This window comes from Gossypium raimondii, chromosome 2, assembly GCF_025698545.1.
Source record: "Gossypium raimondii isolate GPD5lz chromosome 2, ASM2569854v1, whole genome shotgun sequence".
NCBI lineage: Eukaryota > Viridiplantae > Streptophyta > Magnoliopsida > Malvales > Malvaceae > Gossypium > Gossypium raimondii.
This window is the reverse complement of record NC_068566.1, coordinates 6240261-6310702: the sequence shown is the minus strand read 5'-3', so window position 1 is coordinate 6310702 and position 70442 is coordinate 6240261. Positions and strand designations below refer to the sequence as shown.

At 33.1% G+C, this 70442-nt stretch overlaps 4 protein-coding genes across 5 annotated transcripts; 2 read left to right on the top strand and 2 right to left on the bottom strand.

Moving 5' to 3' along the window:
- Nucleotides 1-28881: 28881 nt before the first annotated feature.
- LOC105787878 (probable WRKY transcription factor 51) lies at nt 28882-32593 on the top strand. The gene is made up of 3 exons (XM_012614470.2): nt 28882-29162; nt 29251-29397; nt 32077-32593. The coding sequence occupies exons 1-3, from the start codon at nt 28882-28884 to the stop codon at nt 32279-32281; spliced, it is 633 nt and encodes a 210-aa protein (XP_012469924.1). The 3' UTR covers nt 32282-32593.
- Nucleotides 32594-33440: 847 nt separating this feature from the next.
- LOC105787877 (uncharacterized) lies at nt 33441-34431 on the bottom strand. Its single transcript, XM_012614469.2, has 2 exons — nt 33913-34431; nt 33441-33781 (listed from the first exon to the last, which is right to left on the bottom strand). The coding sequence occupies exons 1-2, from the start codon at nt 34293-34295 to the stop codon at nt 33574-33576; spliced, it is 591 nt and encodes a 196-aa protein (XP_012469923.1). The 5' UTR covers nt 34296-34431; the 3' UTR covers nt 33441-33573.
- A 426-nt stretch (nt 34432-34857) lies between these two features.
- On the bottom strand, nt 34858-39327 carry LOC105787876 (ABC transporter F family member 5). 2 transcript variants are annotated; one of them, XM_012614468.2, is made up of 9 exons: nt 38387-39320; nt 37801-38142; nt 36736-36876; nt 36467-36646; nt 36207-36362; nt 35782-35883; nt 35541-35669; nt 35357-35461; nt 34858-35231 (listed from the first exon to the last, which is right to left on the bottom strand). In XM_012614468.2, exons 1-9 carry the CDS (start codon nt 39206-39208, stop codon nt 35136-35138), a joined length of 2073 nt encoding a protein of 690 aa, XP_012469922.1. In that variant the 5' UTR covers nt 39209-39320; the 3' UTR covers nt 34858-35135. The 2 variants fall into 2 exon arrangements, 1 of the variants encoding a protein (XP_012469922.1); XR_001131706.2 differs by lacking the exons at nt 34858-35231; nt 35357-35461; nt 35541-35669 and adding an exon at nt 35964-36088 and having other exon boundaries at nt 38387-39327.
- An 11066-nt stretch (nt 39328-50393) lies between these two features.
- Nucleotides 50394-52372, top strand: LOC105787875 (uncharacterized). Its single transcript, XM_012614467.2, has 3 exons — nt 50394-50702; nt 51436-51675; nt 52114-52372. Exons 1-3 carry the CDS (start codon nt 50685-50687, stop codon nt 52159-52161), a joined length of 306 nt encoding a protein of 101 aa, XP_012469921.1. The 5' UTR covers nt 50394-50684; the 3' UTR covers nt 52162-52372.
- The last annotated feature ends 18070 nt before the right edge of the window (nt 52373-70442 follow it).

The following is a 70442-nucleotide window of genomic DNA, read 5'->3' as shown; positions in this document are numbered from 1 at the left end:
CAGAGCGGCGCAACCATGTATAGAAGGGCCTAGGGTTTCTTCTTTTAACCTTTGTTTTAAAAATAAAGAAAAGGGGTTGCTGATTAGGTTAACAGGGCGTTTGTAGTGCATTGAAACGACGCCGTTTAAAGGCCTGTGACCCTCGCGGTGACCCTACCCGAGAGAAGGATCCGCGCGTTTTGGGTCTGATGGGATTATTGTGCAACGAGCCCCTCCGCATTTGCTTTCATTTTAATTCGATTTTTATTCGTTTTTAATTGTTACCTCATATTTAGTTCCAATTTCAATTAGATCCATGATTAAACGGCATCGTTTCGATGATTGGGTTTAAGTGCCTGAATTGATGCGCTTAATTGCTTTAATAACCCTTTTGATGTTAAATAGTTTCCAATTCAGCCGTTTACATATTTATTTCAAATCAACCCTTAGAATTTTGTTTGGGTTCAAAATAGATCCATTCCCCTTAAATTAATCAGTTTATTATTATTGATTTCATTTAAGGTTATTATAATTATTGGTTTTTGTATATACCTACTAACCTATTTTTCCTACAATTTTTATTATTTAATATTATTTCATGAATTCATTACTTAATTTTATAAATATTTTTTATATGCTATCTTAGCATAATTTATACATGTTTTCTCTGTTCGTGTATGTATAGATATATACAATTAGTTTCAAAATTTTTCCATAGTATTATCTTATATTTTTATATATGTATAAATAATATGCTATTAATTACAAATGTTTTTGTCATGCACGAAAGTCTTGTTTTTTTATTTGCTATTTTATTTTACTTATTTTAATTTTTATATATATTATTACTATATACTGTTAATTACCTTAGGTTTTATTTATACAAACCAAAATGTCGATATTAATTTTAAGTTATTCACTTTTATTTTATTTTTATTAAATTTCCATTAAAACCAAAATGTCGATATTAATTTTTGTTTTTTAACATTATTATCAAATTTTCTTTTGCAAATCTTCATATTATCTATTATTATTTTTTCTTTTTGTATCATGAGATATCTTTTAAAAAATTAGTTACTAATTTATTGGATGCTTGATTATTGATATTGATGTTTGTATAATATGATTTTGCCTATTACTTGCTTGATTGCTTCTAGTTTAAGCTTAGATGGTTTTTTTGTATATATTGCTATTCAATTATATTGTTTGTAAGGATTGGTTTTTATTAAAGCATTATAATCATTTTATGTCAAAATTCTTAAAAAAGCTTGATGTTCGTAAGTTCACGAGAGAATCGTGCCCTAACTTACTGGGCTTCAATTATTCTCGACGAATTTAGATAATCAACTGTTCGTTTTATTAAAACCATACAATGGTTAAAATAAAGTTCTTAAGATTACAAAATGTTGGATCCTAACTTACTGGATACGACATTTTGTTGTCTCGATTGTAAAATAAAGTCAATGTTTGCGGTTTAAGAGTTTCGAGAAGTTGAACCCTAACTAACTGGATTCTGATTTCTCGATTGACTTAAACAATCAATTAACCTTCTTTAAACGCATGATTTTCTTAAAAAAAAGAACATATTTAATTTCGAACCTTGAATTGTAACACTCTAACTCATTGAGTGCGACAATTTATTCGAAACATGCGCCTATCATTCAATCTAGTTTATTCAAGTTTTCATTTCAAAGGATCGTATTTTAAAATCTTTTCAAGTTTCGACACTAAGACATTAAACAATCAATTCGATACCAATTTTGGGCATTATGAAGGTGATAACCCTTCCTCATGCGTAATCGACTCCCGAATCTACTTCCTCAAAATTTCGCAGACTAAAATCGTTTTCAAGGTGATCCGATTACACCTCCAATAAAAATTGGTGGCGACTCCCATTTCAATTTTTGAAAGTCGATCCCCTTTTTTTAAATACATTTTAAAAATGGTTTCGACAATAATTTTTACAATTGTAAAAATATAATTTTATTATTTTAATAGTTTATATTTTTATAATTTTTAAAAGATTAAATCAAACTTTTATCATCTTAGAGGGCCAAAATGTAATTTTACATTTACTAATTTACATTTTTAAAAATTTTAAAGGGAATAAATGAAAAATTTTCTATTTTAAGGGGAACACCCCCTACCAACCCCCTAGCTATGCCCTTGGTGGAAAGATTAGGTATAGAGGTGCTCATGGGCCAGGTTAGGCCTAAGCATAGTATTAACATTCTTTATGTTTGTCGAATCCCTACCCGACCCAAAATCTGGGCCTAAAATTTTGCACAAACTCACTCATATTTATAAAAGATTAATCCAAGCTTATTTTAGGTCTGCTCATATTATTTTTTAAAGATTTTTAAAAAATATTTATTTTATTTTAATATTTAATAGTTTTATACATTTTTTATTTATTAATTTTTTTTATATAATCATCTTAATATTATTTTAATGCTTACATTAGAGGAGTATTATATATTTAGTACATGTTTATTTTTTTTAATGTGTTCTAAATTACATGATATATAAAAATAACATAACATAAAATATTATAAACTTCAAATGGGCTCGACCCATATTTTAAATGAATTTAAATATTTTGCTCAATCTCATTTTTTGGACTTAATATTTTTGCCCAAACCCACCTAAATTTCAAGCGGATCTTCAGACCTGAAAGGGTGACCTGACCTATAAACAAGTCTAATTAGATCACTATACATTTTGTTAAATAGAACGTTTTGTCCTTTAATTAGTTCTTAAAAAAGAAAACACGAAAAAAATTGGAAGGATTAAATATTGAAGGGATAAAAATTTAGAACGGTAGAAAACATATTTTTCGTTTCATTGGCATATTTAGTAAAAAATGAAAAATGAAAAGAAAAGAAAATTATTTCTATCTACTATTTGGTAGGGTTGAAAAATGAAAGGAAAAAAAATTAAAAATACATAATTTTAAACTAACACACACATCTCTCTCATTTCCTCTCCTCTCATCTTTCCAATTTAGAAATATTAGTTTTTATACATTAGGATGGAAAATTATCATTTTTCCTATTTTTTTTCCTCTCAGTTTTTCTTTCCAACCAAATACACTCAAATTTATTTTCATTCTACTTTTCCACACCCTTCTCTCATTTTTCCACTTTCCCATCCAACTAAACACACTCTAAAACCTGAAAAAGCTATTGGTTGTGACCTTATTCTAATTTATGAACTCATTTGCAACAAAGCAAAACAACAAATACACCCTAATATATATATATATACCAGGCAATGCTTATGAAAGTAATATGTTTGCTATATTTTTGTTGGATAATTGAGTGGAGACGATAGAATCTGAGACTTATATGAAAATAAATAGTAGACTTCAAGGCGCGGATGATGCTTTCCAAAGAGAACTATTTGCCCTCACACAAAGTTGCTAGAGGGTTAAGACAAAGGTCTTCCCGAGATACAACGAAGTTCTGAATTTCCTTTTATTAGCAAAATCAAGGAATTTCCTAACTCTTACTCTACTTTCTAAAAATAGGATTGATTGTAATTGTGTAATTTGTGAGCACCATAATGCCTCTATTTATATGCACTCAATGAATACAATTTTGAAGAGCCACAACCCTTCATATTGGACATATTTCTTGGGAGAAACATGTCTCATGGAAATGTATCCATTAGATGATAAATCATCACTTTTAATTTGAATAATGCTTATGAATAATTAAATTTGTAATATGATAAATTATCACTTTTAATTTGAATAGTGCTCATGAAGAATTAATTTGCAATCCATAATTTCCAACAATCCCCCACTAGATTGCTAATTCCAGAAAATAAGTACACAACGATTATGCATAAAGAAAGGTGTCCGCAGATTGAACTTTCTTTTAGTGTAAACTCTCAAAGTATCAACAAAGTGAATGGTGGCTAGTCACTTAAACCATCACTCATAAAATCAATACCGGAAAACTTTCACGAATAACCTTAAAGTATTAGAGTAAGAGTTTAATTTGTTTTAGTACCATTATGGCCATGTGTTCATCCCGTTTCATGAACATGTACGAGAGAAAACTATAAAAAAAATCTCGTTGAAGCGACACCACTTCATATCCATATAGGTGGATTTCATGACAATTAATGTCCATCCATTAAGAGTAAAACTCATCCTCCTAAAATATGAACACACTAAATCCTGATCCTTAGTGTACGTTGTCACTCGATAACTTGTTATTACCCTTTAAACCTTGAAACTAAGTTTTGGCTAGAAGGAGGTAGGGTTTCCATTATCAATGATGTGATTAGAATGGTTTTAATCCCATCTTAGTGGTGGTAATATTAACTTGTTATTGCGTTGTTGTATTTCTCTTCAAGAGCTTTCCATATTTCCACCGGGGATTGCATCGACATTTAAAGATCATACAATCAATCAGACAATGTGCTGAAGATGTGTCATAGACATGTGAAATTGTCTTCTTCGTGCTTCTTCTTGAGTTCAGTCATTTTCGCAATTTCCTCGGAGTTTGCATTAGGAGCGGGATCCTCCATAGGTTATAGGTTTGGATCCATAATGTATGCCACATTTAAGACGGTAAGAAGAAACAACATCTTGTCCTTCCAATGATTAAAGTTTGAAATTTCAAATCGATCAAGTTTCACAAACTCTTAGTTCATCACATTGAATACGGCAGTAGCCTCCATCGCCATCTCCAATTTAGTTCTCTTTGACTGTTGGATAATTGAGTGGAGACGATAGAATCGGAGACATATATGAAAATAAACAGTAGACTTCAAGGCGCGGATGACACTTTCCAAAGAGAACTATTTGCCCCTACACAAAGTTGTTAAAGGGTAAAGACAAAGGTCCTCTCGAGATACAACGAAATTTTTAATTTCCTTTGATTAGCAAAATCAAGGAATTCCCAAATTCTTACTTTAATTTCTGAAAATAGGATTGATTGTAATAGTGTAATTTGTAAGCACCATAATGCCTCTATTTATATCCACTCAATGAATACAATTTTAAAGAGCCACAACCCTTCATATTGGATGTCGAAACTATCTTTTTGAAGACAAAAATTTAGTTGTCGACTTTAAAAATAAAACTGGAGTCGCCACCAATCCTTTATTAAGGTGTGATCGGCTCACCTCAAAAATTATTTTGGTTTACGCATTTTGAGAAAACGAGTTTGGGAGTCAGTTACGTACGAGAAAGGATTAGGACCTTCGTAACGCCCAAAATCGGTACCAAATTGATTATTTAATGTCTTAGTGTCGATGGCTAAAAAGATTTTTAAAACAACTCAAATGATGAAATCTGAAAAGGATACTCAATTGTTCAAGTCATGTAAAGAAATCAAGTCCCAATACGTTAGGGTACAATTTCTCAAAATTCCCAAACTTTGAATATCACTTTTATTTTATGCAAAAATCTTCATTTTGAGAAGGTAATATGACATGCCCAATACATTAGGACACAACAAGTTAAGTTCCAAAAATAATTTTTGTACTCATGCATTTTAAATAAAAAATATTCCCAGTTATTTAAGATTAACAAAGAAAATCGGAACCCAATACGTTATGGCTCAATTTCCTCGAAAATCTCAAACTTCGAATATTGCTTTTATTCAAAATAAACCTTGAATCAAGAAAAATGATTTTGATATATCGAAAAAACCAAGATTTATATTCCAATGGGTATGTTAAAATTAATGTACAATATGAAACAAATACTTTAATTTAAATTACATGTATATGTATTTACAAAGTGTTAATTCATATATACTTACATGTATACAAAAATTATAAAAGAACATAACCATAAAATATATAAAGTTTACATTAAAAAAATAAAAATGTAAGCATAATATATTAGTAATTATAAAAATATGGATATGTAAATATTTACAAAATAGGAAACTAAAATGTATAAGTATATATACATAGGTAAATCATGAAAATTAGCATACGTATATATTCAAATACATATATATATGTACAATATGTATATAAAATAATGGGATACATCAAATAACAAAGAATATTTATAATAATTTTAAAATAAATAAATAAAAAGTGTATGTATATTATAGAAAATGTATAAAATATGTACCAATATATGTGAACTATATACGAAACAATATATATATTACATAAAAATCGATGTATGCATATGGATATAAAAACAATAAAATAATAATAATAATAATAGTAAATAATAATAATACAATGTCAAATAATATAAAAGAAATTAAAAAAACCGATTAAGGATCAAATTGAAAACTAAACAGAATTTAAGGGCCGCATTTAGCATTAGAAAACACGCGAATGGACCTAATCAAAGCGCGCACAACAAAAGAAGGACCCAAATAGAAATTAATCCGTTCTCTCAAAACGTTGCGCAGCATCACGGGCCAATTGAAACAGAAGCAAATCATGCAGCACGATTTAAAAGAAATAAGATGGGCTTGATTGAAACGCCTCACAAATTGGAGGGACCATAGCGCAAGCCATCAATACGGCGCCGTTTTACCTCTGTTATTTAAAATTTTTTTTCTAAAACCATTTGCAACAGAATGAAAGGGAAAAAAATTTAAAAAACCCCAAATGCTCTGCTAGGGTTTTCAACCTCTAGCTCTTTGCGCCGCCGATCAAGCCTAATGCCCATGCTCCTACTTCGACGGAGAAGACACCGGTCCCGACGACTCCGGTGTCCAGGTAAGTTTTTTCTTTCTTTTCTTGTTATTTTAGGTAAAACAAAATGAAAATAAAAGAAAATAAAAAGAAATATAAACAAAAAGAAATGACGAACACTACCAAAGTAAAAACCTTAAAAAAAGAAAATTTGATCTGTATTTCCCTCCATTTTTTTGTTTTTTTTACACTGAATTCCCCCTTTTACAGAATAAAAGCCGACCTTATATAGCCCAAAAAATCAAATACAAGTGTTGTTTTTCACTGTTTCTTTTCTTTTGGACTCTTTTGAGTCTGTGTTTGTAGGTGTACGTGCGCACGTAGGGAGGATCGACTCCGAGACGTACGTTGCATAGACTCCGCTGGAGGCGTTGCGGCTAGGGTTGCTGCTTCTGCATATTTGCTTTGGACCATGCTAAAATCGGGCCTGGGTTTTGGGTTGGTTAATGATATTGGGCTTGTAAAAGAAAATGGACTCTTTATTTGGGTATTTTTGTTCATTATTTTTACATATGGGCCAGGCAAATAATTGGTATTACAGCTGCCCCTCTTTGCTCATTATCGTGTAACGAGAATGGAGTAAAGACTTAAAAAAATCAATTTTTTCCTGGTAGTACGGACCTTGGCGTTTTCAGTGCTTCTCTACTTCAAAATAGCCTCATTCCTTCCTACTGCATCCTCAGAGGTATAGGAACTGATGCTTCAATCCACTCCTACTGTAATGTCGGGGAGATAGGATTCATACATTGTAGTTTCTCAAAAGAACAAAACTTGGTATCTTTAATCTGTTCCACTGCAGCTCCAGGGAGATAAGATTTATAGCTTCAACTTGTTCTGCTACAACTTTAAGATAAATCTTGATGTGATCTGCTCTACTGCAACTTCAGAGAGATGAGATCTGTGGTCTTAACACACTCCATTGCAACTTCAAGGAGATAGAATTATCTTCTTCTGTCTACTCCACTGAAACTTCAGGGAGATAAGACTTGTATCTTCGATCGCTAATATATGGGAAGACAAGATCTACTTTCTAAAATCTACTTCGCCCCCAATATGGGAAGACAAGATCTGCTATCTTTGATCTACTTCACGCCAATACATGAAGACAAGATCTGCTATCTTCGATCTACTTCACGCCAATACATGAAGACAAGATCTGCTTTCTTCGATCTACTTCACGCCAATACATGAAGACAATATCTGCTTTCTTGGATCTACTTCACGCCAATACATGAAGACAAGATCTGCTTTCTTGGATCTACTTCACCCCAATACATGAAGACAAGATCTGCTTTCTTCGATCTACTTCACGCCAATACATGAAGATAAGACCTGCTTTCTTCGATCTACTTCACGCCAATACATGAAGACAAGATCTGCTTTCTTTGATCTACTTCACGCCAATAAATGAAGACAATATCTGCTTTCTTGGATCTACTTTCTTGGATCTACTTCACGCCAATACATGAAGACAAGATCTGCTTTCTTTGACCTACTTCACGCTAATACATGAAGACAAGATCTGCTTTCTTCGATCTACTTCACTCCAATACATGAAGACAAGACCTGTTTTCTCTGATCTACTTCATGTCAATACATGAAGACAAGATCCATTACATCTGATCTACTTCATGTCAATATATGAAGACAATATCCATTATCTTTGATCTACTTCATGCCAATACATGAAGACAATATCCATTATCTTCGATCTACTTCATGTCAATACATGAAGATAAGATCTATTTTCTCTAATCTACTTCATGTCCATAGATGAAGACAAGATCCATTACCTCTGATCTACTTCATGTCAATACATGAAGACAAGATCCATTATCTTTGATCTACTTCATGTCAATACATGAAGACAAGATATGTTTTCTCTGATCTACTTCATGTCAATACATGAAGACAAGATCTGCTACTTTTTAACCTGCTCCACTGTTGCTCAGGATGATAAGGCTTTATAATTTCACCGATTTGTTCTCTATGGAACATGACCTGTATAATTCACTTTATGAACCTAATTATGCCTAATGATTAGGATGTCATGAATAGAATGAATCAAATACTCCTAACTAGACATGTATGAATAACATTTGAATAAATGCAGAATGTCATTTTTCAAGAATGATTTCTCCTTGTCACTTAGGTTATCATTACTCAAAGTTTATTTAAAGTTTCATCGCTAATGTGCTATAGCGCCTTCTTGCTCGGCTGGAGTCTCCAAAGAAACACTTAACCAGATTGCCCCCTACTGTAAACCTCCAAGTTTGATCCATTGGGATGCAAAATTTGTACCATCTTTCTCCCGTTGTAACCCAAGAGTAAAAAGATTTGGCTTTTTCTCAATCCTCTACTATCACAATTCAAGGATACAGAATGTGAAACTCTTTAGTCTCTTACACCATTCCCAGGGTGTCATACTAAATGCTCATGTACAAATAAAGAATTTCCTTCTCCAAGAACAACTTCTTCTCATTACCTGATGAACATCGCTTGCCCCGTTATCGAAGTCTTATCACCAACACGACCTCATCATCTTGTTCAGTCAATGTTTTTTACAACAAAATGTGAAGGGATAGTCTTAATTTAGACTCTCCCTCTTAGATATTCAACCTTTAAGCTTGATGTATTCTAAATAATAGCCTTGTTTCAGGTTACCGTATTATTTAGAAACTTCTAGAGTAATATGCAAAACTTCTCTTGTGAAAGTTTTATTAGTCTATTAATTATTATCCTAATGCAACATACTTGCAAAAAGATCATGGATAAGAATAGAGTTGATTCTAAGTATAGCTCGAAATGAATAAATTGTCAAGGATAATAAAGATGGATAACAAAGAAATTGATTTAGGAATGCGTATCTTAGAAATGAATGAAGTGTTCCAAGAATAACAAAAATAGTATAAGGATTAGGTGCCCTAGATATCACAGCTTGAACTTCTCTGTACAGACTTTCTGAAGACTATTCTGAGTTTAACATGTGTTTAGGAGATCTATAGTAATTTGCCGATGTCCCAAAATGTCGCCTACCCTTTCCTATTGATTTAGGTATAGCAAGACCACTGCATGCCCCATTTTGATCAGCATTTGAGCTACTCCGATAATCTCATGCCCAATTTTGATCAATATTTGAGCCGCCCTTTTTGGGTTTTCAACTCAAATCCCCTTTGGTCTAAGGCGCCCTTTGCGGGTTTTCACATTAGCCTCTCCATTTTACTTTTCCATTTTTCAATTTTCATTTTCACTTTTTCATTTTTCATATCGTCATTTTTGTACGACTTAAAGTGCCCTTTATGGGTTTTTACCTCGATCATCTCATTCTTTAAGCGGAGTATTTCCTGACTGAACTTGAGTTTACAGGACTTTGCAGGTTTATCATCCATCTCCCTCAAAATCAAAGCTCCTTTGGAAAAGACCTCTCTATAACATAAGGTTCTTCCCAATTTGACATCCATTATTTTTTTTGTAGAGTGAGGATCTTCTTCAGCATTAGGTCGCCATCGTGGAATTCTCTGGGACAAACGTTTTGCTATAGGCTCGCATCATTCATTTCTTGGTACATCTGACCCTGATGAATAGTTTCTAGCCTTTTTTCAACTAGGTTCAACTAATCGTATCGGGATTGGATCTTCATCCTACTTCAGCTCAGCCAAAACTCGAAGAGAAAGAATTTTAACTTCAATGAAAAAAACGTGATAAACTGGAAAGAATGGCATTGCCCCGGTAGAGTTTTCATTGCACCATTCATGATATTCACCTTGAACATACTACAAATATCTGATATCGTGCTGTTGTTCAGATTGCAATGACAGCGCTTAAACCGGGCACATCCTGGTACGACCATGCGAAGGCATCTTTGAATGCTTGAAGTAACCCAACAACGTCTTGCTTTATTTTTTCGGTCATGTATGTTCCCTCAAGGTCACAGTCTCTATTGCCTCATTTGTTTCTCTTATTGCTTTATCATTTTCAACAAGTCAGGAGATAAGCTACAATTTATGACATCTTCAAAGTCATGATATCCCTCTAAACACATGTCTCACTCAAAAGGCGATTTTGAGTCTGTAGCAGCGTCACTCATGTCATTGATATCCAAGGACTTATTGTAGGTGCTAAAGGATATACAAAGAATAATATGAATGAATGAATGAATGGTTTGGCAGAAAAAATCCAAAAGAATGAAAAAAAATCGTAAAGAATGAAAGAACATTTGCTCAAAAATGATTGCAATGATGTATTTTATTAAAATAATAATGTTCAGACATGAGCCTATTTCACAAAGAAGTTCTTATTGCTTCTAGGCTAAAATCAATAAGTGTGTTCTGAACATTACTCTAACAAACTCTAAATACTATAGGGTTTCTTCTGCAGTCCAATTATTTAGAACATCTCAAAAGCGAATATCTAACAAGGACCCTTTTAAATCGCGTCTTATTATATGGCATCAATGTGAAAATCTCACTACTTCTTCATACATTGCATTCCCTCCATCATCAATCATGATTGGGTAGTGGATTTTCTGCACTAGATGAGTCACCAAACTTGACAACACCCATGTCGATGAGTCTTCCAACTAGTTTCTTGAAGGCAGTGCAATTCTCTATTGAATGTCCCGTAATTCCTGCATGGTAGTCACATTGTGTGTTCGCATCATACCATTCGGGATACGGAGGTTGTAGAGGCTTCACATGAAAAGGGGAAACAACATGTGCATCAAACAAATTTTGATACAGTTCCTTATACGGTACTGGGATTGGTGTAAACTGGAACTTCTCAGTCTTCATGCTGGAATCTTGCCTCGATGAATTCTGTTGATTACCAACCCCCTTTCTTGGCTGACTCACAGTAACTGATTTAGAGTAACCCGTGTTGTTCACCTCATTTTCTCTTCTTCTTGAGACTGACCTCTTGTTACTCTCCCCTGCATCAATTTTCCCGCTTCTTATAGCATTTTCAATCATTTCACCATTTATAACTATGTCAGAAAAGTTTTTTGTGGCACTCCCTAACATATGAGTAATGAACAGTGCTTTCAATGTGTTAATAAACAGCATAGTCATCTCTTTCTCCAAGAGCAGTGGCTGAACTTGGACTGTGACTTCCCTCCATCTTTGTGTATAATGCCTAAAGCTTTCGCTCGGCTTCTTCTCCATATTTTGAAGAGTGATTCTATCAGGAGTCATGTCTGTTACATGACTATATTGTTTCATGAACGCTTGCGCCAAATCCCTCCATGAACTAGTTATGGTACGACTCAATTGATTGTATCACTTAGATGTTGCCCCTGCGAGGCTATCCTGGAAACAATGTATCAATAGCTGGTCATTGTTAACATATCCGGCCATTCACCTGCAGAACATGGTGATATGAGCTTCTGGGCAACTTGTCCCATTGTACTTTTTGAATTTGGCATCTTAAACTTATGAGGGAGTACCAAATCTGGAACTAAACTCAGCTCTTTAGCGTCAATCCCTCGATAGCTTTCAGTGACCTCCATCGCCTTGAACTTCTCCTCGAGCCACTTGCACCTTTCCTCTAACTATTTCGGCAACTCTTCCTTTATTCTTTCCTTCTCAGCCACTTCATCAAAGTCAGGAATAGCAGAGTTAACAGGGTTATTTCCGGGATTAGAGCCCGATCCAGCTTGGAAGTTCGAAACACCAGCCTGAAACTGCTGAGGTATGATGGTGACAGTAGATCTGTGCGGGTATTCAGCTTGAGTTCGCACATGTGGAGGGATGAAGCCTGGAGGATAGAGAGGTTCATCATCATTTCCTTCTTCAACATTTGCCATGGGGCACTTTCCTTTATCACTTCCCCCAGTTACCAGTTGGGTTAGCTTTTCCATCATATCATTCTGAGATTCTTGCATCTTTTTCGACATATCCTGCTGCATTTTGTCTAACCACTCTTGTACTTGTAGCTGAAGTCGGTCTTGCATATCCTTCTGGTACTGTTCGAGCTTTTCCAATCTCTGATCCATATCTTTAATCCTTGCTCGAGTGCCGTAATGGTGTTTGGTTGGTTAGTTGGTTTCCAAGTTAACTGGGCAATGATTTTAGTTAATTAGGATCATCTAGTGGTGTTTAATGCATATGATGTAATGAAATGCAAATGCATGAAATGAATGCAAAAAGAGACGTTGATTCTGGTTCAATTCTTTACTAGAAAAACTTCGCTAGAAAACAAATCTCTTTACATAAAGCGGATATATATACGGCTTCGCCCTCTTACTCCAAGCAAAGACATCGACCATTCAGGTATTAAGATGTATCTCGCGAATTTGAGTTCCTTCTTGTTTGATCTAGGTCGTAACTCCTTGCTCGCTCACGTTCATTATCTTCTTTAAGAGGTTGAAATCTTTGATGACTTTTGAATAACCTTTGGCAATTTGAATCCTCAGGTCACGCAGCAAAGTCGTATACTCCTCTTGTTAGGTTTTTCGTGTCACGTTTTCTTAGACTATACTCGGACAACCGTATTATCTTCCACCTTATCAAGAAACCCGTTTTCTGTGGTAAGTTCTCTATTTGACAACCAAACATGAATCAACATCTCTTTTCTATAATGAAATGCCATGCAGTCTAAATGCCATGCAGTCAAAGTGAAACACAAAAAGTCAGTATTAGGTACAAACAATCAAAACACTTATTCAGGTGTCTACTAGGGTTTAGTGTAGTTCTATATAGGGTGAGTTCCTAAGGTTCACTATATGAAGTTTGGCTTCTAGAGCAAAGGTACCCGAACCAGCAGATTCCTCAATCCTCACCCATTATAGGCTCATATGGATCGAGTTCGGTTCAGGGGAATACTTTTCCCTATGGCTGTACGGAGATGAAAATCTCACGAAGACATAGGTACAGATGTATCCCGAAAGCGGTCCACTACCCTGCACGGAGGTGAAAACCTCACGAAGGACTAGTTTCTCGCTCCCACTTAAGGGCTAAAACGGATCATGCAATGCAAAATGCAAATACAGATCAACCAACTTGATTCAATCATGTAAATGAGTCAAGATGAAAATCAATAAATGCAAAAGGAAATCATGATTTTTAGAAAAATTTTGGCTTTCGACAAAGAAGAAAAAACATAATCAATTCATGGCTCGACTCTCAAACGTCCCCAGCGGAGTCGCCAAGCTGTCGAAACCATCTTTTTGAAGACAAAAATTTAGTTGTCGACTTTAAAAATAAAACTGGAGTCGCCACCGATCCTTTATTAAAGTGTGATCGGCTTACCTCAAAAATTATTTTGGTTTACGCATTTTGAGAAAACGAGTTTGGGAGTTAGTTACGTACGAGGAAGGATTAGCACCCTCGTAACGCCCAAAATCGGTACCAAATTGATTATTTAATGTCTTAGTGTCGATGGCTAAAAAGATTTTTAAAACAACTCAAATGATGAAATCTGAAAAGGATACTCAATTGTTCAAGTCATGTAAAGAAATCGAGTCCCAATACGTTAGGGTACAATTTCTCAAAATTCCCAAACTTTGAATATCACTTTTATTTTATGCGAAAATCTTCATTTTGAGAAGGTAATATGACATGCCCAATACATTGGGACACAACAAGTTAAGTTCCAAAAATGATTTTTGTACTCATGCATTTTGAATAAAGAATATTCTCGGTTATTTAAGATTAACAAAGAAAATAGGAACCCAATACGTTATGGCTCAATTTCCTCGAAAATCTCAAACTTCGAATATTGCTTTTATTCAAAATAAACCTTGAATCAAGAAAAAATGATTTTGATATATCGAAAAAACCAAGATTTATTTTCCAATGGGTATGTTAAAATTAATGTACAATATGAAACAAATACTTTAATTTAAATTACATGTATATGTATTTACAAAGTGTTAATGCATATATACTTACATGTATACAAAATTATAAAAGAACATAACCATAAAATATATAAAGTTTACATAAAAAATAAAAATGTAAGCATAATATATTAGTAATTATAAAAATATGGATATGTAAATATTTACAAAATAGGAAACTAAAACGTATAAGTATATAAAATACATATATATATGTACAATATGTATATAAAATAATGGGATACATGAAATAACAAAGAATATTTATAATAATTTTAAAATAAATAAATAAAAAGTGTATGTATATTATAGAAAATGTATAAAATATGTACCAATATACGTGAACTATATAAGAAACAATATATATATATTACATAAAAATCGATGTATGCATATGGATATAAAAATAATGAAATAATAATAATAATAATAATAATAGTAAATAATAATAATAATACAATGTCAAATAATATAAAAGAAATTAAAAAAACCGATTAAGGATCAAATTGAAAACTAAACAGAATTTAAGGGCCGCATTTAGCATTAGAAAACACGCGAATGGACCTGATCAAAGCGCGCACAACAAAAGAAGGACCCAAATAGAAATTAATCCGTTCTCTCAAAATGTTGCGCAGCATCACGGGCCAAATTGAAACAGAAGCAAATCATGCAACACGATTTAAAAGAAATAAGATGGGCTTGATTGAAACGCCTCACAAATTGGAGGGACCATAGCGCAAATTTACCCTTTAAGGCCAGAACGCGCGGATCCTCCCCTCCGGGTCGGGTCACCGTGCGGGTCTGGCCATCAATACGGCGCCGTTTTACCTCTATTATTTAAAATTTTTTTTCTAAAACCATTTGCAACAGAATGAAAGGGAAAAAAATTTTAAAAAACCCAAATGCTCTGCTAGGGTTTTCAACCCCTAGCTCTTTACGCCGCCGATCAAGCCTAATGCCCATGCTCCGACTTCGACGGAGAAGACACCGGTCCCGACGACTCCGGCGTCCAGGTAAGTTTTTTCTTTCTTTTCTTTGTTATTTTAGGTAAAACAAAATGAAAATAAAAGAAAATAAAAAGAAATATAAACAAAAAGAAACGACGAACACTACCAAAGTAAAAACCTTCAAAAAAAGCAAATTTGATCTGTATTTCCCTCTTCTTCTTTTTTTACACTGAATTCCCCCTTTTACAGAATAAAAGTCGGCCTTATATAGCCCGAAAAATCAAATACAAGTGCTGTTTTTCACTGTTTCTTTTCTTTTGGACTCTTTTGAGTTCGTGTTTGCAGGTGTACGTGCGCGCGTAGGGAGGATCAGCTCCGAGACGTACGTCGCATGGAGTCCGCTGGAGGCGTTGCGGCTAGGGTTGCTGCTTCTGCATGTTTGCTTTGGACCATGCTAAAATCGGGCCTGGGTTTTGGGTTGGTTAATGATATTGGGCTTGTAAAAGAAAATGGACTCTTTATTTGGGTTATTTTGTTCATTATTTTTACATGTGGGCCAGGCAAATAATTGGTATTACATTGGACATACCTCTTGAAGAAACATGTCCCATCAAAATATATCATCATAAATAATTAATTTGCAATCTATAGTTTCCAACCAAAATATTTTATCTAAATGTAAAAAGGAAGGTTGAAAGACCTTTCTTTGATGCACTCGTTTTCCTTTTTCATTTCACGTTTTAGAAAAAAAATGGTTTACTTTTAATCATTCTACTATTCTTATATATATACATATTTTACGTTAAGGTATTTATTTGTAATCATTATTTTTAAATTTTGATCAATTTTAAAATATTTAAAAATCAAGTTACATTTTAGATTTTAAAATTCAAATCTAATTATTAACATTTTAATATTTTTAATAAAACAGTATTTTGAAAATGAATTCATTTAACAAAAATGTTTTAATAAAAGAATTAACATATTATAATAATTGAATTTATATATTTAAAACTAAAAAATAAAAATACTAAATTCCTTAATATAAAAGGATAGAAATGAGTTGACATAATTAGAGAGTTTGAGTGGGAAAAGAGAGATGAAAATGACAGTGTTTACTTGAATTTTGGGCAGTAGACAAAAAAGTCCTTATAACTCACATTTGATGACCGTGGAATTCTCATTTCTCATATGTAGATCCCATATAATTTGGCAACCCTTTTGTGCTACACTTTCAAACTTGTCTCTGTGCATGCATCTGGGCCTGCAATTTTATGCTCTTTAAATTAAAACCCTGCAATTCATTTATTCAGTCTTTTTTTTTCCCCGGGAAATGTATTTATTTATTTATTTTGTCGATAACATAAATTTGATTCCACAAATAAAATGTTATTAGATGCGTTCACGAACCCTTCATCGAACGTTCTGTTCATTTACGCCCCTACACAAGACCTGAACCTTAATTATACCCTGGATTTAGTATAGGGCCGAAATCTATTTCATAAGGTTTAGTCTTATTTCATAATTTTTTTTTTAAAATCGAATTTGATAATCAATTTTTTTAACATAACTACTAGTTAAAATATTAAAATTTTAAATATGAAAATCCACATGGTAATCCTTTTGTATTTCATGCTCTTTGTTTTTAAAATTTTATGAGCATTTTTATATATTTTTTAATGTTTAATTTTTTTTGAATATTTTTATAATTTTTTATGAGCATTCATTGACGTGAACCATCATGCAAGTTGCTTAACCAACATCGTTAAAGAAAATAACATTTTTAGTCAAGATTTTCGTTAAAAAAATATATTTTGACTATTTTCAAAAGAAATATAAATATTGATGATTAAATTTATCATTATACCATTTTAAAATACTTCCATAGGCCTCATAAGCATCGGTGGCCAGCCATTACTTCCTTTTACAAAGATGAAAGATGGTTAAATCATATACATGCAGAGCAATGCAACCCCAGATTCAAACCCAAAAGTAACAATCTACTTAAGATAGGACTATAGGAGAACATTTATATATACAAAGAGTGTCACTGCTATAATAGGAAAGTGAGTATACAACAATAGATGCCTAAAACTTATCATTCATGAAGGCTTAACAGATCAATAAATCTATTTAACACATTCGTTTATAGTTTGTTTATAATAGTTATCCATGAAAAAAATAGGGATAAAACTATTATGGAGTTTCTTGTGATATAAGTTGGATTTTATTTTATCTTTTTTTATTTAAAAATAGAGTAATTTGATCTTCTTTTGTTAAAAATGGCATCCATTTTTACGACTAACAATTAGCGTGGTTGACAGAATAATCAAACTGTGACACGTGGCATGTCATGTGTACCTCATATTGACATATTAGGCAGGGGCGGAGTTAGAGGGTTGGCAAGGGCCCGACTCTCCCTTAAAATGGAAAATTTTCTATTTAGGCCCCTTTATAATTTATAAAATTTTAAACTAATAATGGAAATATTGTACTTTGACCCTCAAAAATGATAAAATTTTGATTTAATCCTTTAAAAATTATAAAGATATAGGTTATTAAAATGGTAAATTTATATTTTTACTATCATAAAAATATATAATTTAATTCCGCCCCCTTAAAAGAAATTCTGACTTCGCCCTTGATATTACGGCTTATTTGTAACAGCAAAATGAATAGAATATTTAACAAAAAAAAAACTAATTGATTCTTAAATTTAATATACAAAAACTAATTTATTCATTTTATGAATAGCAAAACCAAAATACAGAAGAATATACCATACTCAAGCTGGCAACGTTGATAAAGTTTGAAGCTTCAACATGGGGAAAGGGTCGAATGGTAGAGTTCCTTGGGAATTTGGGTAGGTACAAAAATGTCCTTATCACTCCTATAAAATCCCATTTCTCATCTATGGATTGATTTCCAGATAAAATTGGGAAGCCTGTTATGGTAAAAGCTGTCCCACTTACTGTAACGAAGAAACGATTTCGTAACTTGTGCATGCATCTGGGACTGCAAATTATTGTGCTTCACTCGAACTGTCATGCCATCATATGAGATTTTGAGATCTATTAATTTGATTTGGTATAAATTTGACTCCACATATAAAATCTGATGAGCTTGTCTCTTTTTAGTATATTAAAACAAAGAAAACGAGGAGTCAGAGAGAGTAAACATTAGAATAATTTATATGTGGATGAATTCCAATTTATTTTTATATATTTTTTTTGAATTATGCTTTTAATATTTTCATTATTTTATTTTATTTTATATTTTGTTTTGAGTTTGGATGATTTTAAAAGTGACTTTTAATAATATGAAAATAAAAATCAAATCAACTCTCATTACTATTTTCTTACAAAATAAAACTCTTATGACTATTTTTAACTCCAAAATTATTAAATTTAATAATTTTTTTATAAATTTCTAAAACCTTAAACTTTTAGACTAAAAAACACTAAAACCTAAATCTAGATCTAACATTTTCCTAAAATCATAAATTTTAAAATTCTAAATTTTAGCTCACCATACCATAAATTATAAATCTAGTTGAACCAAAAAAACATAAACCTTGCATTACTATTATTATTTGTTAATTTTATTTAATTTCTTTGACATTAATCTTATTTAATTAATCAACACTAATTAGGATTACAATATTATTAAAGTGAATTGATCTAGTGTTAGAAAGTGTATGATATTAATTATAAATTCTTTTAAAAAATATAAAGTGACACATTTTTATTGTATGCCTAAAAATTCTAATATAATATAATTTTTTTTTATTTTTCATGTATTAGGTGAAAGGATTGGAGAAAAGTGAGCTTCAAGATTAATTTTGCCAAATTTTTGTAAATTCTTATTCTTATTATTCTTCGTCTATAAATATCCAAATTTTGATTTTTAATACCCCATAAATAGTTCGAACTCTATAAGAGCAATACTCAATTTTTGCTCCAATGGTTGGTAGAGGAACCCTACCTTCTCGGATCCATTCAACAAGTGCTATTTCTTTTCCGTCAATATGCCCTGCAATTTGTATTTGAATTCCTTTTGTATCTGCTTGCTCAGTTAATTCAATAGCTTTTTTCATTACCTTTCGAAATGAAACTAGATTCTTTAATTGTCCGGCTATTGAACTTATAGTTGATAATGCTTTAGTATTTCAATTATATCTTGAGCTATAGTACTCTAATTTGGGCCTATAAGAGACCATTTCGAAGGGAATCAAATGATCTATCTCGACTCAAAATATTAGGAATAACCAAAAAATTTGTTAGGATACAAAATTACCAAAAACCTAAAAAAAAAACCTCTTTTAAATTATTAAGGCAACTTTTACCTTTTCTCTTTTATGTGAACTTTGTCCTATATAATATAAAAGAAGAACAGAAGCATATATAAAACCATTGAGTTCTAAATTAATTGTTTATGTTCTAAAATACTTTCCTTTTAGTTTTATTTATTTTGGATCTCATTTTTAGAATTAAGTTTTAATAATAAAAATATTAATTATAAACACAATAAAATAAATATTTTTTTTAATTTACATTTGATTTTTTAAAACAATCAAATATATTATTTTACCTTATTTTATCTTAGACAAAAATAATGGTATAATCTTTGGTAAAAATATAATTTCTTATATCTAGAGGTGCTCATGGACCGGACAGGGTTGGTTTTAGGTCCAACAAAAAATTTAGTCCCATTTTCTAGGTTTGACCCGAATAAAAATGTTAAAACACGAGTCCGGCCCGCCCGTATTACTTTTTCTATATTATTTTTTATATAATTTTTAAATATATATATAATACATCAAAAATACTAAAAATATTAAAATAAATATTTCCCAACAAATTAAAAATAAATTTTAAAAATATGTATACTTAAACAACACTAAGATAGATGCAACTTAACAAGCAAATGCCTCTAAAATAATAACAAAATTAACAATAAAACGTGTTATACAATATTTAGACAATAACAATAAAATAGTAGTAACATAATAGTGAAATGGTAGCAAACAACAAGAAAATAATATTAAAACAACAAAAAATAGTAATTTTCTTTTTGTCATTTTGTGAATTTGGGCTGGGCCAAAAATGACTTACCGAGGCCTGACCTGTTTTTTAAACGGGCATTATTTTTTTTTACCCAAACCCTCCCACTTTGCAAACAGGCCTTGGCCCGGTCCATGAGCAGGTCTAAACTGTGCCTCTATTCCATTTTTAATATTAATCTTTTTGCATTTAATTTAATACTTTACATATTTAATTATTTAATATGTATTCACTTTTAATTCCTTATCACATCCACTTTAATTAAATTGAATCAATCAATCAATGAAATAAATATATTTTTTAAAAACTATAAACTCTTTACCTATTTCGTGTTATAATATTATTTTTGAAATTTTTATTAACATAAATGTATTTATTTAAAATTTTAAATTATTTTAATATCATATGTCCAAACAAGCTAATGAGACATTTATATTGTTATATACATTTTAAAAGATTTTAAATAATATTATAATAGGTAAAAAATTAATTAGTGTCTTCATAAAACACCCAATATTCACCATAACTACTAACCAAAACAAAACAAATACATAACTAGAGATCAACATATGTAGCACTTCTAATCTTTATCTACTAATTTTAGGTGAAAAGACTAAATAATGAATATTAAAAAATATGTTCACATTCACATAACTGAATTGTGTCAGCAGCTGCACCCCATATTCCATATTTAAATGTCAATTCAATGATCTTCACTGAAACTGGAAAACATGCAATGAAAATTCAACCCAGACTTTCAATTGTTCCCATGGGAAATGCATGCCTATTTGATAAAGCAATTTAAGTCTTTGGGGGTACCTAATCCTATCACCATAAATTAACAAAATGGTGGCAGGGAATTCAAATTAGCCCTCATACTTTTTGAGTAAAAGAGGAAAAACGACAAAAAACCATGCACTTTACATTATGGAAAACAGTGGAGTCAGAGATTATATGTCGTGTAAAATTAAATTTATTTTGTATTTTTAACTATATGTTTATGATTTAATCATTAATTTTATTGATATAATTATACTTTGTATGTATGTAAATTTTCAAACCGATCTCTCTATCATATTGGTCGAAAATATTGTATATATTAATATTTATTAAACTATTGAAAGTTTTTTCTTTTACATAAAACAAATAGTTAAAAGTTTTAGATTCATGTCAAATTTGACAGTTGAATCGTTAAAATATTAATTGTACAAAAATATACGAAAAGATATAAAACTATTTTTTTATTCTTCATGTTTATTTTACTGTCCATGTTTAGAGTTCGTAACTACCCTCTTAATAATACCGTCTCCAAATTTTATCTTGATGTAAATAAATCTCTATTTAACATCAAAAGAGAAGTAAAGAATGTTAATGGAGTTGTTAGCTATCGCATTCTCTTTCTTTTAACCATTAAGCATTCACAACTAATTTTTACAATGAAGAGTTTTTAAATCATACGTTAAAAATTAAAAGATAGCTATTATGCTAATCGGTTAAATTTGCTATTAGTCTCTGTATTATATGAAAGTTGTAAATTTAGTCCTTATACTTTAAATTAATTATTTTAATCCTTATATTTTTAATTTTAAAATTGGAATCCTCACCAAATGTAGTTGTCAAATTCATTAAGTTAATTTTATTATTTTCAAAATTTGATTGAGCAAACAAGTTACCACGTGCAATATTGTCAAAACTTATTATTTTCACATATTACTCACAAAACGTCAATTAATGAATTTTGCTGTCGTCGTTTACATATCAAAATTACTAAGATTTCAGAATTCAAGAATTATAGAGACTAAGAATAATCTTTTTGGAAAACATCGATTAAATCTACAACTTTACGTATAATACAAGATAAAACTAGAAATTAATCAACCGAATTTAACTATTATTATTTAGATCGAGACTGAAATCTCAAAATTTGATACAAAGACTAAATTTAATAAATTAAATCCATAACTTATACCTAATACAACCACTATTAAAAAATTTACCAATTCAAACCGATATTTAACTGTTTGAGGATCATAAAGTTTCACGAGAAAGGAAATTTTGGCAAATTGCCGACAAAGGTGTGATTGCAACAGTTGCATGTTTTTTCCACTTTAAGAGATGCTAAGTCGTTTGTGACCCTCTCTCTAACTGATTGCATATGGCTGCAATTTCTTTAATTTATTATTATTGACGGGTAAAGTGTAATTTTATCATTATTGATATAAATTTTTATAAATTATAAAAGATTAAAAGAAATATTTTTTCATTTTAAGGAAGTCGGGGTGCTGCCACTCCCGCCCTAGAGCTATCCCTCTCAATAATATCATTCTCAAGATTTAAATTTAATCTTCTTTATTAAAATGCAATTCATTTTACTATTATACCTAACTAGTTGATTATTTATTTTATTTTTTAATTTATATTCAGGAAACAATTTAGTGATAAGTCAAGCTTTTATCTTCATTTTAAGTCAGAGTTGCACCTTAGATTAGCCACCAGCAGCATACATCAAGAACCTACCATGAACCCCATGGATGTTGCTGATATTGCTTTCATAATAAGTGGCTGAACTTGAGGGATAGGTGGGCGAGCAAACACTAATTCCAGGAAAGTGCTTTCTTGGAGTTCGAGGGCCTGTCCAACAATTAATGATTGGAACCTCACTAAATGGAATATATAATTTTATAGGTTACTTTGGTCCAATTACTGACTTTTCTATCATCAGTTCCTTTCGGATGAAATTCCAAGCAATTCTTCCAGATCTGGTAATGCAAGTTTAGCTTTTAAGCTTTTTTCTAATGAAAGTAGCTTTTCTGGATTAAAGGATTGATTAGGATAAGATTGAGAATAGAGGTGTAATCCAGCTTGATTACCTGATGTTGAATATTTACAATTATATATTTCCTTTTGAGTTCAACCCAACCTCAATTTGTATGTTGGAAAGCTTGTGTTTGATTAAGCTCATTTATTGGAAATATAATAGAAGTATCAAAATGAAAAGCATAAACAGGTTGTGGGGGCTAATGAAATCAAGAATTACAGTATAGTAGATATATAATTATTTTCTTGCATTTGAATGGGACAAAGATGAAATATTAAAATGAAAACGTAAAAGGGGAGTTGCTAGGCAACTACGTATAGTAGTTATCATCAAAAAGATTGGTTTGACCAAAGCAAAAGCCAAATTAATGTTAATCTCATCAGTTCTGGAAGGTCAAAATCACTGAAAAGCAAATTAGTGGTAAAAATCTTCTAAAAATTTTCCAGCCAAATACTGTCAGTGCTGTCAAATGAAGCTTCCTTGTATCCTTCTTCGACAGCCCCAATTTCTCCATGGACTGGCAGAATTAGAAGGTCAAGATCTTATCTTGAAGTCATTTCCTTGCACTTTCACACATACCCCTTTACACCCAAACAGACAAATTCAAAAAGCCAAAACATGGTAATTAAAAATAAATCAATTGAAAATGGTGTTTATTCCTATTAATTAATCATATTTCGTTGGATTTTCCTTGTTACTGCCTCTTCATGTCATGGCTTGGTGTGACCCCTCATGCTGGATTGACCTTAGAATCTGATTTTGACTATAAATTGACGTATTCAAGGTGGTGTGGTGTGGTGTCAATTAATCAAATCTGATATCCAATTTATAAAGTGGAAAAAAGTCTAATTCTGCTTTACTCCATCTAATTTTAATTTCAACAATTTAATTTATACCACTTCTATTAATCAAAAAAAAAAATTATGATTGTGTGGAAGTTATGTAGCCAAAATGAAAATTATTGACTTTTACTCTGCTATTACAATTCTTGATTTAGAACTAGAAACCCTTATTGTTTATTTGGCTTTTTATAGCCATGCTATTAACTAGACTTTAATTATTAAATCAAAAGAGTAGGAGAGATTAAATTCCTAGAATTAAAAACAGATGGATTAGCCATAAGGTGTGACATGAAATTGCCATGTGATCGGGGGTTCGATCCCTACTCATAGTGGTGGAGCACATTTCGTGACCAATTGTTTACTTATTCAGAGAGCATTGACGCAAGGGGATTAGTCATTCCTGTGGGTGATGGATACATTAGTTTGGACCAAAAAAAAGTAGATGGACTCATTTTTTTGTTATTGTTAAATGAAATTAAAGTTTTTAAAAAAAGAGAAATTAAAGTAAAAATAGATGATGGTTAAGTAATTATCATTCACAATTTTTATAAAATGTAATTGTCATCATAAATCTTTTAAAGGACTCATCTAGTGGAATGGCCAAGTACAAGATGACAGAACTCATGTATCAATGTTGATGGAATATATATTTAAAAACGTGGTGAAATGGGAACCCTTATAAATGTTTATTGATATATAACACAACAGTTTGACCCCAAAGTAATCAGCGATGTCACATTTTGGTAATAAATTACTAATTTATTGATTATGTCAACTTTTAAAATATTAATGGTGTTGAAATGTCTATTTTAATTTCATCACTTCACAACACCTAATAAATTGTTTTTACTTTCAAACAATTTACTTGGTCAAGTGATCAATTACTAATTTTTTATGAATGATGTGAGTTGGTTATGAGGTTTAAAACAATGATATTTCTTACCTGGGATTTTATTAATTTTATATAATAATATTTGAAAAATTAATATAATTTTTAAAATTAATCTCTTTTTTAATTATTTATCAACTTTATAATTTTAAATAATAGAATCATTTTGTGAGGTTAAGTGTAGATTAATTTGCAGTATGCCTCTATTTATGCCCCATTTACAATTTTTGACACTTGTCCATTTTTTTCCTTTTGAAATTTACTTTTGTAATTGAACTTTGAGGTTAAGCCTAAATTAATGATTAACTTTGTAAAAATTTAATTATGAATTCCATTATTTTACTTAAATTAATTTTTATTTTAATTTTGTTATAATTTGGTGATTGTATTTTTGAAAATTGAATGGTTGTTGATAAATACATAAACCTGAAATGTTATTTTTCCTAATTTATTGTATATAAATTATTAAATTATTTATTTTTATTAATTTGTGTCGAAACCATTTTTATTTTGAAAAACGGGGTCGACTTTTAAAACGAAAGTGGAGTCGCCAAGCTGTCGAAACCATTTTTATTTTGAAAAACGGGCTCGACTTTTAAAACGAAAATGAAGTCGCCACCAATCTTTTTTCGAGGTGTGATCGGATCACCTTGAGATTAATCATTTTAATAAAACATTTTGATTTATTAAAATAATGATTTTGGTTTACAAAATTCGAGAAAACGAGCTCGGGAGTCGGTTATGCACGAGTAAGGATTAGCACCCTCGTAACGCCTAAAAATTGGTACCTAGCTAATTGATTAATTAACGTCCTAATGTCGAAAATTTGAAAAGATTTTAAAATACGATCCTCTTTAAAAATCTGAATAAATCGAATTTGATGTTAAGACCTCCTTGTCCTGAAGTAATAAGATGTCACATCCAGTACGTTAGGATGCGACATTTTAACCTTCGAAACTAAGCTTGTCTCATGCATTAAATTTTCAAAAGGATATTCAGCTATTTGGATCAAAAAAATTAAAACCCAGTAAGTTAGGGCACGATTTTCTCAAAGCTCCAAAGTACCAAATATTGCCTTATTTTTAAAAGTTTTCTTTTTTAAAATTGGGAAAAATTGACTCAATATTAAAACGATGCGTAAAAACTTTGATAATAAAAACGGCAATATGAAAATACAAATAAACAATTTATAAAACACATAATGGCAATTATTTAAATATTAGCATCAATAATCAAAGACCAATGAATTTAAAACAAAGAGTATAAAAAATATAAGGCAAAATAAAATGTAAAAAATTTAAAAATAATGAATTTGAAAATGAATAATAAGGAAAAAGAAATTTGAAATCAACAATATACAAATCAATAAATAAATTACATATAAAAAAGGTAATATATGTATAAGTTTGGAATAAATAATATATAAAATGAAAATAGGTAATATATAAAGAAATAATATATAAATGAGTTTAAAATAAATATTGTGTAATAAGGAATTTAGAACAAGTTATACACAAAACATCTTAAAAATAAATGGTATATAAAATAGATAGTATAAAAAAAATTGCAATGATAATATATGGAAAAAAATTTAAAGCAAATAATCAAACAATTTAAAATGGATGATTTATAACACGAGTTTTAAAAATTAAACAACGTACATAATATTAAAAACAAATAAAGTATATAATTAATGGAAGAAAATAAAAGAATGATAAGAATGGTTAAATGAATGAACAATATGTAAATAAGAAAGTTGATGGATAAATAAACGAATAAAAGTAAAAGAATAATTAATGATTAAACAATTAAATGGATAAATAAAAAAGGTTAAAAAAAACGCTTAAGTCAACCTAACTCTCACAATATGAAGATTCAACGAAATTCCTCCACCAAAATCCAACTCAAATGAAAGCAAATTAAAAAGAAACGAAGATGAACGAAGAACAAATTAAGAACAAGCCACAGAAAATAAGAACACAAGATAGGAGAAATTTGAGTGAATGCTCTTAAGAATTATTATTGCTCCAAACTCAAGTCTTTTACAATGAAGGGAGAGGCATCTATTTATAGTTGAGCCTCCCAAAATCCAACGGTACAGATCAATTACATCAACGGCTAAGATTAAAGGGTATCTACAAATTAAATCTCTAAGATTACAAAATCATATCTTCTAAGATTGCATATCATATCTAAGATTGCAGCTGCCCCTCTTTGCTCATTGTCGTGTAACGAGAATGGAGTAAAGATTATAAAAGGACCAATTTTGCTCAGTCTTTCTGGGTTTTGACTTCTTTGAGTGCTCGTCTTCTTCAAGTAGCTTATTCCAGTCCACTGCCTCTTCAGAGGTATAGGAATTGATGCTTCGATCCATTCCACTACAACGTCAGGGAGATAGGATTTGTACCTTGTAGCTTCTCAAAAGAACAAAATTTTGTTATCTTTAGTCTGCTCCACTTCAAATTCAGGAAGATAAGACTTGTAGCTTCAACTTGTTCCGCTGCAACTTTAAAAATAAGTCTAATGCGATCTGCTCGACTACAACTTCAGATATATGAGATCCATCATTCTGATCCACTCCACTGCAACTTCAGGGAGATAGGATTGGTTTCTTCAATCTGTTCCACTACAACCTCAGGGAGATAAGATTGGCTTATTCAATCTGCTCCACTGCAACCTCGGGGTGATGAGATTGGATGCGATCTGCTCTACTGCAACTTCAGAGAGATAAGATCTGTGGTTTTAACCCGCTCCACTGCAACTTCAGGGAGATAGGATTGGTTACTTACATCTTGGTCTACTTGGCGCTAATGGGAAGATAAGATCTCATTTTCGATCTACTTTGTTGCCAATACAGAAGACAAGATCATTATCTTGATCTACTTCGCTACCAATATAGGAAGACAAGATCTGCTATCTTTGATCTACTTACGCCAAGACAGAAGACAAGATCTCATTATCTTGATCTACTTCGCTACCAATATAGGAAGACAAGATCTGCTATCTTTGATCTACTTCGTTGCCAATACAGGAAGACTATAAAGCTTGTTTGTAATGACACTAATTAATCTTTGTAATTGATATCTATATTTTTCAGCTAAGAAAAAAATGCATACATTAATTCAAAAATATAAATGCATTCTCTCTTACCTTAATCAGTGGTTGAGGATTCAATCTTCGCCCTAGATATGGAGTAGTTTTAAAACTCATGGCTAGCATCTACCCCTTTAGTGGACATACTAAATGCGAATGGTTAATTATTGGACTCACTTCAATAGATACATAAAAAAAAATAGGAATGCATTTATAATATATTTTTTGTTTTTTTAATGTTTTTCTGTATTGATTTTCATTACCAATTTAATTAGGAATTTTATAAGAGAAGTTATTAAAGTGTTTGATAAGCTAATTAAGCAATTAATCATTGGAGATAAATGTTATTCTTGATCAAAGATTTAATTAATCCAGCCAATAAGCGCCACGTAAAATGTAGATAAAAATTTATGGTGTAATCATCTTACACACGATAGTGTCTCTCCCAAAACAATGGTTTCCGCCTACCAAAAGCAATGGTTCCCTCACAGTACAAGTGGTCCCATATAATGCAATAAAGTAAGGCCTTACGTCACCTATATGACGTCACTAGGCCGTTCCCAACACGTGGCACCACTGAAGAATCTTCGCTGCATAGCTCCAGGAAATATCCATGAAGCATCTGCTCATAAAATTTAAAATTAGAAGGAAAAAAATAATAAAGGGATAAAATTTGTTATTTTAGATATTAAAAAAAATAAAAGTAAAAAAAGTATAAAATGGATTGCAGCTATGCATAACAAGCTTCCTTCCCTACAAAACTCTATCAAAGACCAAAAGTCCAGATTTTCCTTAAAAATGGACTTTTCTCATCAAAACCCTAACTCTAACCCTAATTACACTTTCTTCCCTGAAAACGTCAATCCCATGCCCGATTTTGAGGTCTCCGATTATCTCGATCTTGACGGCAGTATCTTCGACGACGATACATCGTCGCAGAGTATGGTGTCGTCGGAGAAAGGCATGGCTGCAGCTACTGAACTTAGTGGTGCAACATCAAAAAATAGTAACAGGCAAGTGATATTATATATGTCTTTAACTTCCCTCAATGGAAATTTTTCTTCTTTTTTTTTACTTAATAGGTTGAATTTCTTTTTGCAGAAAATGCAAAAATGGAGTGGGGAAAAACAAATCGGAACTGGGGGTACGAGTTGCGTTTAGAATGAAATCAGAGATGGAGGTGACCGATGATGGATACAAATGGAGGAAATATGGGAAAAAATCCATCAAGAACAGCCCCAATCCAAGGTAATTATTATTATTATTTTAATCTTTTTGGGTTGATGTTGTTATATTGCATGAAAAACTGGTTTCACTGATATTGGAACCACTCATGGTTTTCAATATTGAGCCGCGGGACCCCATACATATCCATGGTGTTTTATATTATATATACATATATACTTCCAACTTGATAAATTAACTTCATTTTCTTCCTCGTGATGATATAGAAATAATTATATTCAGGCATGAAAAACAAAAAACCCAATGTCTCAAAACAATGAATTTGGATTTTTTTTTTTAAATCATAAAACTGAAGCAGCATGTGGGCTTATGATATATATATAATATATATATATTATTCTACTAGTTTATATTTTTCAATCATTGCAGCAATAGGGTTAATAAATAGTATACCATTTCATTGCCTTTCTCATTCGTTTTTCTTGATATTTCCCTCAATAAGCATATAGTTTTGCACTCAAAGGGATGAACCAATACCCATCACATCCTATACGGAATAGGATAGTAGTGAACTATAATCCAAAAAGTGGGGCAAAAGTGGGAAAAATATTGCCCCATCAGCCTAATTATATATTTCGCCAATAGCCTTCATAGTTGAAGTAGAATGCAAGTGCAAGAGGCACCACCGATCAATCCACGTACAAACACTGTGGGCTGCTGCGTTATCATCATCACGTGCTCACACCCACAGTAGTAGCAGCTACTGTATTATCTATCTTTATTCTTTAGCCGCAATTATATTTGCATTTTTTAATTTAGGAACATGTTTATATATGGACAAAGAGAAAGACAGAAAGGAGTTGGGTTTAGGCACTTTATTAATTAATTAACTTTGCATGGCTTAATTATATCCTTAGGTTATTTTGAACATATATAGTTTTTCTTGGGGTATGGTGGCTGGCTAAGGCAGCCATGGACAACCATGGAAGCTGTGAAAAGACTACTCGACAGCTTTTATCGAAATTTAAATGCTTAATCTGGACCACATAAAAGCAAAATAATTGCTTAGCTACAATCAAAGTTTCCCCCACTTCAATTTCTTTGTTATCTGATTTTGCTTCTCATTTTATATATATTATGTTTGTTCAAATATATATTATAAATAGAATGGTAATAAATTTTATATTAAAATGTCAATTAACATAAATATATCATACCTCAATATAAGTATATAATATCTTATTAGAGTAGAAGATAATATATATATATATATATTTATCATTGGATTATTAATTTAGATGTTCTTGTAATCGTGTTTTTGAATTCAACTTCAAAATTTTAAGTTAATGGCTTAATTAAAAATGTTTAAGTCAAGATGTCAACACTTCCATTGTTTATAGATGCAATTATTTATTAAGTTATTCAACTTGTGGTTCACATGAATTCTTTATATGAGCAGATAACTAATAAACAATTACTACTACCCAAATATATAATAAATTAATCTATATAAACATTTATACTATTGCGATGTTGACTTGTTTTAAAATTTTTAAACTTTAGGAAAATTCTAATATAGAAATTGCTAATGTTTTTAAAACTAGATCGGTAGTTGAATCGGTCAAGTTATCGGTTTGTCAGTCCAATCGATTCGATTAAAAAATTATTAAAAATTCAAAAATTTTTAAAAATTCTAGTTCAACTAGTTCGATCGTCGGTTCTATTGGTTTTTAGCGGGTTCAATCAACTTTTAGCCGCTTTGTATTAGTCCCTAATCTAACCTATTCAAAAGCATATTTCGAACAAGTACCCCTACCAATTTTCAATACAACCGACCAATTCAATTAGATTTAAAAAAAAATTTATTTAGACAATGGAGTTGAAAAGTTGTGTTTAAAAATTGAAAACTTATTTAATCTATTGTGAGTGAAAATTTTAGAAATAGAGTTGAAATGGTGACATTTATCTCATATGAGGTGTAGTAAAAAAATAAAAGTATTAAGAAATTAGGATATAAGAACTTTTCACTCATAATGTATTAAACACTAGTTTTAAAAATTGCAGTACCTATCAATCCATTAAGTATAGATTCTTATTCTCCTTTTATTTTTATTCAGGTCAGGATATATAGATATATATTAGATATTTTAAAAGAATTATTATATATGTGTCAAAAGATAAATGGGTAAACTATATTAATATTTATTTAATTAGGGTTTTTTTATTACTCAACTATGAAAAGTTACAAAATGATTACTCAATTATTACATTTTGTCTTTTTTGTCACTAAACTTTCTTGGATTTTGGGTATTTTCATTTTTACGTTAGTTAGTGGTGTAAAAAAAAGACAAAATTAAATGGTTGAGTAGTCATGTTTTAACTTCTTATAATTAAGTGACAAAAAACGTAGGTTACTTAAAAATAAAAGGATATAAAATTACCACTAATTTATATAGATGCTGATGATCATTTCATCAGCATGGAGGCATATACTTTTATTTGGCACTTGGCTTCAAATAAAAACTTCAATTAGACACTAAAAGCATAGAAATTATATTCTTGAGATTCTATTTTGAAAGTTTTAAGTCCGATTTTTAAGTATAGACAATAAGGGTAGAACTTATGGGAAGGTATATATATATATATATATATATATACATGTATGTGTATGTGTATGTTTTGGATTGTTTTAATGGTTGATAATGAAAGACATGGTGCCAACTATAAATTTGGTTAATGCAGGAACTATTATAAATGTTCAAGTGTAGGATGCAATGTGAAGAAGAGGATAGAAAGGGACGTAAAGGACCAAAGTTATGTGGTAACTACATATGAAGGAGTTCACAATCATGAGACCCCATCCATGGTTTACTACAACCAAATGTCCATTATGGCTCCTAATGCTTGGACCTTTCAAGCTTCTCCTCCTTCTTCTTCTTCTACATGAAAAGAAAACTTATATACATACATACATACATATATATATATTATCCTTAGAATTATATATCTGCTTCTTTGCCTTATGGTGTTGCCTAAAATGGTGAGCTATTACTTTTTAGTTGACACTAATTTTCCCACTATGCATTTTCCGGGCTGACTTAGTTAAAATACAGTCGGGCCAAAGCTAGTGGATTGACTATCCGTCGTCTTTGTTGTTGTCGTTGTAATTTCCATCTCTGTTAATTATCAGAACTCAGAACTACTTTCTCTTTCTTTTTTTTTAAATGGTATATATTAATAATAAAAGAAATTATTAGTACTTTCCTTTTTCTTCAAAAAGATGATAGGTTGACATGAATAAGTTGGGACCTCTAAAAGTTGCACTTTAAGGCTTTGGTACCCCAGGTAGCCTAGGAAGGTTTCTAAGTTGATTCAAGTGTCAATATCATCTAACTGTTCACTCATCATTTTTTTCAATAGCAACCTTATGCTTGTTTAGTTGAGATTGTTTATGAGGAATAAAACTCATACTTCAATCCTCTTACATTTCTGTTACATCTTAATTGTTCAAATTTAACAATAAGTCAGTAGATGATATAAATCAACTCTTTAGAAGAACCCCTCAAACAAATTCATAATAACGTTCTTTAGTGAGTCCATTCATTAACCCTCACACTAGATTGTTGTTATAACTTCCCATTCAAGGTGACGTAAAGCAAATCATATCACCACCTATACCATCATACCACTTAACCATTTGATTTTGACTTCCAGTAACAATTTGTGACGTTACACTTAAAGATACAAAATTAAGATTATACAAGGGTTGGACTAACCATGTAGTAGGGATCTATCTCCCTTCTAAGAATCGTCTCCTTCAACCTTTCTCCCTTTCTTCTCCTAGCTTCTTACTTTTTCCCACCACTTTATTCGATTACTCTTTACCTCAACCGTACATCTCCACAACCTCTCTGCCTAACCCAGTTATACCATCAACAGTTTTCGAAGAGTATATGCTAATTCTCTGCAGATGGAAAACAGAATTAATAAAGCATGCTTGAGTCTATGCTTTTTTCTTAGACAAGTTCTCCAAGCTTAAGTTGATAGTAAATTTAGCAATTTTGAACTAGCCACAACACATCCCAACCATGAAAAAAGTTATCGCTTATATACAAACATATCAAAACTTATATAATATAAATTATTAATATGTCAACAAAAATCATATAACAGAAATAAACTTACCCCAAAAAAAGAAAAAGAAAAACGCCCGCATCTAAATAGGTTGGGATATATAGTTTACAGTTCCTCATGAGAATCGTCTGGTTTAGAAGAAGCACTCTCTTTCACCTTCTCATCAGTTTTGTGGACAGCTTCTGCAGCAGTTTTTGCAGTTTCTTCAGCTATTGCTTCACTTGTTTCAATGCTGTCCTTCACTGCTTCTTTCACCTTCTCTCCTGTTCCATCACTAGCCTTACCTGGGTCTTTCCCTCCTGTGCCTCTAAAACTAACATCCACCATAAACATGTTAATCCACATTACAAAAAAAAAAAAAAAAAAAGGGGGGTTAATATTTGATACCATGTGTTAATATAAAAGTACGTAATAAGAAAAACAGGAAAGTGGTAATATTATTACTCTAGACTTGGAGGAGTGAACTGCAACTGGAACTCATGGATGATGGTTTTGACCTTTTCCCATGAACTTTGATGGGATTTCTTCAACAAAGAAAAGGTGTTTGAGACCAACTGGAACAATGATGGTTTCTCTTCGTTGTACTGGTTTCCTTCACAAACAACTGGTCGGATTTGATGAGATAGGATGATTAACCAAAGGAGAAACAATGTGTAGCGTCTTGTTCTTGATTTGTTCATTCTTAAAATTTGTAAACTAGAATTAAAATAGGGGGAAAAAAAAAGGGCAAAAGGATGCGGTATTTGCAGCTGTGTATAGCTAAGGGGTGGTTTCGAGTTTGGACACGTTCTATTGAAACGTGGTGGTATCATCTTGGTTTGAGGCATCCGTTTCTGAACATTTCAAGGGGGAAAAGGAAAGGAATAATCATAAATCATAATGGAAAATTGAGTACCAAACTTGTAATAAAAATTTTGATATATACTCGATCCTTGAATAAAATAAAAGTAGTAATAAATTATCCTTGCAAAATTATGAGATTTTAGTCAACCCTACTTTTTTAGTTTTGTGTCGAGACACAAGAAAGGAGATGAGAAATTTATAAAGTGAAATTAAATAATTTTTAAGTATTTATTAATTTGCTCATTAATAATGTGAGACATAAAATTTATGCATTGAATTGCACCAAATAAATATTAGAGAATTTAAGTACCTCTTAAAAGGTTGCCTTAAAATTGGTACTAAAGTTTGAGTTGCTAAGACTTTTAGCAATTAGGATCAAATTAACTTTAGTCTACTCCAATTTTAATTCATTATCAGTATTCTTTTTATATTTAATTGAGTGGAATCCAAAACATACATATCGATTTTTGAGTCCAGCTTCTCTTGAAAGCAGAGCATAGTGACAACCCTGTGTCACATTTACCATAATTTTTTTGAAAATAATACTGCACAAACCCCCATGGATTTCTTTTTCTTTTTCCCCTTTCAAGAAAGCCAGTTTTTGAGTTTTTAACATTAGATTTAGGCATGAATGTGGATCACATCCTTTACTTGCCACCTTAATGAATGAATTTCGCTTCTAAATAAGGATTACAAAGAGCTTCAATTTTCAGGACTCTATTTCTATCAAAGATTATATACAGATGGTGCTGGTGGTCACTCAATTCCTACTCTCAACTAACAGGTCATTCTTTAATCAGTGTGTGGTATATAGATTTAATACTTCATTTCCATCTCTTGGAATTCTTCATCCCTTTTGACTTTTGTTTAGCCGCTTGAAAAGCCTGCATCTTTTGTTTCTTTCGAGCTTCCTTCTCCGCCTGTTGAAACAAAGCAAGGCATGATACATAAAAGTTGATGCTTATGTACCCCATGTGACAATAATCTCTCCCGTTTTTTTTTTAAAAAAAAGCTTGGAATCTCAAGTGTATTGATAATTGCTTACCTTTGACATCTTTGATTTGGCTTTCAGTTTGGGAGCTTTCTCTTCAAGATCCGCCTCACGCTCAAGCTCCTTTACCCTTGCCTCGAGGTTCTTCTCCAGATAATACTGTTCATTTGAAATTGGTACTCACAGTTAATAAAGACGGATTATAAAGATGGGAAGAGTTCATTGAAGAAAACCATACATTGTAGTCGCCTGCATAGTCCTGCAAATGGCCATCTTTTACTTCCACTACTCTGTTGACTATCTGCCGAATGAAGTATCGGTCATGCGAAACAGTAATGACAGTGCCACTGTATTCCCTAATTGCCTCCTGATTTAATCGAAAGATTGCAAAATAAATGAGTGATAAAAAGCTAAATGCTACAATATTGAAAAAAGAATAATAAATGAAGTGAATATAGAAAGATAAGGAAAAAACAAACCTCTAGCATCTCTTTTGAGGGTATATCCAGATGATTAGTTGGTTCATCCAAAATCAGTAGGGTCGATGGTTTTACCATGAATTTGCAGAAAGCAAGACGCGCCTGAATGCAACAGGAAAAGACAACATTCAAATTCATGCCTTGAAAACAAAAAAAGTATAGATAACGCACATTATCATTACCATCATGGGACGTCAAATAGAACCGTATTAGGTTAGTCTTGTATCAAAATTCATCAGCATGCATAATGTTAAACATTTTAATACAATACACCATCGGATAATCAACCATCTTCAATTGAAGCACCCTAAAATTTGTCAAATTGAATAGGACTATCAACCAAAATAGATTCAGAGCAAAAAATATGGTTTGTTTGACAATAGCAAAAAGTGTACGACATATAAACTTCTATGTAGAGTAATTACCTTCTCACCACCACTCAAAAGGGAAACCTTCCTGTCAAGCATATCGGCTTTGAAGTTGCAACGACCAAGGAGTCCCTTAATATCATCAATTCTCCAGTCCTCTGCAACCTCTTCCACCGTCTGAAGCACCGTTTTATCCAAATCAAGAGCCTCAGCCTGAAAAAATATTGATTAGAGTAGGTGCTTCGTACTTTCTTAAGCTCAAAATGGGATCCCAGGAACTAGGTGAAAATAAAAACATGTTCTCAAAGGCCAAATACCTGATTCTGCTCAAAATAATTTGGTAGAACATTATGCTCCCCAAGGATCACTTCACCGCCTCTCGGTTTCTCTAAATGCATTATCAGTTTCAGTAAAGTACTCTTTCCACAACCATTTGGACCAATAACGGCAATTTTCTCTCCTCTTTCAATTGCAAGATTTGCCCTATTAAATAGCAGCTGACATACAACCCAAACTTTTGTCATAAATGAGAAAGATTAAAACAATCCCCACCATCCTCTTCACACAAACAAACATCTCAACTCACCTCATCCTCGTAACCAAATTCCAGATTCTTAATAGTAACAACAGATCTACCACTTCTTCCACGCTCAGGGAACCTGATCTTCATTTGTTTCCGTTGAAATGGCTTCTCTATTTGACCCTCTTCCTGAAGCCTCTCCAGCTTCTGTATCACACATAAGAGGGAGAAATTAAGTAACCAGAAAATAATTTAGAGTCTAAAGAACTGATCTCATTACACAAGCGCAAAGTATAATGAACCAGTAACAATCTAAGTAGCAAACACCATCAAACTGAAAAGAAAGAAATAAAAGATGAAAATTTCAGGCAGCAGCAACCTTAGTCTCTAAAAAAAGTGTCAACGGCCATACCGAGAACTAATTTTAGGTAGACAGAGTGGCTAACTTGAGACAAATGGACTTTTGAAAGACGAGCAAAGAGAACCAAATAGCATGCCTGAATTTATAGGTAATACTATTTATGCAAAATAACTCTCTGGCCAACATGTTAAGAAAAATACATAGGTTCCATCCTAACAAATTTCACACCGTGTGATCCAAATCGTGCACCATTTTTGATCCAGAATAGAAAACTAATTGGTCTAATAAAAGTGTTTATAAACTTAGTGAACAACCTTAGGAAAATGATATAAAATTACCAACTGCATGTCAACAAAATTTCCTAATGACTAATAACTAACCTAGAATTCTGGATGAATACCCTTAAAATAAGGAAAAAAAGAAACTATCCCCAATGACCACCTTTCAATAGACATTGTGTTCTACGCTCAGGATTCCAAAATTCAAGGTATCATACTTCTGTATGAAATTAATTGTACACGGTAAAACCATCAATTGTATAGAGTAAGATCTGATGAAAACTCACGCATTCACTTGAAAGATTACTGTCAGTCCAGAAGGTTCACAATCTGGCAGTAATTTCATTTCATCATTAATAGATGCATGTTTATGAGATAATGTCATGATGGAGCAAAACTGAACATCTTCACTCAACAATGACCAAAGTGGACAGCTTGCATTCCTCAACTATGAAATGAAATATATTTCAGGAATGACTCCCTCATACATACCTTTTCGGCAGAAGAAGCTCGGCCAGAATTTGCCCCAGCACCTAATCGGCTTATCAAGTCTCTTGTCTGCTCAATCTCCTTCTGCTGCTTCTCCCACGCAGCATACTGAGTTTCAATCCATGCTGCCTTCGCTTCAACATACTGAGAATAATTACCCTCAAACGTCCTGGAAACACCCATATCGGTCTCCACAATCTTCGTACACAACTGATCTAGAAAAGCTCTATCATGAGATATAATGACCATTGGCACATCTTGCTTTTTTAGATATCCTTCAAGCCACTCAATTGTATCAAGGTCAAGGTGATTTGTAGGCTCATCCAAAAGCAATAAATCAGGCTCCTGCAAATTTACATCCATATAAAAAAAAACAGCTAGAAACACCAATATACTCTACTACATATCATACACATGAGCCACAAGTTAATACCCTCTACATCAAAATATATCTAACAAGCTAACTATTTTCCTTAATCAATTCAATGTTTAAACTTATAATGAACAGGTACCAAGTCATTTGAGCTGCTAATAGTACGTCCATTGGATAACCTAGGCAACTATCATGATATCAAATAAACAACTTTACCTGCAGCAAAATCTTTCCAAGTGACATCCTCATCTGCCACCCGCTACTAAAACTGGCAACCAACCTATCTGAATCCTCAGGGGAAAACCCTAGCTCTGGCATTAACTTGCTAACCTTAGCATCAACCTCATCCAAATCCACAGCCTGAGCTCTCCTTTGCAACAAATCAAACTCGTCCAAAAGCCTTCCCATCAACTCCAAATCCTCTGTAGATCCTTCTATCGCCTTTTGAACCCTCTCTAACCTCTCAGAAATCTCCATTTCCTCTTTAAAGGCACTCATAAACTCCTCCCTCACCGTCCTACTCATTGAAACTTGGAATTCTTGGTTCAAAAACGCAACTTTCATATTGGGCTTGGCTTTTATAACGTTCCCCGAATCGGGTTCTTCTTGCCCCGTTATAATTCTCATTTGGGTGGTTTTCCCTGCCCCGTTTACTCCAACCAATCCAACTTTCTCGCCTTTTTTCACTTCCCAATTCACGTTTTTCAAAACCGTAACTCCTTTATAGCTTTTGCTAATATTTTCGAGCTTTACACCGGAGGAAATACCAGAAGCGCCGGTGTTGGATTGTTTGTTGCCACGCTTTCGATCAATCTCTTCAACTGTGTTGGTTGAAAACAATGACTCAATGTCGTTTTGAGGTTCTTTAACGGAGGTTTCAACACTGAGAGTGGAAACTTGGGCATTTACTTTAGTGGGTCTAAATTTAAGGGTTTTGGGAGAAACGACCGATGAGGAATTCCGGGTTAAAGAGGGTCGTAGAGAGGTGAAGAATGTTGAACGAAGGTCTAAGCGATGGAATTTCGTGGATAGGTCCATGTTTGGTTGGTGGGAAAATGAAGGAAAAGGAAAGGGAAAGAAGGGAAATGGAATTGGAACTTTCTTCAATAAATATTTTCCCTTTTATTCATAAAAACAAATCATCATAATTTTGAATATGATAGAATTAGGCATCGCTTAATAAATTTGAGGGGTGGAAGAAATTGTAATTATTTTGGTCACCACTTGATATAAAATTGTGGCCCAACAGAAGAGAGAGAAGGAGGAGATTTTGTGGTCATGGTTAGCCAAAAAGGAGGAAATGAAAGAGACAGCGGCTCCCAGTTACTGGCACGTGCTACGTAATCCACGTGTCCAATCACGATCATAAACCGAATCCTCTTCGATTTTATCCTTGAAACTTGTTGTTTTTGACGTAAATATTATATAAAAATGAATATTCATCCATAGAATAATCATCTTTTCATCATAGGGATTAAGTTGAGAAAACTTATCAAATTTAGGGGCCAGATGTCTTCAATTATATGTTTAATTATAAGTTATGGTTATGCAACCCATTGGTCACAAATTTTATTTAGGCCCAATAAGGGTTACTAGTAAAAAAATTTAAGGTGTTTTGTTTTATTTTTTTTACGTTATGAGTTTTGGGCCTTTTTGGCAAACAAAGAAGTTTAAAACAATATGGAAAAGATTAGTGATATGGGGTTACAACTTAAATCTGGTAAATCATGTAGTCTTAGGTGTTTTTTTTACTTTAAATTGTCTAAGTCAGCCTTACTCTCGGAAATGAAAATTCAAAAAGGAAATTCTCTAAAGCACCAAAATAAATAGAAAGTAACTCAAAAAAGGCAAAGGAACTCGAATCGAATAAAAAAAGTCACAAGAAAGCAATGCACATAAGGTGTTTGAGTAAATAAACCCTAAATCGAATATACACCTGTGTTTTCGGATAGACAAATTATTGCCGTTCTCGACTTTTAACCAAACGATCTTGTCCACTATACTCGTACCACAACCTACTTCGAATATGGGCTCAAATGATTCGAATAAAAACACAGAACTAGAATTCATTTTATTTGTTTAAGTGTGAAAACAAAACCTCTTATCAAATAGAAATGACAAAAATTATTATTCCAGAAAATAGATTTAATTGTTGAGAATAAATTCTCTTTATTTGGTAAAGTAACAATATCTTAAAGTCTTATAAATAAACCTATCAATGTCATCTACTTATAGGGAGAGGACGTAGAACCCTTATTGAATTGAAGAAATTTATTTCAACTGGAAAAACGAACTACTGGTCTATCCAGGAGTATAGGGGGCAACATCTCTAGTTCATAAAACTAGGGTTTGCTGTCACATCCTTTGTCATGAAAGGATTTTAGGCCTCTCCCATATTGGGTCCAATTTCTATTTCCCAAAATAAACATCTTAATATTTTTTTCAATTAAATAATCTTCTCAACTCAATTCTAATTCTGTTAAAACCATGACGATTTTACCGTAAAAGAATCTATGAGAGAATATATATATATATATAATATTTCTACATTCAACGGTTCACTATGACCAAATGATTTATTTCAATTTTTGAAATTCACTTAATTCGAAAAAAGAAATTCTTTTCCAAATCTTTTTCATTTTCATTTTGGAGAAAACCACATTCATTTTTAAATGATTCCATTTCTCCAATTTCATTTTGGAGAAAACTATAATCATTTCCAAATGATTTCATTTCTTTATTTTTATTTTCATTTTGGAGAAAACCATAATCATTTTCAAATATTTCCCATTTCTCCATTTTCACAATTTTTATTCATTTTTGTTCATTTGATTCAACATGACATTCATTTCTAGTTTCAACGAGCCAGCTGAGGGACTAATTGGACATATGTGATTAAGGCTCAAATGATTTAGAATTAAGTTTCAACTTTTCACTTATTAATTATACTCATTTAGTTACGAAGTCATTTCACTATAGTATCGTGACTAAGCTCTCCCCAACGACATACCATTATGAAAGTAACTCGATCAGTGCTCGTCTAATGACCTTGTCATAAGTGTGTTACCCTCATAAGATATCCTTAAACTCTTTGGGGTAATATTCGTTCTCCCAATATGATCCTAGTTTATCTCATGGCAATTATTGCATCTTATTTTATGAAAAGTCAATTACTATCAAATAGTAATCAAGTCATTTATCACAAAGACAAACGACTTATGACCACATTTACTTTTCATCAACCATGTAATGCCAATGAGAGGATATCATTTACCCATGTCTTAGGCTACGAATTTAACTATTGTGAATGACACTACATACTGCAGAAGTTGTATACCCAACGCACTAGCTTTCGATTCCTTATCTATTTGAACATAGGATTTTCCTTACATCAAAATATACGAGTCGTGCATGCATAGTCCGTCACCCACTCAAGATTTAGGATGTCACATTATGAACGTCACAAGTGAATAAATCCATGGATTTAGAATCTATTCTTCTTGGGTCCAGTTCGATGTATTGTCAATCCATTTAGTCTCATCTATGTCTCTATCTTATAGGAGTTATTCGTTTTGATACCCAAGACAAAGCATCTCCCTAATTAGACGACATATTAGTCTTTTAATCGGTTTGTTCATTTCCGATTAGACTAAGGACGTGTTTAGATTCGTCTACTAATATAAGTCGTCTTTCTGTATTACGATCCGGCCATGTAATATTGGTTAGTATTAGTTTAACATTAGACAACCAATGAGCAACATTTACTTTTATTTTATTTTGCGTGCAAAAATCACACGAGGACAATTATACGAATTATATTAATGTAATTAATGAATTTATTTTATTAATCAATTTGTTCGAAAAAAATTATAAATTTACAAACGAATATACTACACTCAGGACATCGATCCAATAAAATAAACTAATTATTTTTGAAAACTATTTTTGTAGCATGAACCATGGGTTTTATTTTAATTATTTTTAAAAGATTTAAACTAATTATTTTTGTAGCACGAACCATGACTATTTTCAATAATCCACACAAAAAACCAAAAATGTTATTTTCAATGAAAGCTATGCCATTTTCTAAAATACTTGTATTTTATGATTATCATACGCTTTATATCAATCATGAAATCCGAAGTTAACATCCTTTGTGGAAATACAAATGCAATGATAGGTTTGTTTCTCAATCAACAACGTGAAATGAACGGTATGTGGGATGTTGAAATATTGATTTTAAACCAATTCAAGGTTTTGATTTTGTCAATTGTGAAGTCAACTAATGTTAATTTCGTATCTAATACTTAAATTCTAAAACTTAATATAACACTCTCAATCGAATCTTAACTCGATTGGTATGACGACATGAGTTCGAGTGTGCTAAAATACATTATCTTCCTATTTATGAGCTGGGGAGGGGCTATGTGTAGTTTTCGTGAATATGTTTTATTTAAGTTGATTTTAATTTAGAAACATAAAATAAAGTTTTAAGATTTGAAAGGAGTCTAAATTAATTTCAATATTATAGTAACTAATCGGTTAACACTATCAATGGATAAAAATTTCATACTTATCTAATTGATTTTGATGTTTTGAAATTTAAAATTTCAATATAAAAAACAAAACAAAACTTCCAGCAATGGGGTAAACAAGTATAATTTGACAAATTTTAAAGCATTATTTTAGTTTTACCGCTTTTCACTTTAATCTTTAATGTCTTTTACCTCAATCAATATTTTAAAAAATATTTTTAGGTGACCAAAATGAAAGTAACCTAGAAGTTGAGTGATCAAAGTTAACATGTGAACATGATATGGTGCGTTTAAGTTAACTATAATTGGAGATTTAATATTGAATGATTGAAATAAAAACGCCCTAAAAATTGGGAAAATTTCATTTTGGATGATTAAATCGAAAATACCCTAAATCGCACTAAATAAAAGAAATTAATTACATAGTCTACAGTGTAACGTAATTTTAGTAAAAGTTTGCGAAAGCACACTTGGGTTGGGCGTGTAGTTTACTACATTAGTGCATGGCTTGAGTTTAATCATTTCCCCTGAAAATTGAAATGATATAGCATACCATGAGATGCGTTTGCTATTCCTATTAGTAGAATATTTCGTAAAATCTCATTCACTCATTCTTTTTACACCATTATTTTTCCCATTACAATATGCACAATGGTAATGTTAGGTCGTTGCCTCATTTTTAATCAATCATGACAATATATCTTAACTCGATTAGTATCGATATTGTTATCAATGTAGGAGGATATCGGTTTAAGTGAGTAGAAGTCATTTCTTATGCTAATGTCATGAAATCAACAGTTAGCAAAATTCCCTTCGAGAATGATGTGTACTAGGTTTGGGTTATTTGCCCTTTTGGTCCCTCCATTTACAAACCCAATGGCCCAAATTCATCTACTAACCTAACCCTAAAAGCCCAGACACTCGAAGCCCAATAGCCTAAATCCTAAATTAAACAAAACAAAAAAGAAAACCTTAAAAGTCCCTAAGCCTCCAACCGCCACCCTCGCCACGTCAGTAGACGTACCACCAGAGGCCTAACACCATCTCCTCGTCTTTCCCACCACCACCTGCAAAAGACAGAAAAATGGAAGCAGGGAAGCAGAAAAAGGAAAAAGAGAAAAATAATATGCTGCAATTCAGCTATAAAAAGGCAAAGAACCATTTGTAATTTTTTTACGAAGAAATTCAACAGAGAATACAAAGAGAAAAACAAATTACGAAGGTGGTTTTTTTTATCTTCCATTTTGATGTTTATTCTATTTTTTTAAATAGCATAAAAAATAAAAACAAAGTAAAAAAACTTATCTCATCGCTTTGTTTCCCACCACCGTCGACGGCAGCTCTCTGCCGATTCAAAGGGTGATACGAGTCTCAAAGGCCCAACCCAAGAACGTGATGGGCTCAAACTACCACAAGGCCCAATAACGAGATCAAAGGCCCGACAAATGCGTTCCAAACTAAATGGGACCATTCAAGAATTTGTTAGCAAGGCCTTAGATGTGTACACAAAAGAACAAGAAAATCAAGATTCACTTTCTTGTTTTCAAGAAAATCAAGAAACCGAATCTTGGCCCAATTTTGCTGTTTGGAGAGATTTCAAGAATCGAGAAAATCAAGATTTCAAATCTTGGAAATCTTGGTCCAAGAAACAGAATCTTGCATCCAAGGTGTATTGGATCTCCGTTACGAGCATCAACGACCTAAATTTGGTAGGAGATGGATCACAAGCCCAAACTCTTGAAGGCGAGGCCCAATAAGCGAATTCCAGCCCAATCAAGAAATCCATACATATTTAGTTGAAAATCAGGCCAAAATGTCAAAGGGCCCAATTTGTAAACATTTTAATTGTTAATTTAATTTTTAAGGCTCTAGGAAAATTACATGTTAAAAATCGGCCCAAAACAGCCTATTTAAGTGGCCAGTTAATTTCCTATTATTTTTCTTAATTAGGTTTAATTTTTAAGTTCTCCTAATGAGATTAGAATTAGTAGAAGGCCTATATAAGAGATGGCCGGCCACCCTTTGTAATTCATTACTCAATACAATAAAATTTCAGTTTTGTTAAAGTGCAGAATTTTCTTTGGGGATTTCTCCAAGAATTCTCTCTTGAGCTTTCTTTAGAAGTTGTTTTAACAATCTTGTGATTGTGGGAGCCATCTTCAACCTTCTTCTTGCCATTGATATTCTTTGGAGGGGAGATTAGAGCCGTTTGAAGGGATTTGTGGAATCTTTCAAGATTTCAAGGATCTTTAGGACTTATCTTTTATTTCTTGCTGTTTCGATTTCTTTATTTATCTTCTCTTGTGTCGATTCTTTATCTCATTTGTTTGCTGTTATTCTTGTGTTTTTCCAGCCATATTCCAACTCCAAGAATCGATTAATTCTTCCTTCGTTGGCAGCAAGGAGTCGTCCTCAAAATCCCCAAAATTCTAGGGTTTGGCCGATTGGGTTATAATCTGTTTGGGGGTCAATCGGTTGCTGGAATTTGGGGAAAATCATCTTGGCTGTTCAATTAGACCGAATCGCATCCTTTATTTACTTCTTGAATCGTTCTATTCCATTGTTCTCTTTCTTTGTTTCTTGCTGCTCCTTTAATTGAATTTGGGGATTTAAATTCAAATCTGATTCGGTTTAAACTTAATCTTTGTTTTTGTTTTCAGATCTGTTCGTCTAGGACCTTTCGTAGGAGTTTCTCGTGACTTGGCAACTCGATCTTGGTCCGCGTGCAACCCTCTATCAAAGGGTCTCCAAACCCATTAGGGTTCGTCGACAACCTCAACGGAGACCGAAGAATTAAAAAAAAAACAGCAAAGTTAAAACAAAAACGAAGATTCATTTTTTTCTAAACCCCTAAGGGTTCGTCGACGGCCTCATCGTAGATCAGGGAGAAGAAAAGGGTTTCTTGACTGTTAGTGGAATTCGACTGGGTTTTTGGGGATTTGAATCCTATATCTAAAATCTACGTGAAAAAGGGCTCGGAATGGGTGATTTTGGTGATCTCCGGCCTCCGGAGGCGGCAGTCTCCGTCACCGATGACCGGTGGCCGCAGCGGAGACTTGCCGACCCTATGACCGAAGGAAAGGGGGCTCGAGAAAAATAAGAAAGGAAATGAGTTTTTTTTAGGCTATTAAAATGATTTTTTTTAGATTTTTTTTAAAAAGAAAGGAAATGAGTTTTTTTAGGCTATTAAAATGATTGTTTTTAGATTTTTTAACTTAAATAGGGCTTGTGATACGACGCCGTTTTGGCTTGACCTCAAAAGCCTCGAAACGTCGTCGTTTTGGGGTTGACCTGAAGATCTGACCCAAACAGCCTCAGGTTCCGCATGTTTTCGAAGTGATGGTCTAATTCCATTTTGGTCCTTCTGCTTTTTTTGCTTTTTTTAATTTCGTCATGTTCCTTTCTTTTTATTTTTTGAATTTTACCCTATAATTTTAATTTCCTTGCAAGCCAGTCCTTTGACCCACTATTGAGCCAAGGAAATGACGTGAGGTTGGGATAATTTCCCTTTGAGGCGATACACTTTTCCATTTTATTTTAATTCAATCCTTTATATTCTGTTTTTGTTTTTATATGATTTATGCTTTAAATTTTGTTACATATTCAATTCAGTCCCCAGACTATCGACCCTTGGGGAATGACGTGTACTGGGTTTGGGTTATTTGCCCTTTTGGTCCCTGTATTTTATTTTTTATTTAACACTTTTATTTACTGTTTTCATTTATTTATACCTGAAGTTTGGTCATAGTTTCAGTTTGGTCCCCTGTTCATTTAATTAAGTCTCTGTACTTGCTTTTTTTTTTCACCCTTTAACCTGCATAATTTATATTTTTTCCCTCGAACTTCCGATTATTTTATTTTAGTCCTTTATTTTAATTATTGATACTATTAATACTATTAGGTAATTATCGTTGCTAATTAATATTATTTTTGTTAAAATTTGCTCAAAAATCAATATTTTATGAACGTAATTATATTATTATCATACATTTTTGTATTATCCCACTATTAGTATCATTATTATATAGTATTATTAATTGAATTTTTTCATTTCTTTTATTATTATTGAATTCATTATATTATTGTCATTTTATTTTATTATTTATGTTATTATTTTGTTACATGTCATAATTTTGCCATCATCACGTATTGTAAATATTGCTACATACATTCATTTGTTTTTCTGTGCAAATGCATAAAAAATAATTTAAGACCGAGGTAATATTCTTTATTTTGAGAATCCGAGGAGTGGTGCTCCTAACTTACGGAGTATGACTTTCTCCTTGAACCGAAGTAATCGAATATCCTATTTAAAATGAAAACACATAGGATTTAAGTAATAATCAAATGGCGATCATTCTTGTTTTCAAGAACTTGAGACATTGTGCCCTAACTTACTGGACATGATCTTTTCTTTTCGATTAACTCGAAATAAAGCCTTTTCCATAAAATTTAATTTAGTTAGCGATATGTTAATAAAATATCATCATGCAAAGAGGGATTGTATTTTAAATTCTCTTCGAATTTTTAATTTTCGACGCTAAGACATCAAATAATAAACTAAGTACCAATTTTGGGTGTTATGAGGGTGCTAATCCTTCCTCATACATAACTGACTCCCGAACCCACTTCCTGGATTTTGTAGATCGAAAATTATCGTTTTAGTAAATTTAACCTTTTGTTAAAATGATTAAGTTTCATGATCCGATCACACCTAATAAAAAGGATTGGTGGCGACTCCATTTTCATTTTTAAAATAAAAAGTCGATTTCCAAAAAGGTTTTGATAGTTGAACTCCCCCAGATCAAATTACATTAATGACAACTAAGATCAATGCCTATTTATAAGATGAGAGTCTTAAGGGATCTAAACTTTATACATCTTTATCTCTTAGGATTTACATTAATTACTCTGATAACTCTAGTTTTACTAGAGCATTTTATTGAGCCACCAAAACTTCAAGCTTCAAGTAGATAGACTTATTCACATGTTCCATTTAATCAATTAATCTCCATGAAATGCTTTGTGCACAATGATCATAAATTTTGATCCGTGATTTATGACACTTGCCTAACTAAATTACAGAATTGAGTTCACAAGTTTGTCCCAATAGTAGACCCCACGACAGTGGTTTTAAAAATTTATGTATTTTCTATGGTGTTGCATTTTTTTTTTCAAATTTACAGTATTTTTATAAAATATGTATTTATATTAATTTTATAACAGCATATGTATTTTTTTATTTTTTTACATTGTAAACAAAATAGATTAGTATGTTATTTTTTAGAAAATAACTCGAACAAGATATAAGGATTTTATTTTCATTAGAAGTTTTTGTTTTAAAATGCAAACATCAAAATATCATTTCCATTAAATTACAATGTATATATTATATTATTAAAATATTTATATATTCTAAAAATTCTAATCATCTTCGTCATTCTTCGATCCAATATTCCTACCAAGTAATTTCAATACAACTGTGTGTTCCATTTCTTTGAACAAGATTTGTTGAATCCTCAATAGCAAGTATTCCATTAACAATGGATCTGTGAATGTTTCCTTCCAAATAAAATTGGATTCGGACCAGATTCAACCACCAATATTGCCCTCTTTAAAATGAACTTTCTTTGTATTACGATCTACATCTGTCCAACAACCATCACCATTCTCGATTTCCAGATGAGAAATGTTATCACCCGAGTTCAGAGAGATTTCCATTTAAGATTAATTGTTCAATTGCTTAAAAATAGAGGTTAAAAAGATAATAATAATAAAAAAGCGACCACCATTAAAGATTAAATTTAATGATCCTTTATTGAAATATGAGAAGCAAGCTTTTATGTACTGAGAATACGAGTGAGATTTTAACTCACCATAATTGAGTGCAAAAATCAGACAAAAGACAAGAAAAGGGGATTAAAAAGTGTTGTCAGTTTACAGCTAGAATTAGAATTTTGTCATAAAAAAACAAGGTCAAGAAAGCCAATAATGGAAGTTGTGTTAAAAATAAATTATAGCCATATAATTTTCATCCAACTTCCAAATTTTTATTGGGAAAAATATAAATTATACATCAATTTAATTCAGTATATCACGAGATACAAAATTTTAATTTGATACAATCGTCTAAATTATTTTATATAAATAAATATTAATTTCATAATATATTTATTAATTTTGACTTAACATATTTTATATTAATTTATTTGTTTTTCTGCCTACTTATTCTCCGTCCTTTTGTTGAAAATTCTGTGGTTGATGAATTAATTCTGCTACTAAGATAGCCGCCCAAGAAAGTTATTTAATGAAATCCAACTACACCCACCGAAAGAAACAATGCTACCTAGGGATTTATCCAATAATTAATATTCTTTTACATTTTATTATTTATTTTTTGTTATTAGTCCCTATGTTATGCATAAATTATGAATTTAGTTCTTATGCTCTAATATGGTTATATAGAATCTTTATATTTTGAAATTCTGAAATTTCAATTTTGACCAAACAAAGAATATGTTAATAACATACCAACCAATTATTTCTACATAAACTATATTATTTTACTTTTTCTTATACAAAAGTAAATCAAGAATTAAGTTTGTGAGTATTACGATTTGATTTGTTCTACTCTCTTTCAATCCTTCCAATGCAATTTATCTTAAAGTTTAGTATGCTGGAAATTACAAAATGAAAAATATTCACCCTACAATATACCATTGCACATTATTTTATAACTTCTTTAATAACAAAGTTGTGCCATCTCTTTCAATACAAGTAAATCCACCCTACTCTAAAATTTTAAATAACCTTAACCAACCTTTTTCTTCTTTTATGAAACAACCAATTAAACCCAAACAAAAGGATTGTTTGTAAACAATTGTAACTCTTTCTCCTTATTAAAAGTTATTTTAATCATTTGATCTGCTTGTACATTTTCTTTTATGTATGTATTTAAGCACTCAATTTTCAATGTTCTTCAAGAGGTGGTGAATGCGCCTGATTATCATCGATTTAGAGGGCGCTGATTCTGAAACTTGGATACCTTCAATAACATCCAAATTGTCTGTTTATATAAACACTTCATTTCCTTACTTTTTCTTGCATCAGCGACAGATTATTCAAAATACCCCATAATTTAATCAAAATGTTATAGAAAAAATAAAGAAAAATTTGAAATATAGTGTAGGGTTGAATTGCGATTTGGTTTTGATGTATTTAGTAATGAATCAAAATTCATTTTTTATTTAATTTTTAACTTTTACAATACAAAAAGAAATAAATTTATATTTAAATTAATTTAAAATTTTATAGCTCTGCGTATAACAAACATGTCTAATACGTGTCAACCAGAGAAGTACATGAAATTTAAATGTAAAAAGATTATGTAGGACACAAATTTGGCATTCAATTATAATGAGCTGATAAACGGTGCCGTTTAAAATCCCAAAAAACCGCGTCTCGGATGAACTTTGGAATCTGCCCTCGTAGAGACAGCTAGCATATAAAAGCAGCAATCTTAACCAAATTAAGGGGCAAAAAGCTTAAAAATCCACGTAAGCAAAGCGTGTCCGAATGAGTGGCATTCCGTGTAATTTAAGCGAAAAGGCAAGACCATTATCGAGAATTAAAACGTATAAAAATAATAAGTTAATATACATATAAACAAAGGAAAGCTGGGGAGGGGAGGGGAGTGATTGATTTTATTAGGTGCTGATTGATTAGTGTTTCTATCAAAGACCCCCCCCCCCCCTTCCGATCGGTGCTGTCGTTTGCTGAATTTATATATTTTTTGCTTCAACTCATTCAATCACCACAATTTCTCTTATTTCTTTCTTTTTATAAATACCCTTTTATTTTTACTTGCTTTTTCTATTTCTCCTTTGACTGGTTCAGATTAGCCGTTGATAGTTTAGTGATTAATATATAGAACTCTTTAAAGCTTTGGAAAGATCCTTTTTTTTCACTTGGTATCAAGCATGGAAGATCGCAAGGAGGTTAGTTCTTTGTTTTTCTTATGTTATTGATAAGAAAAAAGAAGGATTCTTTTTTTGGCTATGTAGTTATGATTCATGTGGTCTTAGTTATTTTCCTTCTTAGTTTTGGAGTTTCTTTGCAGCCAAACAAATATTTGGTGTTCATTTCCGAGTTCACTCATGGGTTGAAAAAAAGAAATTTAATTTTACGTTTTCCAAGTGTATGAAGTAGTAAAATTCAATTTTTTAAATATGGGTTTTGATTTTTGGTATGTCTCAAAAGCTGAAATTCCCTTCTACAGGGAAAAAAAATCTATAATCTTAGAGTTGAAAAAGAAAAAAAAAGAATACAGGGGAACACTATAAACAGGTTTCTGGTTATGTTACCCAGATTCACCGAGTGAGTGTCAAGTTTTTTTAAGTTCTTAAGGACAATGACAAGTCTAAATAATGTAAATGGTTGGTCTTATAAAGGAACATGAAAGAGTCATGAATAACATAGATTGTTGGTGTTAATTGTTAGGAATATTTTCGTACATGCAGTGCTAGCTAGGTTGTGAATTTGGAATGTCTTTGTATTGAACTTGCAAAGTCACATGATGTCTTTTTGGCATTATTAAGTATTGCCAAAGGACAAATTTTATAATTTGCTCAACAGTTGGCCATGAATACAAAGCATTGATAGCTTTGGCAATATTTGGGGTTAATTAAAGCATTGATATATTTTGGCTTACGGGTGTTAAAATTGATGTAGAAAAATGCACCATGGCTATCAGTACCACAATTTGGTGATTGGGATCAAAAGGGACAGGTGCCAGATTACTCTCTTGACTTCTCAAAGATCAGGGAAATGAGGAAGCAAAACAAGAGGGAAGTTTCAAGAGCCAGTCTTGGTAATGAAGAAGAGTTCATTAACCCAACTGCAAACACTGTTAGCACTACTCCTAGTGATGATCATCACCACAATTACCCTCAGAACCATCACTCTCCATCTGTAAGATTCTCCCTTCCACTATCTTCCCAAATCCTTTATTTAATTAGAAAATGTACTATAAATATACAATTTTCTATTATTGGTTGGTAGCTATAAATAGTGATAGCGCCGTAACCATGTCGAATCCATATGAACTTTGTTGGCATCCATGTGATATAGGCTGGTGGGGAAGTTGTGCTTAGCTGTATCATTTAATCTTTTTCCTTTGATGTTTGCTAGCCCCGGGGCTTGCACAATTAACCTTTAAGCTTATGTAACTCGGCCCTTGGGGAAAACCCCGATGAGGATTCCACTTTTCATTGTAGAAATACTTTTCTATATCTTTTATCTCTTTGGTCAATGAATTATACTTTTTTTCACTTTGACAAATGTCATTAGTTAGCCATATTATACTCGGTCACACATTTGTTGATTGCTTTTTTTTGAATTTCTTGACAGACAAGGCGGAGTTTCTTTAGCTACTTCAATTGCTGCGTCAAGGCTTAAGGGTTAGGGTTTAAGGGCTCGCATGAAAGATGATTTTAAAAGCCACCCGAGTTACATCGATGTATTTATAGAGCACCCTTCCTCTCTCTCTTTCCATTGTGTTCTTTGTTTTTTTTGGTTTCTCATCTTTATTTCTTCATCATCTCTTTGGTTTTTAAGATTAGGAAAGATAATATATGCTTTAATTTAAATGTGGTGATCATTTTATGCATCTGATCTTCCTCTTTCCTTGGTTCTCATGATGTATAATTTGAATGGAAAGGTGATGGAGAAATAAAGGGGGGGGGATTATTGATGAGGCTAATATCCCGGGGATGTGACATGAAAGAAAATGGGGGGTTGAGAAATGTGTGGCTAAAACTACTATCGAGGGTGATGTTGGGGACCAATTTGATCTTTTTGGTGATAGGATGGGCTGATTTTAATCAATTGGAAATAAGCTATTGTGTGTAGCATTTATTACCTATGGAACTTTAATTTGCTTTTGTCCGTTTCCCCCAACTGGTTACTTCATGTATTGGAAACTTAAAAAAGCTGGTTCACTCAATCTGGTAATAAATTTGACTATGAATGGGTATGGAGGAGATTTAATAACGAAACTTTGATTCTCAATTTTGTTACTGTCATTTAAATATGTAATGCATGTGACATTTTTACAAATCAATGCTGATGTGAAACTTATTTCCATTTAAATCAAATTGGAAGTTCTAAACACCCGCAACAATTACATCCAACAAAAACTCAATAATATCTTCATTTTCACCTTCAGGAAGGAAACTCAAAATCCTTCCATACCATCTCTTCAATTTAATCTTTTTTATTTACTTAGTCTTTTTAATTGTAGATTCGCATTTAAGGTGCTCATAGGTTGGTTCAGGTTTAAGCATGATGGTAACATACTTTATGTTTGCTCAAGTCTGGTTCGACTAGAAATATGAGCTTAAAATTTTGTCCAAACTTGCCAATATTTGTAGAAGACTAACTCAAGCTTATTTTAGGCTCGCTTATATTATTTCTTAAAACTTTTAAAAAATACTTATATTATATTATTTTAATATTTAATAATTTTTATTTATTTAAATTTTTTATATAGTAATTTTAATATTATTTTAATATTTACATTAGAGTAGCATTATATATTTATTATAAGTTTATTTTTTAATGTGTTCTAAATTACATAATATATCAAAAATATTATAATATAAAATATTATAAACTTAAAACTGGCTTGGCAAACTGGACTTGGGCCTTGAATATTCAAGTCCGAGTCCAATCCATATTTTAAACAGGTCTAATTTTTTGTCCAGATTTAATATTTTTACTCAAACGCTCCTAAATTTCGGACGAACCTTCGGACCTAGATAAATAACCCAAACCCATGTATAATTCACATATTATTCCACAACAGAGTACATAAAAAGATCAATTTGTGCCACAATATAAAAATAGCCCTCAAATTGATTTTACTATTAAAACCTTTACTAATTCTAAAAACAAAAATAAAATTTGTACCATATTAATGCAATTGGTAATAGTCTTGTAACACCCTATTTTGGCCTGGGTCTAAAGGGCTCGAATTACAAATAGGCTTATGTGGCCCAAAATCTGAAATGAACAGAGGCCTAAAGCAATGGCCCAAAACAATAAACAGAAACCCTAGGGTTTCTAAGGAAATCTTCTCGCGCCGCAACCAGGATCTTCACAGTCAAGCCCCCGAATCTTCATCTGCACACAAAAAAGGAAACAAACAGTATATGGAAAACAAAATCGAAGATTTGCAAATCAAATCAATATAAGCAGATTCGTTTCTTCATATATTTTGAGAATGGCTGTAAAAAGCCATTAAACATATTGTAATAAGGATCCCGATTCGGAAACCAAATAAAAAAGCTATTACTTTCGCAATACAGAGAACAAAAATCGATCAAAGGTTGTTACTTGCAGTTTTTATTTATTTTTTACTATTATATTTTTTTAGCATTTATATAGATACGAATAAAATAAATAAGAGAAAAGAGAGAAATAACCTATGTTTTGAGCCTAAATCGCCGTGAACGGCCGAGGAAGTTGTCCCCGAGGAAAGACGGTCAGAAATCGAAAGGTTTCCTGGGCTTTTGAGGCTTTTTCTCTTACTGTTTGAAGATTTTAAACCCAGATTTGCGCTTAGAGGGGTCAAGAAAGCCAAGTTGGGAATTTTCCCTTTTTACCACCGCAGAGGCAATGGTCTTGGTAGCTAGAGATCGTGGCCGTGGCATGGCCGATGACCTGTAGATGATCGGGCCTTGGCCGGAGAGCTGGGGGGGAAGAGCTTTTTTTAAGAGATTTCTGTTTTTTTTTAAAAGAAAGGAGAGAATGAAATTTTTAATGTTTTTTTTGTCTTAAATAGCCTAGTGAAACGACGTCGTTTCACCAGGCCTCCCTAGACGCCCAAAATGGCATCGTTTTGGGGAGACCGACCTGACTCCGACCCGAACCGACCTAGAATCCGCGTGTTTTTTAGCAGAGGGGAAAATTGCGCTTTTATCCCCTCCGCCTTTTAATATATTTCCAATTAAGTTTTTTTTAATTTACCCTTTTATTTATTTTTATTTCAATTCGGTCCAATGTGAACGGCGCCGTTTTAGAGGAGAAGGGATAATTTCCTTTCCAACCCCTCTATGTTATCCGCGCGTTTAATAAGGCCCTTTTATTTTCATTTATTTGCGAATTGGCCCCACATTTATGTTTTCAATCCAAAATTAGTCTCTTTCTTTTAGAAAATTAATTAATTTTAATTATAATTTTTATTTATTCTATTTATTTATTGATTAATAGTGTACAAATGTAATTATATATATACACGTATTTTTTATATATGTATAAATTTATTTATTTCTTATATATATATACATGTAAGTATATTCATACATTTTTTGCATATTTTATATATATACGTAAATATTTATGTTTTTATTTATTTTTCAAAATGCTTAAATACACATATATTTTTTAAAACACATATTTTAATTTCTATAATTTTCTTTATTTTTGTAAATACATTATATATTTTATTATGCAAATTCTATAATCCAAAATTTTATATAAAATTTATACTTATTTTTCTTCACAATTTCAATATGCATATTATGTACCTTCTACCCTTTACATTTTGTGGTTTATTTCCTTCATTTGTGTATTGATTTATGCTTTCATTTATACTTTAAAAGAATGTTTATTTTGCTCATTTATTTGATACTTTGCATGATCTTGATTTTATCTATTCATTTATTCATATTATTTCTATGCCATTGTTGTACTTATTATTGCATTTTATACTTAATGTAGCATCACATCATTTTTTTACTCAATTTTAAGATTTTCAAAATTGAGATAACACTCGTATTTAGGATTTTCAAGGAAATTGAGCCCTAACGTATTGGGTTCCGATTTTCTTCGTTAAATCTAACGATCGAGGGTTGCTCATTAATAAAAAATATAAAATAAAAAGCTTGTTGTTGGGGAGTTAAATATGTTGTATCCTAACGTATTGGATGTGACGTATTGATTTATCGAGACAAAGGTTTTCTTGAAAAATGATAATAACGGAAATATTCCAAGTTTGAGATTTTGCGTAATTGTGCCCTAATGTATTGGGTTGCGATTTCTTAAATCTTAAATAAAAATCAATAAATAAATAAATGAGTCATGAAAAGATTTTTTTAAAGATGTCATGAAAAGATTGGTGGTGACTCCCAATTTTTGTTTTTTTAAAAGTCGACAAGCTAAATTTTTGTTTTCAAAAAAATGGTTTCGACAGCTTGGCGACTCCACTAGGGACATTTTTTAAAAAATAAGAGTCGAGCCACAAAGTTGATTAATTTTTGTCCTATGGTTGAGAAAGTATTTTTTAAAAAAAAATTCATGACATCTTTTTGCATTCATGTATTTAAGTGTTGTTTGCATTACACATTACATGAGTCGAATGATTTTACCCTTTTAAGTGGGAGCGAGAAACTAGTCCTTCGTGAGGTTTTCACCTCCGTGTAGGGTAGTGGACTGCTTCCGGGATACATCCGTACCTATGTATTCGTGGGATTTCATCTCCGTGCAGCCATAGGGAAATGTATTCCCCTGAACTGAACTTGATCTATATGAGCCTATAATGGGTGAGGATCAAGGAATCTGCTGGTTCTGGTACCTTTACCCTAGAAGCCGAACTTCATATAATGAACCTTAGGAATCCACCCTAGGTAGAACTATACTGAACCTTAGTAGATATCCGATTAGGTGTTTTACTATTTCTTGATTATATTTTATGTTGTTATATGACACTAACTTTTTGTGTTTTATTTTGATTGCATGACATGGCATTTCATTTCATCATAAAAGGCGTCGGTTCATATTCAGTTGCTAGATAGAAAGCTTATCATAGAAAAAGGGTTTCTTGATAAAGTGGAGGATAATGCGGCTGTCCGAACTTGGTCTAAAACAACACAACAAGAAAAGGGTGATAGTTTGGCTGACGGGCATGTATCGGAATTATGAGACTTTACGCACATCAGTGTAACTCAAAATAATTTGTAAGAATTGAAGGAAATCTAGGGTCAGCGGAATGATGAGGTTAGACATCTATTTTTTAATAATTATGGGGATCTACCTTATTTGCTTGATGTAAAGGTAGACAAGCATTTGTTTCAAGCCCTCGCCTAGTTCTGGAATCCTGCTTACAGCTGCTTTACATTTGGGAAGGTCGATTTGGTGCCTACGATAGAGGAATATATGGCTTTACTCCGATGTTTAAAGTTTCAAGTGGACAGGGTCTACTTGAGAGCGGTAAATGTGCCAACATTTTCAAAGAAGCTAATGAGTATAACAGGAATGAGTGAGCAATGGGTTGTTGCACGGATTAAGTAAAAGGGGGATAGTAAATGCGTTCATTGGAGAAGTTTGAAAGATGCAATTCTAACACACCCAGACATGAGAAAGAGGTTAGATGTCTTTACTTTAAGCATATACGGTTTGGTTGTCTTCCTCAAAGCCTTAGGGTATGTGGGTGAAGCAGTCACCGATTTATTCGACCGACTTGATAAGGTTACGCAGATTCTGGTGATTTTGGCAGAAACTTTTAGGTCATTGAGTGCATGCCGAAAAACGAGTGAGGGTAGGTTTATTGGATGTGCACAGCTTCTACTCACATGGTTTCACAGTCACTTTTGGAAGGTGGATAAAGTTTCGTATTGGGTTTTCTCTGAAAATTATTCACCACTAAAGGAGATAGTAGCTACGCCCAGGAGAGATGACATTTCGAAAGAGAAATGGATGGTAATTCTTCAAAATCTTCAGGAGGAGGATGTTGAGTGGAGAGCCCCTTGGTTGTTACCAAATGAGATCTTGTATAGGTATGGTAATTTCGATTGGGTTCCACTGCTTGGAGTTTTGGGAGCTATTGGATATGCCCCATTATTGGTGCTAAGGCAATATAGGTCAAGGCAATTTATACCTGTGACCTAAGGGATAGTTGATTGTGAATTTTCGTTCAGAGATGATGGATATAGAAAAAAAATTCAAGAGATGTCTAATGCGTGGAAATAGACTCGCCGGATGAAGGGGTTAGCTGTGGGTCCAATGATAACTCCTGAGTATACTGAATGGTGGGGTAGGAGAATCAACGATAATATGCCCAAGGTAAGTCAGGAAAGTTGCCAGTCAATAGAAGAGCATTTGCGAGTCATCCCTTTTGAGTTAGAAATCATAAGACAAGATTTTGAGAGAAAAAATACAAATTTAGAAAAAAAGATAGAGCAAATAGAGGAGGAAAAGACGAATTTGAGACTGGACATAGACGTTCAGAAGCTTGAAACTGAAAAATTAAAGAAGGAGAAAAACAAGGCTGAGGAGGAGCTGGGTAGTCTGAAGACGGATTATAAAAAGTTGCGTCTGTCAATGAGAACTGTCGGACTGGGAAAAAATTTAGAATAGTGGCGAACAGAAATTCGAGAAGAAAAGGAAAAAGCTGATAGATGTGAACAAAAATTCCAAGAGATGCAGAGGCGAAACGAGGCTTTAGAAAAGAGTTTGTCAGAAAGCCAAAAGGAAAAGGGCAAGTTAGAGGATAGGGTGATCGTGTTGGAAGGATGTCTTCATCAGTATCGAAATCGAAACCTCGCGAAAGAGTTGAAAGTAAGCTTGAGCAAGATTAAAGAAATGAAGAAAAGAATCGAAGAGCTAGAAACGGTGCTGCAAAATTGTGAGATCCAGATCAAGTACTTGAAAGCAAATGAAAGTCGTAATAATGAGCAGCTCCACTACTTTCAGAGTCAAGTTAGGAGCAGAGATCATCTTATGGAGGAAGCTATGGTCTAGATTCGAGAAGTAGCTGATCATATACAGACTTTGGCAGTACAGGCTGACATGCTGAGTGTGAAGTATGAATTAGAATCGGGTCGGGGGCAAGAATTAGCTTTGTTACTTAGAAAGATTATAGTTCTGGGTACTAGGGCAAAGTCTTATTTATAGTTCACTCTATGTAAAGGAATTTAATTTCTAGTAAAGTTTTCTTAAATGGAATTGAATCAAAATTGACGTCTTTTTGCATTCATTTCATGCATTGCATTGCTTTATATGCATTAAAAAATACATCAAAAGATTCTAATTAATTTAAATCACTCCCCAGTTAATCTGGAAACCAATCAACTTACCAAACACTGCTACGGTACTCGTTCGAAAACTAAAGACATGGATCAAAGGCTAGAACAGTTCCAGAAGGAAATGCAAGATCAACTTCAACAACAAATGAATGAGGAACTTGAGAAGATTCAACAAAAAATGATAGACAAAGTGATGGAATCTCAGGGGAGTATGATGGCTAAGTTGACTCAGTTGTTGACTGGAGGAGTTGATAAAGGGAAGGGCTCTGTGCTCAATATTAAAGAAGGAGACAGCGAGGGACCTGTTTATCCCCTAAGCCTTACCCCTCAGCAAGTGGAGATATATCCGCGCAAATTCTCTGTCACCATCAAGCCTCAGCAGTCTCAAGACGGTGCTGTAACACCAATGAACTTTCAAGCTAGATCAGGCTCTAACCCCAGTGACAACCTTGCTAATCCCGCTATCCCAAACTTCGACGAAACAGTTGAGAAAATGAAGGTTGAATTGCTAAAACAGCTCGAAGAAAAGTATAAATGGTTGGAGGAAAAACTTAGAGCGATAGAAAGTACTGAGAGCTACCATGGAATTAATGCAAGAGAATTGAGCTTGGTTCCGGGTTTAGTACTCCCTCACAAATTCAAAATGCCAAAGTTTGAGAAGTACAACAGAACTAGTAGCCCCGAAGCCCATATTATTATGTTCTGCAGAAGGATGACTGGGTATGTTAATAACGACCAGTTGCTAATACGTTGCTTCCAGAATAGCCTCACAGGGTCTGCATCCAAGTGGTACAATCAATTGAGCCGTACTCAGATTATTTCATGGAGAGATCTAGCAAAGGCGTTCATAAAACAGTACAGCCATGTGACTGACATGGTACCTGATAGAATCACTCTACAGAACATGGAAAAGAAGCCTGGTGAAAGTTTTAGACAATACGCACAGAGATGGAGGGAGGTTGCCGTCCAAGTTCAGCCATCTCTTCTAGAAAGGGAGATGATGATGCTTTTCATTAACACATTGAAGGCCCCATTTATCACATATATGTTGGGAAGTGCTTCCAAAAGCTTTTTCGACATAATTATGAATGGTGAAATGATAGAAAATGCTATCAGAAGCGGGAAAATAGATGCTGGAGAAAATAGCAGAAGGTTAGCCTCGAAGAAGAAAGAGAACGAGGTCAACAACACAAGTTCATATTCAAAGACAATTATGGTGAATCAACCGGGAAAAATGGCAGTTAGCCAGCAAGGATCATCAAAGCAGAGATCGGACACAAGATAAAATACGGAGAAGCTTCAATTTACGCCAATTCTAATGTCGTATAGGGAGCTATATCAAAATCTATTCAATGCACACGTGGTTTCCCCTTACCACTTGAAACCTCTGCAGCCTCTATACCCCAAGTGGTACGATACAAACGCATAGTGCGATTATCACGTGGGAATTGTGGGGCATTCTATAGAACATTGTACGACGTTCAAGAACCTGGTAGAAAGACTTATAAGCATGGGCGTGGTTAAATTGGATGATTCACCCAGTACAGAGAATTCGTTACCTAATCAATATGAAAATGGAGTGAATATGATAGGAAGGAACACGGGTAGAAAAATCAAGGAAAGTATTACAGAAGTGAAGATTCCTTTGAGATGGATCTGGAAAAAGATGGTAGAAAGATGATTGTTTGTTTTAGATTCAAAGAGAAGCTTCGAAAGGGTGGAAAATTACTGTGAGTTCCATCATGAGGAAGGACATGAAATTCAAGAATGCACAGAATTCAGAGCCTTGGTTCAATGCTTGATGGATAACAAGGAAAGAGAGTTTTATGAAGAAGTTTGAAGAGGAGGGAAGTATCTACACATCCGAATCCGGGAAGGTTCCAAGAGTAGCGCAGCCTGTGGTCATCATCTCGCGACCAAAGAATGATGAAGCGAGAACGCAAGTAATGCCAAGGATCATAATAAAGAAACTTGCAGCCTTTTCTTACCAAGTTGTAGGAAGGTTCCGTGGAACTACGAGTGCAATACAACTGTCCCTGGAAAGGAAACTACAAAGGACCAGGATGTGAGTGCCAATCCAGAACCTGCGAAAAAGGTCGTAATAGTGGAACAAAAAGGGCAAATAGTCGAGTCTGTGCTATCTATCAATAAGCCAGTGAAGGAGGAAGAAGCTGTGGAATTCTTTAAATTTTTGAAGCATAGTGAGTATAATGTCGTCGAGCATAAACAACCGGCTTGCATATCTGTACTAGCCCTACTCTTGAACTTAGAATTACATCAAAATACGTTGATGAAGATGTTAAATAAGACCTATATGGCCAATGATATTTCTATCGGCAAGTTAGATCGGTTGGTCAATAATATCAGTACTGATAATTTCATATTCTTCAATGATGATGAAATACCTCCTGGGGGTGTGGGATCTACTAAGGCTTTGCATATCACTGCACGATGCAAGAGGCATATTTTGCCAGGAGTGTTGATTGACAATGGATCAACTTTGAACATGTTACCATTATTCACACTTAACATGCTTCCCATGGATAGTTCGCACATGAAAACATGCCAAAATATATTGAGGGCGTTTGACGATACAGAAAGAAAAGTCATGGGAAGAATTGGGATACCCCTACTGATTGGCCCAACAGTTTATGAAGTAGATTTTATTGTGATGGATATCAAACCTTCTTACAATTGTTTATTAAGAAGACCATGGATACATTCGGCGGGGGCAATACCGTCATCATTACATCAAAAGCTGAAGTTAGTGTCAGAAGGTCGGCTAGTGACAATAAAAACTGAAGAAGATATAATAGCAGTTGTATCCAATGAGATGCCGTACGTGGAGACTAATGATGAGTCAGTAGAATGCTCATTTCAATCTTTGGAGTTTGTAAATGCGGTATTTGTTCCTAAAGGGAGCAAAATTTTGGTGCCTAAATTATCCAAAACTACAGAGATGGGTTTGCAGTTGTTGGTAGAAAAATGAGCTTTACCCGGAAGAGGGCTGGGGAGATATCTTCCAGGGAGGACTGAGGTTCCAGTGCTGAAAGAAAAGCAAGATCACTTTGGCTTAGGATATAAGCCAGACAGAGGACAGAGAAAGAATGAGTTAGAAAAAAGATAGGAAAGAAGGAGGGCGCATCTAAATGGGGAGGAAACCAAATGAGAGCCAATGATAATTCCATACGTATCCAAAAATTTTGTATCTGGAGGAGTTATTCATGCTGAGAGAAAGATACCGGTTGAGGAAAGCATTGAAGAGACGTTGGGAAATATGCACATCAATATCATTCATGAGCATGCGAATGAAGAGATGAGCTGGTTAGACATTTGTCCTTATGAACCTGAGAGTCTTCTAAATAACTAGACTGCGGAAGAAATACCTGAAGTCTTTAGAACTGTCTCAGAGTAATATTCAGAACAAACTTGTTGTTTTAGCCTAGAAATAACAAGAACTCTTTTGTGAAATAGGCTTATGTTTAAATATCATCATTTTAATAAAATACATCTTTGCAATTGTTTCGAGCAAATTTTCTTTCATTCTTTCCATACAAGTAAATATATTCTTTCATAATCACATTACACAAGTAATTGTATATAAATTCATACATTCTTTTGTAATCATATTAGGTCCCTGTATATCAACGACGTGAATAACGCCGCTACGAACCTAGAGTGTCCTTTTGAACGAAACATGTGTTTAGAGGGGTCACACGACTTTGAAGGTGATGAAGATTGTGGTTTATCTCTGGACTTGTTGAGGATGGTAGAATAAGAAAATAAACAAATCCTACATCACAAAGAGTCAGTAGAAATTGTGAGCTTGGAAGAAGGAAAAGATGTGAAAATTGGAACTGAAATTTCCGCAAAGACAAGAAGAGACCTCATTGAATTACTCCAAAAATTTAAAGATGTCTTCGCATGGTCATACCAGGATATGCCCGGGAGTACTAACATTGTAGTGCATCGCTTACTTATAAGGGAGGATTGCAAGCCAGTTCAACAGAAGCTCAGAAGAATGAGGTCTGATATTGTGCTTAAAATAAAAGAGGAGGTCAAGAAGCAGTTTGATGCTGGGTTTTTACAGGAGGTCAAATATTCTGAATGGGTAGCCAACATCGTTCCAGTCCCTAAAAAAGATGGAAAAGTACGAATGTGCGTGGATTACAGAGATTTGAACAAAGCAAGCCCAAAAGATAATTTTCCATTGCCACATATTGATACTCTGGTGGATAATACGATTGGATATTCGCTATTTTCTTTTATGGATGGGTTCTGAGGATATAATCAGATAAAGATGCATCCGGAAGATATGGGGAAGACTACATTCATTACCTTGTGGGGAACATTTTGCTATCAAGTGATGCCATTCGGATTAAATAACGCATGAGCAACATATCATAGAGTCATGGTAGCCTTGTTTCATGACATGATGCACAAAGAAATTGAGATGTATGTTGATGATATGATTGCCAAATCCAGAACAGAGGAGGAACATGTATAGGTCCTAAGAAAATTGTTCTTAAGACTAAGGAAGTTTCAGCTCAAGCTCAATCCGATAAAATGCACTTTTAGAACCAGGTCAGGAAAGTTATTAGGCTTCATAGTCAGTGAAAGAGGAATCGAGACTGACCCAGACAAAGTCAAGGCAATACGAGATTTACCACCACCACATACTCAGAAAGAAGTTCAAGGTTTCTTAGGAAGACTGGATTATATTGCGCGGTTCATTTCATAGTTGACTTTGAAATATGACCCCATATTTCGTCTTTTGAAGAAACATAATTCAGGGGTTTGGAATGAAGAATGCCAAGGAGCTTTTGAGAAGATAAAACAATACTTATCCAATACTCCAGTGCTGTCACCACCTAGCCCAGATAGACCATTAATTTTGTATTTAACGATGTTCGACAACTCCATGGGATGCGTGCTGGGTCAACATGATGCGACTGGAAAGAAAGAAAAGGCGATATACTATCTCAGTAAGAAATTTACTGATTGTGAAATGAGATATTCGCCTATTGAAAAATTATGTTGTGCTTTGATTTGGACGACAAGGAAGTTGAGGCAATACTTACTCTATCATACGACTTAGCTAATTTCAAAATTAGACCCTTTAAAGTATATGACGGAGTCAACGGCGTTGACTGGAAGAATGGCCAGATGGCAAATCTTGCTCTCCAAGTTTGATGTAGTATAAGTAAGTCAGAAGGCCATCAAAGGGAGTGCGATAGCAGATTTCTTGGCTAGCAGAGCTTTAGAAGATTATGAGCCTCTAGACTTTGATTTCCCGAATAAAGATTTCATGTATGTGGCAAATGCTGAAGAGAATCCCCAAGAAAATCATTCTTGGAGATTAAACTTTGACGGAGCATCAAATGCGTTAGGCAATGGGATTGGGGCAGTCTTGGTATCTCCAAATGGATATTATCATCCTTTCACCAGTAAATTAGACTTTGATTACACTAATAACATGGTTGAGTACGAATCTTGCATCATGGGTATCCGGGCAGCCATAGAGCGAAAAATTAAAACACTAGAAGTATACGGAGACTCAGCATTGGTAATATACCAACTAAGAGGGGAATGAGAGACAAAAGACCCTAAGTTGATCCGTTATCGGAGATTAGTTCTGGAATTGATTGAAGAATTTGACAACATTACATTCTGTTATCTCCCACGGGAAGAAAATCAGATGGCTGATGCTCTGGCCACTTTAGCCTCCATGATTAAAGTAAACAAATTAGAAGACATGGAGCCCATTTAAATTAGTATTTATGAGATCCCGTCCCACTGCTACAGTATTGAAGAAATGGAGAATGATGATCGTCCCTGGTACCAAGATATATTGTTATATGTGAAGAATCGCGAATATCCTGATCAAAAAATGAAGAATGATAAGAGGATATTGAAGAGACTAGCTATTGACTATGTCTTAGATGGAGAGATCCTATACAAAAGGAGAAAGGATCGAGTACTGTTGAGGTGCGTGGACACGGTGGAGGCTAAGGAAATCTTAGAAGAAGTCCATGAGGGTATTTGTGGAACACATGCCAATGGATTCACCATAGCTAGACAGATCATGAGATTCGGATATTACTGGTCCTCCATGGAAGGAGATTGCGTCAACTATGCCAAGAAGTGCATGCGCCTCATTCACCTCTTCATGTTATAACTTCTCCATGGCCTTTCTCCATGTGGGGTATAGACGTTATTGGACCAATATCACCGAAGGCTTCTAATGGACATCGTTTCATTTTTGTGGTTATTGACTACTTCACTAAATGGGTAGAAGTAGCCTCATATGCTAATGTTACGAAGTCAGCAGTTAGTAAGGTTTTGAAGAAAGAGATCATATGTAGATATGGAATGCCTGAAAGAATCATATCTGACAATACGCTGAATTTAAATAACAGCACAATAGCGGAAGTCTGCAATCATTTCAACATTAGACACTATAATTCATCACCGTATCGTCCGAAAATGAATGGGGCAGTGGAAGCAGCCAACAAAAATATCAAGAAAATTGTGGCGAAAATGGCTGAAACTTACAAAGATTGGCATGAGAAGTTACCTTTAGATCTTCTAGCTTACCGGACATCCATCAGGATTTCTACTGGGGCAACACATTTTTCTTTTGTTTATGGGATGGAAGCAATCCTACCCATCGAAGTCAAAATTCCTTCTCTCCGGGTATTAGCTGAATTAAAATTGGAAGAGGCCGAATGGATCCAATCTCGGTATGATCAGTTGAACCTGATAGAAGAGAAAAGACTAAAAGCTATTCGTCACGGTCAAATGTACCAGAAACGAATGATGAGAGCATATAACAAAAAGGTCTGTCTTAGAGAATTTCATGAGGGGGACTTGGTGTTGAAGAAAATCCTCCCTCTAGAAAAAGATTTCAGAGGGAAATGGATGCCAAATTGGGAAGGACCTTATGTTGTAAAAAAGGCTTTTTTTGGAGGTGCTTTGATTTTGAGTGAAATGGATGGTAAAAATTTACTGAATCCTGTGAATTCAGATTCAGTTAAGAAATATTTCACTTGAGGGAAAGGAGGAATCGAAGTGAAAACCCGTGAAGAGCGCTCTGATTTTTAAAAAAAATGGAGAGGCCAAGGCGAAAACCCGAAAAGGGCACCTTCAGACCAAAAGGGATTTGGGTTGAAAACCTGAAAATGGCAGCTCAAACATTGTCAGAATGGGGCATGTGGTGATCCTGCTACACCTAAGTCAACAGGAAAAGGATATACGACGCATTGGGGCATCGACAAAGTACTGTAGATCTCCTAAACACATGTTAAATTCAAAATGGTTCTTAGTTTGCACAGAGAAGTTCAAGCTGCGATATCCAAGGCACCTAGTCTTCATATTACTTGTACCGAGTTTGTTTGTTCTTGTAAATACTTCATTCTTTGCCGTTCTTGAATACTTTTTCTTTTCAAGACACTTGCTATCAATAAATTCCTTTTCTATTATTCGAGTTATCCCTTGAATTAATTCATTTCTTAGTCAGTATCTTGATCTTTGTGCAAGCATGTTGCATTAGAATAATGATTAATGGACTAATAAACTTTCACAAAAGAAGTTTTGCATATTACTATTGGAATTTCTAAATAGTTTAGTAACCTGAGGCAGGACTATTTGTTTAGAACGCACCAAGTTTAAAAGTCTAAGAAGAAAAAAGTCTAAATTAAGATTGTTCTTTCAGATGTTGATGTCTAAATACTAAATGAGATGACAAGAAGTCTTGATTGGTGACAAGGCTTCAATCACCAAGGAGAAGGAAGAAATTCCCTCTGGAAAGAAAGCTCTTCATTTGTGTATGAGCATTTGGTATGACACCTTGGGAATGGTGTAAAAGAGTTTCATGATCTGCATCCTTAAATTAAGATAGGAGAGGATTGAGAAGAGTCAAATTTTCCTACCCTTGGGTCACGGTGGAAGAAATGTAGTACAAATTCTGCGTCCTAGTGGACTGAGCTTTGAAGTTCACAATGGGGGGTAATTTAATTAAGTGTTTTTTTAGAGATGTCAGCCAAGCAAAAGGCGTCAGCGATAAAACCTTAAAAAACTTTAAGAAATGATAACTTGAGTGATAATTCTCGAAAAATGACATTCGACATTCATTCAAATGTCATTCATACATTCTAGTTAGGAGCATTGGATTCATAACATCCTAATCACTAGGCATAATTAAGTTCATAGAATGGATTTTTACAGGTCATGTTCCCTAGAGAACAGATCGGTGGCCAATAATCCTATCTCCCTGAAGTTGCAGTGGAGCGGATTAAAACCTTGGATCTTATCTCTCTGAAGTTACAGAGAGCAGATCGCATCTAGTCTTATCTCCCTGAAGTTGCAGTGGAGCAGACTAAGTAAGCAAGTCTTATCCTCTTAAAGTTGCAGTGAAGCAGACTGAAGATGGCAAATCTTATCTCCCTAAAGTTGCAGTGGAGCAGATTAAAGCCAATAATCCTACCTCCCTGAAGTTGCAGTGGAGCGGATTAAAACCTTGGATCTTATCTCTCTATGAAGTTACAGAGAGCAGATCATATCTAGTCTTATCCTCCTGAAGTTGCAGTGAGGCAGACTGAAGATGGCAAATCTTATCTCCCTGAAGTTACAGTGGAGCAGATTAAATCCGATAATCCTATCTCCTTGAAGTTGCAGTGGAGCGGATTAAAATCACAAATCTTATCTCCCTGAAGTTGCAGAGAGCATATCGCATCTAGTCTTATCTCCCTGAAGTTGCAGCGGAGCAGACTAAGTAAGCAAGTCTTATCCTTCTGAAGTTGCAGTGAGGCAGACTGAAGATAGCAAATCTTATCTCCCTGAAGTTGCAGTGGAGAGGATAAAAACCTTGGATCTTATCTCTCTATGAAGTTGCAGAGAGCAGATCGCATCTAGTCTTATCTCCCTGAAGTTGCAGTGGCGCAGACTAAGTAAGCAAGTCTTATCCTCTTGAAGCTGCAGTGAGGCAGACTGAAGATGGCAAATCTTACCTCCCTGAAGTGGCAGTGGAGCAGATTAAAGCTGATAATCCTATCTCCCTGAAGTTGCAGTGGAGCGGATTAAAATCAGATCTTATCTTTCTGAAGTTACAGAGAGTAGATCGCATCTAATCTTATCTCCCTGAAGTTGCAGTGGAGCAGGCTAAATAAGCAAGTCTTATCCTCCTGAAGTTGCAGTAAGACAGACTGAAGATGGCAAATCTTATCTCCCTGAAGTTGCAGTGGAGTAGATTAAAGCCGATAATCCTATTTCCCTGAAGTTGCAGTGGAATAGATTGAAGCACTAATTCCTATACCTTTGAAGATCAGTAGGAAGGAATGAGGCTACTTAAAGAAGAAGAGTATCAAAGTCCAGCACGACCGGGCAAAATCGGGCGTTTTAAAGTCTTTGCTCTGTTCCTGTTACATGATAACGAGCAAAGAGGGGCAGCTGTACCACCCTATTTTTACCCGGGTCTAAAGGGCCCGAATTACAAAGATGCTTATATGGCCTAAAATCTGAAATGAACAGAGGCCTAAAGCAATGACCCAAAACAATAAACAGAAACCCTAGGGTTTCTAAGGAAATCTTCTCGCACCGCAACCAGGATCTTCACAGCCAAGCCCCCGAATCTTCATCTACACACAAAAAAGGAAACAAACAATATATGGAAAACAAAATCGAAGATTTGCAAATCAAATCAATATAAGCAGATCCGTTTCTTCATATATTTTGAGAATGGCTATAAAAAGCCATTAAACATACTCTAATAAGGATCCCGATTCGGAAATCAAATAAAAAAGCTATTACTTTCGCAATACAGAGAACAAAAATCGATCAAATGTTGTTACTTGTAGTTTTTATTTATTTTTTACTGTTATATTTTTTTAGCATTTATATAGATACGAATAAAATAAATAAGAGAAAAGAGAGAAATAACCTTTGTTTTGAGCCCAAATCGACGTGAACGGTCGAGGAAGTCGTCTCCGAGGAAAAACGGTTGGAAACCGAAAGGTTTCTTGGGCTTTTGAGGCTTTTTCTCTTACTGTTTGAAGATTTTAAACCCAGATTTGGGCTTAAAGGGGTCGAGAAAGCCAAGTTGGGAATTTTCCTTTTTCAGCTACCGCAGACGGCGGTGCCAGTGCCGGAGATCTACGGCCGGCGCGGTGGCCGATGATCGGGCCTTGGCCGGAGAGCTGGGGAGGGAAGAGCTTTTTTTTTAAGAGATTTCTGTTTTTTTTTTTAAAAGAAAGGAGAGAATGAATTTTTTATATTTTTTTTGTCTTAAATAGCCTAGTGAAACGACGTCGTTTCACCAAGCCTCCCCAGACACCCAAAATGGCGTCGTTTTGTAGAGACCGACTCGACTACGACCTGAACCAGCTTAGGATCCGCGTATTTTTTAGCGAAGGGGCAAATTGCGCTTTTAGCCCCTCCGCCTTTTAATATATTTCCAATTAAGTTTTTTTTAATTTACCCTTTTATTTATTTTTATTTCAATTCGGTCAAATGTGAACGGCGCCGTTTTAGAGGAGAAGAGATAATTTCATTTCCAGCCCCTCTATGTTATCCGCGCGTTTAATAAGGCCCTTTTATTTTCATTTATTTACGAATTCGCCCCAGATTTATGTTTTCAATCCAAAATGTCTCTTTCTTTTAGAAAATTAATTAATTTTAATTTTAATTTTTATTTATTTTCATTTATTTATTCTATTTATTTATTGATTAATAGTGTACAAATGTAATTATATATATATACACGTATTTTTTATATATGTATAGATTTATTTATTTCTTATATATATATATATATACATGTAAGTATATTCATACATTTTTGCATATTTTATATATATACGTAAATATTTATGTTTTTTATTTATTTTTCAAAATGCATAAATACACATATATTAATTTCTATAATTTTCTTTATTTTCATAAATACATTATATATTTTATTATGCAAATTCTATAATCCAAAATTTTATATAAAATTTATACTTATTTTTCTTCACAATTTCAATATGCATATTATGTACCTTCTACCCTTTACATTTTGTGGTTTATTTCCTTCATTTGTGTATTGATTTATGCTTTCATTTATACTTTAAAAGAATGTTTATTTTGCTCATTTATTTGATACTTTGCATGATATTGATTTTATCTATTCATTTATTCATATTATTTCTATGTCATTGTTGTACTTATTATTGCATTTTATACTTAATGTAGCATCACATCATTTTTTTAACTCAATTTTAAGATTTTCAAAATTGAGATAACACTCGTATTTAGGATTTTCAAGGAAATTGAGCCGTAACGTATTGGGTTTCGATTTTCTTCGTTAAATCTAACGATCGAGGGTTGCTCATTAATAAAAAATATAAAATAAAAAGCTTGTTGTTGGGGAGTTAAATATGTTGTATCCTAACGTATTGGATGTGACGTATTGATTTCTCGAGACAAAGGTTTTCTTGAAAAATGATAATAACGGAAATATTCCAAGTTTGGGATTTTGAGGAATTGTGCCCTAATGTATTGCGCCGCGATTTCTTAAATCTTAAACAAATAAATATTCTTTTAATTTTTTTTATTACACGAGTTTTAGACTAATTCATTTTTGAAGAAATTAGAATATTGTGCCCTAACGCATTGGGT

Bases quoted from the DNA above. Each gene is read 5' to 3' on its own strand.
- LOC105787878 (XM_012614470.2), top strand. From the start codon at position 28,882: ATGCATAACAAGCTTCCTTCCCTACAAAACTCTATCAAAGACCAAAAG. The intron at 29,163-29,250 runs GCAAGTGATATT...TTCTTTTTGCAG, and splicing joins ACATCAAAAAATAGTAACAG to AAAATGCAAAAATGGAGTGG. The intron at 29,398-32,076 runs GTAATTATTATT...TGGTTAATGCAG, and splicing joins AAGAACAGCCCCAATCCAAG to GAACTATTATAAATGTTCAA.
- LOC105787877 (XM_012614469.2), bottom strand. From the start codon at position 34,295: ATGCCTCAAACCAAGATGATACCACCACGTTTCAATAGAACGTGTCCA. The intron at 33,782-33,912 runs GTAATAATATTA...GGTGGATGTTAG, and splicing joins TTCACTCCTCCAAGTCTAGA to TTTTAGAGGCACAGGAGGGA.
- LOC105787876 (XM_012614468.2), bottom strand. From the start codon at position 39,208: ATGGACCTATCCACGAAATTCCATCGCTTAGACCTTCGTTCAACATTC. The intron at 36,363-36,466 runs GTATTTGGCCTT...ATATTTTTTCAG, and splicing joins ATTATTTTGAGCAGAATCAG to GCTGAGGCTCTTGATTTGGA. The intron at 35,884-36,206 runs GTAATTACTCTA...TGTTGCATTCAG, and splicing joins TTTTGAGTGGTGGTGAGAAG to GCGCGTCTTGCTTTCTGCAA.
- LOC105787875 (XM_012614467.2), top strand. The intron at 51,676-52,113 runs GTAAGATTCTCC...ATTTCTTGACAG, and splicing joins AGAACCATCACTCTCCATCT to ACAAGGCGGAGTTTCTTTAG.